At 41.6% G+C, this 56,683-nt stretch overlaps 1 protein-coding gene across 2 annotated transcripts; it reads left to right on the forward strand.

Annotated features, from left to right (window-relative positions):
* Positions 1–5,305: 5,305 nt before the first annotated feature.
* KMT5B (lysine methyltransferase 5B) lies at positions 5,306–51,107 on the forward strand. Of its 2 annotated transcripts, XM_050952841.1 has the most exons (9): positions 5,306–5,564; positions 7,186–7,333; positions 27,735–27,900; positions 29,819–29,928; positions 32,214–32,380; positions 33,030–33,049; positions 33,182–33,318; positions 36,166–36,362; positions 48,431–51,107. In XM_050952841.1, the coding sequence occupies exons 1-9, from the start codon at positions 5,405–5,407 to the stop codon at positions 49,903–49,905; spliced, it is 2,580 nt and encodes an 859-aa protein (XP_050808798.1). In that variant the 5' UTR covers positions 5,306–5,404; the 3' UTR covers positions 49,906–51,107. The 2 variants fall into 2 exon arrangements, with proteins under 2 accessions (XP_050808798.1, XP_050808799.1); XM_050952842.1 differs by lacking the exon at positions 36,166–36,362 and having other exon boundaries at positions 48,431–48,522.
* Positions 51,108–56,683: the final 5,576 nt, after the last annotated feature.

Below are 56,683 nucleotides of genomic sequence, written 5' to 3' on the forward strand. Positions count from 1 at the left end.
GCGCTTAATTGCATTTTACTTTTTGGCTACAGAGACCATCTTTACCTTAAAATTTAGCAAGTTAGCCTTGCTTTTTTGTTTTTTGTTTTTGTTTTTTTCCCTCTCTCCCCCCCCCCCGATCTCTATCCTGTCCCCCCTTCCTCTTCTTTCTTGTCTTATCCAAACAGTTTTTGTCTTGTAGTATTCTCCTCCTCCATCCTTCCCCCACTTTGCCCCAAAAATTTGTACCTGTGCTGAATTTACAAATAGTGCTGCTTCAGTGGCATCTGCAGAACCAGAGTTAAACTGACTCAAGCCTAGTTTCCTCCTTCATGTAGTGTTTGTTTTCTGGCTGAAATGTAACTGATGTGTTTCTTTCACATGTCACAGTTGACAGAAACACTCACCCGTTACTTGGACAGAAGCAATTAATATGGTTATGGTAGAACTCATCCGCTGCAATAAAAAGTTCCTTTCCAACAGACTTCAATTGCCAGTACTTCATTTTATTGTAGCTTGGCAAAATTGAGTCTGAATGTAAAAATATGGTGGGCTGAATTCATGCCTACATATTTGTTACCTCTTCACAGCAGAGAGTTGCTAAAACGGATTTAATTGAAATACATATAATCTACCTCCATAGCTGCAGTGGCTTAACCAAAACTTCCTGCTGCAGAGCTTTTCTGAGGAAAATTCCAAACCATTTTTTTTGTCATATGCTTTTCATTGCATTCTGAACACACCTCTACCTCGCTATAACGCGACCCGATATAACATGGGTTCGCATATAGCACGGTAGCAGCAGGGCTGCAGCGGCGCTTTAAAGGGTCCAGCTGCTGCTGGGAGCCCCAGGCCCTTTAAATCACCACTGGAGCCCTGCCGCCCCTACCCTGATATAACGAGGTTTCAGCTATAACGCAGCAGGGATTTTTGGTTCCCCACGACCGCGTTATAGTGGGGTAGAGTTGTACTTTCACTTTGTTTTATGATATGACAATTATCAGAAAAGTTTCTTGAACCTCTAGATCTTTGGATTAGTGTTCTAGTAGGTTTTGGAGCTTGTAGTTTTGTTAAATCTTCTGTCCATACTTGTCATGTTTTTCCTTTACCTTTCGTTTGAATAATTATTTGCAGTCTTTTGAGGTACTTCTATCCGTCTGTATGACAAACATTTACTTTATTATATGTCACTGAGCACTTTGGAGGCATATGATACCTAATAGAATTATTTTTAACTGATGAAAACATACACTGAACAATGTGGCATACTTTCCCCAAATGTTGAGAATTTGTATGTAGTAATAATAATAATTAATAATATTGTAATTGTAATAATGTATTGCACTCAGATTTTTCTAAAATATCTCATTAGGTCACTAAAAATCTTGCAATCTAATCTGCTAGGATAAAACACTTTTCAACTGGTAATACTGTAAATTGAGTGACAAACTCATTGTGTACAGTACATTTACACTATGAAAAGGACCCTGCCTTTTCAATTTAAATCTGACTCCTACAATACCTAAATGCAGTTTTCAGATTGTTTAGGACTAGATCACTCTCTCTACATATCATGTGATCACACGGATCAAGTTACAGTGGTATACAGAAGCAGTAATGGCTTGCTGATATGATAAATTGTGCAAAAGGCTGCAAACAAAAAGTGAGGTTTGCTGGTCATTTACATACTGTAGATTTTCTGCTCTAATTGTGACACTATCTACTGTCCTATTGAGCTAGACATAGTTTTTTACTTGGACCAGTAGGTGTAGAGAGAGCCTCAGGCCATTAGGTTTTAAACTCTGAATTTTAAATTAACAGACATAACTTCTGCTTTTGATATCTCCCCCCCCACCCCCGGTCCATTTATATTGTTGTCAATTGTCTCTGCTGTTTATGTTCCTTATTAGTTCTTTCTGTTTTAATTGCTCTTTGTAGAGTAATGTCAAGTTGTGCTTTACAGTTCAAAACAAGTTAGTGTTCTTTCACATAGAAATACAGTTGTCTATCAGGAGGTATACCAGAAAATAATCTGCTTACTTTATTTCATATGTATCCATCAGTTCTGACAGCTAAGGAATATTCTACTTAGAAACTAGGCACACTGAGAACTTTTAAGTGGACCTTTAGAACTCATAAATTCTGTCTCCTCTGCTTCCAGAAGCTGTAGTTAACTGTGCTGCAATATTATTCCCTCAGATATTAGTGCTTGTAATGGAATATTTCCCTATCGGGGATCAACGTGTTTTCTTTTTTATTTACTACTTCAGGACCATTGTTTGAAAACATTTACTAGTCTTTCATGTGGGTGGCAAACTGAGATATTTGACTGTAAAAGCACATCATTCTCATTACTGTCTTTGCCATTTTCCACTCAAATTTCAGCACTTGAGTATCCGAGATCTCATGAACGGATGAAGGTAGAAGTGACTGCTTTATACCATGTAAAAATTGGGATTCTCATCTTTTGGGTATTATCAGTCATTGACTTCTAGGACTAATGATGTAAAGAATATCTATTACCAAAATCGTATGATGATGGTACAAAATATTTTTGCTTGTCCTTATGATTTGAATTACAGCTGTCTGCTCTCTTAATATACCTGATTTTCTTTTGTTACCAGTTGAGGTAACAAAAATGAGGGCAGGGTCAAAATTCAAAATGATCTGAACAAATTGGAGAAATGGTCTGAGGTAAACAGGATGAAGTTCAATAAAGATTAAATGCAAAGTGCTCCACTTAGGAAGGAACAATCAGTTTCACTCACACAAAATGGGAAGAGACTGTCTAGGAAGGAGTATGGCAGAAAGAGATCTAGGGGTCATAGTGGACCACAAGCTTAATATGAGTCAACAGTGTGATACTGTTGCAAAAAAAGCAAACGTGATTCTGGGATGCATTAACAGGTGTGTTGTAAACAAGATACGAGAAGTCATTCTTCCGCTTTACTCTGCGCTGGTTAGGCCTCAGCTGGAGTATTGTGTCCAGTTCTGGGCACCGCATTTCAAGAAAGATGTGGAGAAATTGGAGAGGGTCCAGAGAAGAGCAACAAGAATGATTAAAGGTCTTGAGAACATGACCTATGAAGGAAGGCTGAAGGAATTGGGTTTGTTTAGTTTGGAAAAGAGAAGACTGAGAGGGGACATGATAGCAGTTTTCAGGTATCTAAAAGGATGTCATCAGGAGAAGGGAGAAAACTTGTTCACCTTAGCCTCCAATGATAGAACAAGAAGCAATGGGCTTAAACTGCAGCAAGGGAGATTTAGGATGGACATTAGGAAAAAGTTCCTAACTGTCAGGGTAGTAAAACACTGGAATACATTGCCTAGGGAAGTTGTGGAATCTCCATCTCCTGGAGATATTTAAGAGTAGGTTAGATAAATGTCTTTTAGGGATGGTCTAGACAGTATTTGGTTCTGCCATGAGGGCAGGGTACTGGACTCGATGACCTCTCGAGGTCCCTTCCAGTCCTTGAGTCTATGAGGGATGAATATAGCAAATCCCAGATTTTGGTCTAACATAACTTTTAATCCCTACATGGTCATTCAAAATTCCATTTATCCAGATGTTTCAGAGACAGTTAATTTTTTAATGGGGATTTCCTGAACTTACCCTTCAGCAATGGCTCTTATTCCACAGGGCTGGGCCCCCCTCCCTGTTCCAGGTGTCACAAGCTGCCCCATGTAGTCACAGCGCCACACAGGTTTGGCACATCTGCCCCTATGGAGATGGTGAGGAAGTGGGTCATATTTGATTGGCATTGTGACTCTGTGGGCCATCTTGCAACACCGGTCAAATTTGGCCCTCTGCACCTCCTGTGACCACGTGGACCAGCTTGCAATGCTTGAGTGGGTAAGGAGCTGCTGCTGTGGAGATCACAGACTTCATTCAAATTCACGATTACAGTAAACACTGTGATCCCCGTGTCAATATTGTAGCTTAAGGCCACGTCTACACTAGAGACCTTACAGTGGCATAGCTGTGTCGATGCAGCTGCGTCATTGTAAAATCTCCCATGTGGCTGCACTATGCTGACGGGAGAGAGCTCTTCTGTCAACATAATTAAACCAGCCCCAATGAGCCGAGTGGTAGATGTCAGTGGGAGAATATCTCCCGCTGGCATCGCTTTGTTGGCACCAGCACTTCTGTCAGTGTAACTTATGTCGCTTAAGAGGGCGTTTTTTTTTTTTCACATCCTTGGGCGACATAGATAATACCAACAAAACTGCTAATATAGACATAGCCTAAGTTATGGCTGTGTGAAAGACTTGTCCAAACAAGAGAAACCATCTAAAACCTGGATCTTTTAAGTGCCTTCTAAATATGCTCTAGTGCTTACAGTTGAATATGGGGTAGACAGCAGCAGTGCATCACCAGAGTTCATCACAGGCTGGGCTACAGCTTCCTTTGAGGAGGGCATGATTGTCAGACATTTTACCCCTGGAGCTACCTCTGGCCTATTGTATGTACCGTTTTTATAAGTGGTCGAGCTGTGTGTGTTTGAAAACATGATTTAAAATGAAACTTTGAACCATTGTTTCCATCAGAAATGTCAAACACTTATTGGGTAGCATTTCCCCAGTGTTTTCTGATATGGAGGTGTCAAGTTTGCTTACTCTGTTTCAGAGCCTCCACTGCTGTGGATCAAGTGGCTGTTGCAAATGATCAAAAATAAATAAGAGTGTCTGTGATGGCTCCTGCCAGGGCTCCTAATTTGAATCATATTAAATCTGTTTTGTTTCTTTCTCTACCCTGAGTGCTGCTAGAAAGTTATAAACCCTGTGAGCATAATGCCAGTTGACATGATAATCACCATCATCTATGCAGGTTAAGTTTATAACTTTTAAGACTAATCTTTTAAAAAAAAAATGTAGGACTCATAGTATTTACAAGCTCCATAGACCAACTCAGACTGTAAACTCTTTTGGAATGAGGAACTTTTTTGGATTACTTACGTCTATACAGCACTTCGCATGCTTATGGTACCATATGGTAATATAGAAGTAATAATGCCTTTCAGCATTAATCAGCACAGTTGCTGAGACTCTCTTGTCTCTTCAAAGACATGGTGCTTTGACATGCATAACTTCCAGTTCTGAATCCTGATCAGTGAAAGTTTTGTATCAAAGTATAATTCCTTTAAATATTTCAAACTAGCAAGTACTCAGTTGGTTTCTTGATTATTTTTTAAAGCCTATGGTTCTTGTAATTTGTTATAGTTGTACAGTAATTCTTACCATTCCTGAGCACCTCTGAGATTTTGTCTTAAAACTGTGCTTTGAAAAAGGCTTCTCATTTAATGTTAATCTTTTTGTATATTATGGTGTTTTTGTTTCCACTAGGATTGAAACTGAAATTATTGACCCACTTCTCCAAGCCTTTTGAAAAGTGACTAAATGCAACTGGGTCAGGCTGCCTGTGGGAATGAAGTGGTTGGGAGAATCCAAGAACATGGTGGTAAATGGCAGGAAAAATGGAGGCAAGTTGTCTAATGAACATCAGCAGAATGAGTCCAAGTTGCAGAACGCTGGAAAGGAGGATCCAAAGACTAGCAAAAATGGAGTTGAGAGAAGATCAAGCAGATGTATGTACATGTTTGTGGGGTTGGATTGTGATGTGAATCATAGCAGAATCTTGCTTACTGATTTGTTAGTTTTTTAATTGCTTATTCTGAAATCTTGAGATACATGGTTAGTTCACTGGGAAGGCTGTTGTCCCCACATACAGTTAGCAGTAGAATATTTTTATTATACTTGTAATTCTGTCATGAGTATTTCAGAAATAAGTATTAAGTCCCATTGAAAAGTTAAATGCAAATGATTTAACTTTGATTTATTTTGAATTCAGTGGAAAAAAATTGCATACAACAAACATCCTTAATATGTGATGGCTAAGAACTAACATGGTTGCAGAGTGGACTTCAGACATATTCTGAAATAATAATTTGTCCACAAATCTTGTGGAACCAGTTGTGAAAGTTATATAAGTGTACATGCTTGTATAGGTAAACCCCAATTTTATTAGTCACACCTACGTCAGTAATCCATTCTAAAACTGAGGTTTCTTAAAAACAAATTTAAATTTTTATTATGGATTTCAAGTAGAGGACCAGATACAATTTTCAGGTAACACTGGTATTTGGAGTTTGGAAAATCAGGCTTTACTTTTATATTGATAATTTGAAATCTCTGAGGCAAATGTTGCTGAATTTTGTACTGGTAATGATTTTACGAGCACATATATCCATGGGTTAAGGTACCCTTACAGTATTTTAAAAATTAAATTACACCATCCATTGTGTGTAGCACTAGTAACGAACAATAGGTAGGGAAAACAATCTCCCCTCTGTGTCCTCACTTTCCCCCTGCCTGATGACTTATCACCCTCCTAATTTATCCTCTTCAGATGGGCCTTTTGCATGTCTGCAATGTTAACAGATTTGGTTTACTTCATTCTGGCTGAAATGGTACAAGTTCCAAGTTCAAGGAGAACATCCTACCAGCAATCCCCTTTCTTGCGGATCTGAGAGTACTGTTGCAATAACCTTAAGTTCAGATGTAACACTATAAAAAGCATGCTTCCAAACTTAGCCCCAGCTTCATTTGCTGAATGATTTTGAGAGAGTTTTGTGAAGCACACTGCAACAATCTAATCTCTAGGCAAGGAAGGTATGTGAGACTGTTTGCAAGGTCTGCATCTGAAAGAAATGTCAGTTTCCTGGGCATATTTAAATAATAGGAGATCACCTAAACCAAATTCTAGGTCAGCCCAGGATTAGAGAAAGCTGCCATTTCATCTGGTCTTTCGTCCTGTCCAGAAAGATAGCATCCTAATTGTTTCATGGCCCCTTGCCACAGAGACCAAAGGAGATCAAATAAAACGAAAGAGTGAGAACCTACATCATGAACTCACAGGTCAGAGATGATACTCATGGACCTCACTTCTTCCCCTCTCCCATTATACTTCCAATCAACAAAACAGGCTGCTGGAATCCCTGGTGATAGCAGAGTGGTCTCTCTTAAATGGACTTACTTTAGCTGGTGTACCAGCTGATTGAGGGCATCCAAGCCAGGCCTGCACTAGTGCAGTGCCTCGCACTTCTTGTTGCTGCTGGTATCCTTGGTGGCGGTGCCCTTTTAGAGAGGATACTGTAAGACTGAATAGTTTTCTATTTAAGTAACCCTGTTGTTTTTTGCTTTTCGCAGGTAGTGGTGCTTCAGGATTTGAGGGCCAAAGTCGTTATGTGCCTTCCTCTGGAATGTCTGCCAAGGAGCTATGTGAAAATGATGACCTAGCAACTAGTTTGGTTCTTGATCCCTATTTAGGTTTTCAGACACACAAAATGAATACTAGGTAACTTTGTTTGTCTTTATTTACTTAGCAGAGAAATAATCAAGGGTAAATGAGGAATTTCTTGCATATCTGTAGAAATTTACTAAATGGTAGTATCTGTTTTTATATTCCTGTTCTGTTGGGTAACTTCAGCCTTCAGAGTGGTGCTGCTCTGGTAAATGGCACTCAGAGCATGGTAGCAACATGTAGCTGCACCACTGTAGTTGGTATTTCCATTAAACCCGTTGTCAAGTTCCATTATTGAGCAGGAACTTAGTAGAAAGTTTCTTAATCTAGGTAACGGTTACATTAATCAGTTCAGAAGGGGTTATATTATTAGCCTTTTGAAATGATGTTTGGTGGTAAAAGTAAAATTTTTGTTACTTCAGATGCTGGGCTTCCTTCAGTCTCTGATGTATTAAAAGGCCTAGTGTGACCATTTAAATGTTGTTGGCATTGAGGCCAATAATCGCAAACAAGTGCATGCAAAATCCCCCTAGAGTGATGCAATTCAGATTGTCTATATGCATGCCTATATACATGTGCACACTTGGGACTTTGCACCCAAGTCAGGCGTATACATTTGTACTTAGACACACATCTTCTTGAAAACTTGAACCTAAAATTGGTGTGGATCAGTGTCTGGTTTTTGAGTGTTTATTCCTATTTTTCAGAAATTCCACAGATTATACACAGTCTGTAACATCCTGTTAAATTGTTGTCCGTGTATGGACTTTTATTGCAGTAGTTTTAATTCTGTATGCTTACCAAAAATACATATAATCATTGGAGGAACTCTCTCTTATTTTGTGTTAGGCATTGTATAAACACAATGGGGCCTTGATCTCAGTTAGAACTTTATTACAAATAGAAATTAATCAGATAATTCAAACTTGGATAAAGTTTTGTTTTGATTTATTGAAGATCCAGAATATTTGACCATTATGTTAGAATAATTTTTTATCTAAGCGCGACTATTTATATACAATCACATTACTAGATCATTGCTGTATTTTACTACGTCGAATGTGTTTTGGATGTAGAAAAACAGGTTGACCAATATGAATGCTTAATTAATCCATGTTGTCATGCAATAAAAATTAATGCACTACTAGTAAGGCCTTACACATTAGCGTTATATTGGTGCAGTGGTGTGTTAACAAATGCTTGAAATCTGCAGACCCATTCTAAAAAGCTGCATTTTCAGAACTCAGCATCCATCCTTCTGCCATTTAAGGAATGCTTTCATTCTTCAGGTGTATTTCAGGGTATTGGTTAGAATGGCATCTTGAGTCCACAATAAAACTGCCTATTTAGGTAAGTATTCTTAAGGTCCTTGTTACTGCAGTATTGAGCATCTGCTGTAGTTGCCCCAACTGGTTACAGATGCAACTGCAGTTAAAAACGCCCTCATTTTATTGCATAGGAAGTCAGATGAAGGAGATAGGTGTATACATGATTCTGTAGCTTCCTGTCAAAGCAATGATCGTGCAGAGAAATTATTTCTCCTTTCTTTATTTTATGATTGACATGCCAACTTCATAAATGTGTAATGTTTTCTGGTTATAAGATTACAACGAGCAAACTACATTTCTTCAGTTTTTTGTTTGTTTTAAGATGTTACTGATTTCAAACAAATGGCTGTGAAACAAAGACTATCACCATGTAGTTCTTCCTTTCTCAGGCCTGTAAAACAGTGTTACAGGCAGTGTGCAATTAGACTTCAAGGGTAATAGTTATTAAATTTGAAGCAGTGTGAGAAACATTTTGGTGATGCATAAAGCTTCCGTCAGAAACACATTTTCCCAGTTCTGTTGAGAAAGTGTCTTATTGCAATGAATTAAAATAAAGGCATCAGCATAGTTCTTATTTAGCTTCTCTTGGTCACATCTGGTTATTGTCATGGCCAGACAGCTTGGATTTTGTTGCTTTTATCTAGTAAAGTGTTTTTCTTGTTTTGCATGGTAAAAAACTTCAGATGCAGAATGACTAGATAATTGTTCAGAGAATAAGAAACACTAGTACCAGGACATGCCATGATAGTAGAAATTAAATTAGTTTCACAACTCTTAATTCTGGAACATCTTCAACTTCAGTGTTAAGAGGTCTTGCAAACATTACACCATGTATATTAAAGTGTGTCTAAAGCAAAACATCCAGTCATGGTAGAAAATGCACTTTTTTTCCTTTAGGCAAGTTGAGAGGAGGCTGCTATGCAAATAGTTATGTCACAAATATTCTACAGTAATCTTGAAGAGGTTTTGTATCTGTTGATTTGCGTATGGTTACAAGGTTTGTATTTATGTAAACAGTACAGCACAAGGCTAATCGAAGATCAACTTTCCCTTACATCTCTGGAAACCAAGATCCTATTTTCTGCTGCAACTGGATAAATATACAAATATCTTGTGTTATATATAAATTTTCTCTGTGGGTCTGATTTAGCAATTAAAGATTCTTTAAGGATTTGTTATTTGCCCAGAAATCATTGGGCGGGCAAGACATCTTTAAAAGTCTTAGTAAAACATTTAAATTAAATTTTCCCTTTCCTCTTTTTGCCTTCCCCCAGCCCCTGTTGACTGAGCTACTGCTCTCAAATAGAAAATAAGTGTGGTGAATTGTGTATTATATGTTGCTGGTGATTTTATTATTTTCTCTAAAACATTAGTGAAAGAATATGAAGTCTGAAATAATATGCCTGGATTTAGTTAGAAACTTTAATCACATTAATGCAGTATTCTCATGACCATGCCTCCTCAGAGCCCCACATATGCCATGTGAATCACCAAATCCTTTTGAGCAGTAGTTGGTTGATGTTTTGAAGAGGAAATATTATAAGATAAAAGGGTGCTCTGATAAGCATCCAGACAGACTCCTAGAATTTGGAGAAGTCACCTATATTGGGATCACAAGAAGAATAGAAGCAGGTGGACTGGTCATCTATGGCAAGATGGATCCATCTGACTAAAGCACCAGAAGTCAGTGCCCTTTGAATACTCCAATAGATGAGATATTGGAGACTCAAATTATCATAGTACCAAGCTCCTACTACTTCACCTTCAGGGTCTATCAGAATGGTTCAGGTGAGATTTTCTCTGTACGTCAGCATTTCCCAGAGCTTTACAAATAGGACCTTGATGCTATGAATGCCATGTTTGTGGAGCAAGCTGGTGTCACTTTCAAATCCATTTAATCACAGTTCTTACTGAATCTAATTTTGGTGATTTGAACTTCTTGAAACCAAGAAAAACAGGTTTTTTTCACTTCAGCGCTATGTAAAAAGGAGCCTAGTTTTCTGTACTGGAGCATCTGTGGAGCATTAAATGTCATCTTAGGCAGCTTCAGAGTTTAAATCTTACGTAGGCTTTTCTCCATATGGTTATTGTGCATCTTAGGGCTTTTAGGCCTTTGATCCTCTGCCTCCTGAGTTAGTGATTTCTCCAGGGAGTGATGATGAAACAGGTCATTTTCTTTGTAGAAGGCAGTCTTCTCTGGATTCCCTGACCTTAGCCCTCACAATTAGTAGTTCTGCTTGATGATGTCAAACGCTTCTAAGGGTACGTCCAGACTACCTGCCAGATCGGCAGGTAGCGATCGATTTATCGGGGATCAATATATCACGTCTAGATGAGACACGATATATCGATCCCCGAACGCTCTCCCGTCAACTCCGGAACTCCACCAGAGTGAGCGGCGGTAGCGGAGTAGACAGGGGAGCCGCGACTGTTGATCCCACGCTGTGAGGGTGGGAGATAAGTTGAAATTAAGATACGTCGACTTCAGCTACGGTATTCCTGTAGCTGATGTTGCGTATCCACACACACGCGTGCATACACACGACCAGGCCTAAAAGAGAAACTGGGAGGCCAGTTCTGAGAAGTTTACCGTCTACCACATCCTCTGACGAGGCTCTTACCCACTTCCTCCTTTCTTCTGAAGGGCCTGGTGTTACAGAGGACTTGATGAACTGATAGCTCTGGAGATCCATTTAGTGACTTTGTCCAGAAATAACACATTATTTTAACATCTTGAATCTCCAAAGGAAAGTAGTTTTGTCTATCAGTTAAAGTCTGCTGGAACTGGCTGAAGAGGTCTGCAACCAGTCTGTCTTGGCTGCCTTGGTTTCTAGGAAATCATGTGCTTTGGACCAAGAACTACAGAGGAATTTGAGCTACTCTCAATATTCTTCCACATGCTCACTTGTAGTTTTGGCTGCAAATGATAAATCAGAAGCTGGGAAAATGGCATCTACCCCGGGAAACAAAACATCCAGAAGTTAGGTATGCCTAATAGGTTATTTCTCTGCAGTCCTGATGCTCAAGGCCTCTCGCTGCCAGGCTGTCATGCCCCCATGTAAGTCTTCATTATAGTTTAAGATGGCCTTTTAGGCCGAATTTATTCTAATGGACCAAAAAAGTTCCTCAACGTCTTTGAGGACCAATAAGTCTATGTAGGCATTTGCTGAGGGTCCCTTTTGACATGTCCAGTGAAGCTGTTTGGTTTTGACCATGCCAGTCTGTCTTGCGGGAGATCTCTTTGGCTCTGGAATTTTGAACTTTTGGCACAGGCCGAAGGCAAAATAATGAATTCACTCTTCTAAGGGACCGACGACGCCTTAAAGAAACTGAAGACCACCAGACCCACAGCCAGGTTTTCTAAATTTGGATCACTTGGCTCCTAAAAGGTGTCTTCTGGTTCCAAATGTTGCAGTTTTGAGAGTACTCTTCTGGAGCTGCCTGGCACAGGGCCCAGACAGTCTTGGAAGGCTTTCCATCCCCATTGGAGGAGGAAAGGCTTCTTCCTCTACTGCTGTGGCAGTATGTAATGCATCTAGACTGTATCTGAGGATGCGACTCACAACCAGTTGTAAGACTTAGATTTTTCATCCTTTCCCCTCTTTTACTCTTGTGTGGTAACTGTCCTCTTTTTTTGGGAGGGGGAGGGAGAGGGAGCAAGCCATTTCTTCAGACTGAATCTTACACACAGTCAAACAGGGATGCACCTTTAGTTTGAAATCATGCCAAAACCCAAGCTCTTTTTAGGCATCCTTCTCACACACTGCTGGAAAAAGTAGTGTTGACTTTCGGTTGAAAATGGGAACTCTGTAGATGTGGTGCCAAAACCTTTCTCCTGATATTTTTCACTTTCCAAAAGACTCAGTAGCCTGCAGCCTATTCTGGCCACTTGCAGATTGAATAATACCTAAGGAAATCCAGATTCCACATGGTTTTGTTAGGGAGCATAATTCCTATCCTCAACTCTCAGGACTAGTTTAGGGCCCTTGGCTTTCAAGATTCTTGTTTCCCTGTCTCAATAAGGTAGACATAAGTACTACTTTAGGTTCATGGCAGGCAGCAAGCACTACTAGTATAAGATGTTGAGCTTTGGGCTGGCAGCAGCTCCTTGTGTATTCACCAAGTGCTTGGTGGTGGTGTAGCTGATCTGCTTTGTTGAGACCTGCAGATGTATTTATAGCTTATCTGGCTCATAGGACCTCAGTTGTACAGCAGGGTAGCTCCTAACATGGGGCAAGTAGGGGGCTTGCTTTCTCTCTCTGTCTGAAAGTAAGTAAATTTTTGGTCTCAATTTAGGCTCTGAGCTTTGTAGGGGATACAGTAGATTCTGCAAGGGCTCTAGCTTGCTTATCTCAGAATATCAGAGATCTGATCCAGGCAGTAGACCCAGCTAAATCCGGCCCAGAACAGTCAATGGGATTTTTATTTGCAAATGTTCAGCCTGATGGTCACCTACATGTCGTCACTTCTTTTGTGTTGCTGCAGATGTGATCCTTGCAAGGGTGATGGAATCTGTACAGAACAAGTGTTCTCAGCTTGACATGCTGATATCCTCCTCTCTCAGCAGACTCTTGATGCAGCACAGTGCTAGAGAGTGTCTTGAAGGGGGTGCCCTTCTGTTGAGATTAACTGTAGCCTTTAATCTGAGCTGTACTCTTCTGCACTAGAAAGGGTAGTGCTGTGTCACCTCTGAGTCAGGAGGCAATCAGTCTGTGAGAGTGATGCATCTGAAACAAAGGGGGGCACTCTGCTCTGCATCTGGCTGGCACAAACAATACCTCACTTGACAATCTGAGTTGGCATCCTACAGATCTGCATAAGAGATCACTCAGATTCTGAGTTGATCATCTGATAGTTGCCAAGTGGTCATCCAGATACGGATGCCTTGTTATATGCCAAGACAAGTGTCTGAAATGCTACTTGAGATCACAATGCATATCAGATGTTCTGCCTTTTGTAGTAAGAAAGAAGTCTTCTTTACTCCTTCTTGGTTTTTTTTTTTTTCCTTTTCCCCCAAAATACTGAGGAAGGTTCAACAGGATCATTGATCTCAGGCATGTCAGGTTTAGTTCCTAGAGTTGCTGTCCAGAAGTCATCTAGTCACTTCTCCAGAGTGAAGATTTTTTTTGTCCCAGCTGAATGGTAGAGTAGCTCACCCAGACCTCAAGTGATTTCACTTGGCAATATTGCTGATGGGTTTCTAGGTCAAGATGTCTTCTGCTTGATTGAGAAATCCAAGATTGCCATACTGGAGTCCAAATAGCCATATGGTAGGAAGTGTTATGCTGCCAGTTGAGCCAGTTTAAGAGGTTTGTCTGGATCCAGTTGTATTGGGCTTTCTCTTTGCTGTAAAAGCCACCCTTAGCTATTTTTAGCTATGGCTAAGGTCTGCTTATGGTTCATGGTATTTTGTGAAACACTTTTTAAAGGGTCTTACAAACTAGTATTCTCCCATTGTGAAACCTAGCTGATGGGAGACTTGACTTTGGTGTTAGTTAAACCTGTAGAAGGGCCCATTCATCTGGATTCTTGCTCACTATACTGCCTCTCACTGAAGGTGTCCTTTCCAGTGGCCTCCTCCGTGGCCATGAGCATCATGAAGTTACAAGCCTTGGCAGTCAACCCACCTTCTACAGCATTCAGCAAAGACAAGGCAGTTTTGAAGTCTCATTCTGAATTTTCACATTAATGATATTAGACTGTCTTCTCAGTCTGTCAGTATTGCTGTCTCTTTCCCAAAGCTTCATAGTGTTCATGGGGAGGTGAGTCACATCCTGGATGGTGAGAGCGGTCATCTACTACTTAGGCGGAACTAACATATTTAGAAAGTGAAACCATTTTTCCCATTGGAGAAAAAGCTGGAGGTCAGGTTTTCTGAATGGATAAGACTGCATTTAATAATGTTATGAACTCGCTGATGCTCATTGCTTCTGAAGATCTCCTGGATTTAGGGGGCTAGGTAGCTGGCTTTCCAAATGGTATAGCTCCACAGTGAGCCCTTATTTGAAATCTTTAGGAGTGTTATGTGGACTTCACCTCACACCCACACATTCTCTCATCATTGCATAAAGAACACATTCTGATTTCTGCAGAGCAGTGCTTCAGTTGTTTAACTTTGCAGAGCACCTCAGCCCCCACCTCCTCAAGGAGCAAAGAATCCTGTGGCACCTTATAGACTAAGGCCTTGTCTACACTACAGAGTTGCAGCGCTGGTGAGGGGGTTACAGCGTTGCAACTTAGGATGTGTACACACTTGCACAGCACGGCCAGTGCTGCAACTCCCTGTTTGCAGCGCTGGCCGTACACCCGGTCGAGCCTTGGGTGTAGAGGATCCAGCGCTGGATCACCAGCGCTGGTCAGCAAGTGTAGACACTCACCAGCGTTTTTATTGACCTCCGTGGCATAAGCAGGTATCCCAGCATACCTTAGAAGCCTCTCTGGTAATCATGCAAACTCCACTGCCCTGGGCTCACCTGACCCCTCCTTTAAATGCCCCGGGAATTTTAAAAATCCCCTTCCTGTTTGCTCAGCCAGGTGTGGAGTGCAATTAATCAATCAATCACTCAGCGACCATGCCTCCACGCACCAAACGAGCCCCAGCATGGACCAATGCAGAGCTGCAGGACCTCATTAGTGTTTGGGGAGAGGAGGCTGTGCAAGCACAGCTGCGCTCCAGAAGGAGAAATTATGATACCTATGGGCAGATATCGCAGTCCTTGATGAGAAGGGGCCATGAACGGGACGCGTTGCAGTGCAGGGTCAAAATTAAAGAGCTGAGGAGTGCTTACTACAAAGTCTGTGAGGGAAATCGCCGCTCAGGAGCTGCCCCCACAACCTGCCGTTTTTACAAGGAGCTGGATGCCATACTTGGATGTGACCCCACTGCCAATCCTAGGAGCACGATGGAGAGTTCAGAGCAGGGAGAAGTGGGGGAGGTTGTAGAGGACGGCGACAGTGAGGCTACTGGCGTGGAGGGAGACACCCCGGAGTCCCAGTACACATGCAGCCAGGAGCTCTTCTCAAGCCAGGAGGAGGCTAGCCAGTCGCAGCAGCTGGAAGTTGATGTTGAGGAAGAAGCTGAGGATCGTGCTCGGGGTAAGTAGATTTTTATGTTTTGGGAGAGGAGGATTTTGGTTATGGCTGCCTGCATGCATGCCTAAACGTGGAATAGCCCATTGATTTGCTCTATCACGTCTCTGTAATTTGCCTCGGTAATCTCTTGAAATGTTGCTGCAAGAGCGTTTGCAATTTGCTTTCTCAAATTGATTGGGAGAGCCACTGTGGTCCCTGTCCCGGTCAGGCTAACTCGTCCAACCCACTGTGCAGCGAGGGGTGGGGGGACCATGGCTGCACACAGGCAAGCTGCATAGGGGCCAGGGCGGTATCCACATTCCTGTAGAAGACCCTCCCTCTCTTCCCAGGTAACACGCAGCAGTGATATGTCTGGCAGTAGGAAACCCTGTTGAGAGTTTAGGTATAATTGAGTGCCGGGCGCCAGGTTCGCGTTTCCCCAGCCCATGGCGCTCTGTTTTTAACCCCCCCCCCCCCCCCCCCCAGCACGTAGGCAGCCACGCAGTGCGCTCCTGTGTTCCCCACCCCCGTTCCAAGCAGGCATCCAGCACCACTGTGTGCCCCGGTGTTCCCCACCCCCCCTCCAAGCAGGCATCCAGCACCACGGTGTGCTCCGGTGTTCCCCACCCCCCCCTCCAAGCAGGCATCCAGCACCACGGTGTGCTCTGGTGTTCCCCACCCCCCCTCCAAGCAGGCATCCAGCACCGCGGTGTGCTCTGGTGTTCCCCACCCCCCCTCCAAGCAGGCATCCAGCACCGCGGTATGCTCCGGTGTTCCCCACCCCCCCCTCCAAGCAGGCATCCAGCACCGCAGTGTGCTCCTGTGTTCCCCATCCACCCTCCAAGCAGGCATGCAGCAACGCGTTGCTTCCCCCCTACCCCACCAGCAGGACGGCGTGAACGCGGACCAAAGAACACCCCTCCCCCCCCAAGCAGCTAGCTCACCACCTTCCTGTTCACTACTGTCCCCTCTTCAGGACACCAGCTACCTCCTGTACCCATTGCTGATAAACCCCAGTGACCCACTGGTCAATTTCCACTCCCAAGGGGAAATCGGGGCAAAACCACTCACCCCATTGCTCGCCATGACTTAGCTTGCCTGCCCTCTCTGTGTTATGTGAGGTATGTGAGAAGGATGCTACCAAAAGTCTAAAAAGTCCTTCAACGTGTGATAATAAACAATGTAGCCTCTGTGTATTACATGGTTCTATCTCTCTTTTTTTTCTAGTGACCTTGACTACTGCAGCCGGATCACCGGCCTCACGTAGATTGCAGAACTTGAGACGGAATCCTAGAAAATCAAAAGAGGAATTGATCAAATCTGTTATGAGCCACTACAACAGAGAAAGTAGGAAGACACAGGAATGGAGAGAGAAGACCTATGAATGGAGAAACAGTGTACATGAATGGAGAAAGAGTGTACATAAATGGAGGCAAACAGAAAGCAGGAGAAAGGAATTGTCTTCCAAAAAAACCACAGAGCAGATGATAAGCCTCCTGTCTCGCCAAACTGAATCTTTCGAGTCTATTGTAGCCATGCAGACAAATATGTACCGTGGTAACCCACAGCCCTCCCAAAGCCCTCTTCCTTGTTCCCCAGTATTTCCACAAAACAACTTTCTCCAGCAGCCAGTTCCTTATTATCCCCAGCTGCCCCCAACACCTGTAAGATCACCTACCAGCTCTGATAACTATAATTCTTACCCTGTTCACTCCACCCCCATTATTCTGTAGCATAGTAATCCTGAAGTGCAGCAGACATTGAATAGTGATCAAAATAGGACATATTCAAACCTGTGAATGTACAGTCCACCACCCCAACCCCTTGCCTGTTATGTATTGTATGTTGAATAAAGTTTTTTTTTCTATTTCACTACGTTATATTGTTGCTGGAAGTGGTAAATATTATACACCAAGGTAAAGCAAAGCACATCAAATGCATCAAACATTACTGTTGGCTCTCATCATCAAATTGCTCCCTTAAAGCATCCCTAATCCTTGAAGCCCTTTCCTGGGCCTCCCTATTAGCCCTGCTCTCTGGCTGAGCAAACTCATCCTCTAGGCGTCGAACCTCGGAGGTCCATTCCTCACTGAATCTTTCACCCTTCCCTTCACAAATATTATGGAGGGTACAGGACGCGGATATAACAGGGTGATGCTGCTTTCCACCAAATCTAGCTTCCCATAAAGACAGCGCCAGCGGCCTTTCAGACGGCCAAAAGCACACTCCACAGTCATTCTGCACCGGCTCAGCCTGTAGTTGAACCAGTCCTTGCTCCTGTCAAGCTTCCCTGTATATGGTTTCATGAGCCAGGGCATTAAGGGGTAAGCGGGGTCTCCAAGGATCACAGTGGGCATTTCGACGTCCCCTACTGTGATCTTGCTGTCTGGGAAAAAAGTCCCGGCCCTCAGCCTCCTGAACAAGGAACTGTTCCTACAGATGCGTGCATTGTGCACCTTTCCAGGCCATCTTGAGTAAATGTCAGTGAAACGCCCACGGTGATCCACAAGCGCTTGCAGAACCACGGAGAAATAACCCTTGCGATTAACGTACTCTGATGCCAGGTGCGGTGGTGACAGAATAGGAATATGCGTCCCATCTATTGCCCCTCCACAGTTAGGGAAACCCATTTCTGCAAAGCCATCCACAATGTCCTGCACGTTCCCAAGAGTCACGGTTCTTCTTAGCAGGGTGCGATTAATGGCTGTGCAAACTTGCATCAGCACCATTCCAACGGTAGACTTTCCCACTCCAAACTGGTTCGCCACCGATCTGAAGCAGTCTGGAGTTGCCAGCTTCCAGATTGCAATAGCCACCCGCTTCTCCACTGGCAGGGCAGCTCTCAATCTCGTGTCCCTGCGCCGCAGGGTAGAGGCGAGCTCAGCACACAGTGCCATGAAAGTGGCTTTTCTCATCCGAAAGTTCTGCAGCCACTGCTCGTCATCCCAGGATTGCAGGACGATTTGATCCCACCACTGAGTGCTGGTTTCCCGAGCCCAAACGTGCTGGTCCACGGAGCTGAGCACGTCTGTTACTGCCACAAGCAATTTACTGTCTTCACAGTGAGGCGATTCAATATCATCGTCTGACTCCTCACTGTCACTCTCACTGTCACTCTCACTTTGCAGCTGAAGGAATAGCTCCACTGCCAAGCGCGATGTGCTGGCAACATTCATCAATAAGGTCGTCAGCTGCTCAGGATCCATTTATAACAAAAATCGCAGAAAAAGCGCTGTAGAATCACAATGCCGCCAAACTGCTCGGAATGTGTAGCAAAGCACCACGGGGCGTTGGAACAGGAAGCGGAAAGACACACACTTCCTTCCCCTTCCCACAAGCCACAGCGCCGAAATGGGACGAGGTGCTCTGTGGGATAGCTGCCCACAATGCACCACTCCCAACAGCGCTGCAAGTGCTGTAAATGTGGCCACACTGCAGCGCTGGCCCTATACAGCTGTACTAACACAGCTGTAACTACCAGCGCTGCAAAACTGTAAGTGTAGACATACCCTAACAGACGTTTTGGAGCATGAGCTTTCGTGGGTGAATACCCACTTCTTCAGATGCATGGGTATTCACCCACGAAAGCTCATGCTCCAAAATGTCTGTTAGTCTATAAGGTGCCACAGGATTCTTTGCTGCTTTTACAGATCCAGACTAACACGGCTACCCCTCTGATACTTGACACCTCCTCAGGGAATTCACTGCTTGTTAATGTTTCATACAGTAGAGTTCTATGGAGATAGCAGCATGGAGAAGCAAAGTGGATGGGCTACCAACAGTAAATCTTGTTCTATAAATTCATTGCCTCCACAGAGCCACACTGAATCTCCCCTATACTTCAAAGCCCAACTCTAAATAAGGCTTCTATAAGTAGAGGAATTCCAGGAACCATTAGAGGACTGGCATATTTAGACCCTTGGCTAGTGAATCCTAGAATGTGATGGAATTTGCGCACATGCTCAAACTGTGAAGTCTTGCTAAATATGATTCTATGGTCATGTAATTAAGCACGCAGTTCCTAAGTTGTGGCTCTGTGTCGGTAATGCATTGGAGAACGTGGATTTACAATTGGTAAGTAGCCCCTTTATAGAGCAATTTACTGTTTCATGTCAAAGTTTATCTGCATTCTTGAGACCCAGTTTCCTAGAAATATCTAGATACAGAAAGTTAACTTTGTTTCATTTTGAAAAACCACTGTGGTCTAAAATCTGTGCGTTGTCCAATTTTTTGATTCTTTGGTTTTATCTTGCTAACAATAAATTCCATTACTTTATTATTGGGGTTTTTTTTCTTCTGCAAGACAACATGGCTGTTTCGGATTTAATTAACTTGCTGTTGTCTAAGGTATCAGGTGCATTGGGTAACATGTTTCTCCAGAAGTCCTGTATAAGTGGTACATCGTAACATTCAGTTGATTTTCAGTGGAGGAATAGCAACTTCAAAAGAATCTCCACACAGTAGTTGGACTGGAGTGCTAACAGCAGAATAAAATGATAAACTGTATTTATGAAGTGGAGATGGAAGTTAAGAAGAAAAGCAAAATAACCTCTGAATATCTTAGTCAAAACAGAAAAACATTTACTTGCTGCCCTGATCAGTGAAATGATGTGGTTGAGGGTCTTTTTCTGCTTAAATTTTAGACACATTTAAAGATTGAACATATCAGTCTGAGTTTTAATTTTGCAGTAGGTTTCTTGAACTGAAACTGACTAAATTATTGGGGTGTTTCCCCCTTGTTATTCATTGAAGATACAGTTTTTATTTTGCCATGCAGGCTAAGAAGCTGGCTTTTCTTAATGACAGCATTGAAGATTAAGTGCAGAAATAGACTTGATTTAAAAAAAACTCAAAGTAGTACCACTAGCTTTTGTAAACTATGAAGTTTACAAATATTGTCTGTGTGAAGGCCATGCATTATGTTACTACTTTATTTCATATATATTTTAAAAGTAAATTAAAAAACATTTCGTCTTTGGAACTGAATTTTTGTATTCTTTGTGTGGCATTGTCTTCAGTGCTCCAGAGCCTTACACTGTTTGTCCTTACAGTCATGCTGTAGTGCTACTGGTATAATATAAGATTCTGTTTTCACGTCCCCAAAGCAAACTCTCTTCTGAATAAAGTGCCTGTCATTCAAGCAAAGACCTTTGGGATGCAATTTTTGGTAACCTCCAACATGTCTTTCTCTTCATTTTCCCTAGTCTGTTTTTTAAGAAGCAGCTGTAGCAATTTATAACTTCCTCATTCACCAGTGCAGCATGTCAGATATGTGCACTACATGGAGCACCATTCTGTATCTCTTGCAGGATCATTTTACCCTTTTTGTTCAAACTCGCTGCTCTCAGTGACTGAATTAATCAAGGTACTATACTCCTGAACTTACCAGAACCTCTCCTTTAACTTCCTTTATAGGCAAGTATCTCACTGACCCTTGGCTTTATACCTTGGACTTTCAAGATTCTTTAAGTAACCCTGAGGTAAGAGAAACTTCAGAGAGAGAGAGAGAGAGAGCTTTTTGGGTTCTCTGCAGCTGTTCTCTTGACAGCTTTGCTTAATAAGGCCTTCTCAGTTATAAGGGCCAAACTGGGACAAGACAGTCATCTAGCCAGATCTCATATGACAACAGCCTCAGCTATTATGGGATCTCATTGATGAGAAAAAACTACTTACTGTACAGTGTAATTTGAAATATTACTATTCTCCAGCTCATCAGACGAAGGAAAATGACTTTCTTTAAAGATGCTAGCAACGCAGAATTTTCATTCTTAGCTCTCTTGGCTCCAGCATGAGTCATGCAGGAATCTCCTTAGCTCATGAGATTTTTGGCCCTTTGAGGCAGTTGTAGATTGTCTCAAGGGGACTGTCTTAATCAGCAGGCTTCAACATCATGTGCCTCAGAGAACCCAGAACATTCTATTTTGTGTTTTTCCCCTGTCCCCCAACTAAAGCTGGCAAAGGAGCTTATTGCAGGAGCTGCCTTAAAGTTCTAACCACCACAGCTCTGCTTCGCCCTGCAGCCTCTATTTAGAAGCTGGGTATCTTTTTCTGTTTTCTAGCTTTGAGCTAGTCACTTACTTTTTGGATCAGTAAAGTTTTCTCCTTTAGCTCATGTTTTTATGTTCACTTAAGATTTTCTTTTTAGGTTCTTTTACATCACCAGGTTCCAAAAGTACCTACACAGTTGGTCTGAACATTCTTGGACCACAGGCTTTTACAGAACGTGTTTAGAAATTCCATCGTGTTGGCACCATTGAAGTCAGTGCTGCATGCCATAAAGTGCTATTGTAGCCATGTTGGTTTTTTCCCTCTGGAGTGGTGTTAACAGGTCACTTCACCTTGAATATATGTTAACTCTGCTAAACAATCTGTTTCACCTTCTGTTTAGCTGTGATGCTTTGAGTATATTTCCCAGACCTGAAGAAGAGCTCTGTGTAAGCTCAAAAGCTTGCCTCTCTCACCTACAGAAGTTGGTCCAATAAAAGATATTCTCTCACCCAGTTTCTCTATAATATCATGGATTCATATTGCTGGAACCAAAATCCCTCAGTGTATTTGTGGGCATCATGGCTGTGCACTGTTTACTATCATCTGAGTCTTGTCACCATCCTGAGAAGAAGCCTCCTTGATTCTCCATGTGCTTCGGGAGTCCCTGGATACAGCTTTTGAACCAGCAAATCTTTTTTGGCGTTTACCCAAATGTACCCGTTCTGTGCATTATGGTTTTACAGGCTTGCAGCACCTCAAAAGCCCTACTTCCATTTTCAGATTTTGGAGACTGTCATGCTGTGCACATTTCTCTGATCTCTTTCCATGTTTCAAGATTTCTGTTTGTTTGCTTATGTGGTGGGTTTTTTGTTTTGTTTTTTTTTTTTTTTTGCTCTTATCCTTTTGAGAGGCTCTGAGTTTCAAGACCTTTGGATTCCCTAGTGCATCCCTATTTAATTGAAGAATGCTTTTTACAGACCTGCTACTAGGCCCTTGGAGAAATTTCCTTGGCAAATTAAAATCCCAGATTCTTTCTTCAGTAGAGCACTGTCTGTCTCTGCTGCTTATGATCAGATGCGGTATGGGCATTTCACTAAAGTATGAATACTTGTTAGCACCCTAGATGAGGCTCCTAGTTTGCCTGTGGAGTCAGGATGTCATGGGCAATTTCAGATCTGTGGGGACCTCTTGGACTATAAAACATACTTGTTCTCCCCTTTGTTCCCATGGTTCCTGGAAGCTTGAGGTTTTTGTTTAGCTTTTCTGCATCTGGATCCAATATTTGGTGTCTGTCTGTCTGTCTGTCTATCCTTGAGATCAGGTTAGAATAAGTTTTCTTGCTTTGTTTAGCAAGTGCCAGAGTTCTCTCTGTGCATTACCAAGATGGAGTCACTTATAAGACTCTCAACACATACAGTGCTGGTCTCACTGGGTGACAATGTAATATTCAAAATCCAAATCCATCTCAAGAGGAAACAGATGCATCAAAGCCAAATGATACGCACACTCACTGACAGTTAATTACATTCAAGATACAGTTTTAAGTATGTGTGATGTCCTCAAGCAGGTCTCCCTATTCCCAACATCTCAGAAGAGATTCAGCCATCTGTGGTGACTTTTTAATTGCACATAGACTCCTTTTTAAATAGCTTCACTTGTTGGAATATAATTTCCTATACTTATCTTAGTTTAATTTGGCAATGTATGTTTTTCAGCCTGTCATGAGACAACTATCTGATCTCGATGCTTCAAATTCAGCATTAAAAGGGTGCCTTTTATGTTTCAGACAGAACTGTTGAAGGCTTTTTTGATTAACTCTGTATTTGTGAGCCAAGGTGCTTTGTGTACAAGATCACTCTCCACATGGGAGTTACTTCAGCTCCTAGAGTTAGTATGCTTCGTACACTAGGGACTGACTCATCTTCTAGCAGATTTTACATAAAGGGTGCTGCTATGGACTCATACAACATTTCCTAGCCCGGATAAGTTGTTTTGTTTTTTGTGAGACTTCCCATGTCGGGTATGTTTGTTTTGTGTAACTTTTCCCCAACACCTGCATGTCCATCCCAGAAAAGTGGCCCTTCTTCAAGCCCTTAACTTAAGACTCTCTGGAGGGTTCTTGGAACAGATGAAAAGCCTTGGAAATGCAATCAGTTTTCTAGTTTTTACCTCTTATTTCCTTTGTAATGCTGTTGTTAGAGCAACATGTTAAAAGACTGATTGCCTGGGAAGCTGTCTTGTGTCTTGAAGACAGTATTTCAGTTGATTTCAGTCCTAAACAGAACACTTCCCATTGCCTACTATAGGAAGATTTTCAGTCATGGGCATAGGATCAAGTGGTTCCTTTACCTATATCCATATATTTTCAAGTATTTTTGATCGGATTTGATCTTGAGGATGGAGCTACAACTTCAGTCTGTTTTTTGTAGTATGAAGAGCCCAACTCTTTGCTTATAAGGCTTGCCTTTTTTTTAATATGTCCTCAATTACAGCAAATCAGACTTCATTGTGGCTTTTTTATAGTCACATTCTCACTTACTTATTGGATTTTTCCTTGTTTGCTTTGCCTATTACAGTATTTAATTATTTCATGAGTATTGGGACTTCCCTCAAACTATTTATTCCCCAAAAGTGAAAATCTTACATTGATAGTGTCTTCAGAGAAGGGAGAATTATGCTGCTTCTCTAAAGATATTATGTAGGCTTCTCACTCACCTAGCCACCCGCTTCCCCTCTGAATTTGAGTTTTTAAATATTGAAAGGATGTCTTGTGCATTTGCCCTATGGGCACTCTTTCCTCTGTTTCCTATCTGGTTGACTTCTGTGGTGGTATTTGATATATATTTATTTTTTAAAAAGTATATGAGTAAATTAATTGTTTTGCCTTTATCAGTCTGGAGTTTAGGGGATTACTTGCTTCCTTCTCTTAAAAGGAACTGGCTCGAATGTTCTGGAGCCTTCAGGGCATCGAAGAATAATTAGTAAGGCAGTGTCCTTGAACTGGTCTAAGTGCTTCAGAGGACCAAAAATCTTAGAACTGGGGAATTTTCCCTCATAACTCATGCTAGAGACCCAAGATTGAGACTCCTGCATGATGATATCTTCATAGAAACAGAATTTTAAGGTAATTACTCATGATTTTCTCTTCTGTCTGTAGTCCTCAATTCTACAGATGCCTCTTGTGAGGGGAACTATGTTTTTGGCTTAAATAACCATAAAAGTGCTGAAGCCATTTAGTCAGCTCACCAATAAAAGTTGAGGACTAACTGACAGGGAAAACCAGAGAAGATACTGCCATATCCATTGCAACTAAAGGTTTATGCAAACTGTTGGTGTACAGTGTTTTTCAGGTAATGTGGTTGCTAGGTGTGCTTCACAGTTTTGGCCAAGTAATCATAGCTCACTGCTTACTGAGGAAATTGATCAGACAATGGAAAGATGAAGCAGAAAACAAGCAAGAAGTCCTACTCTAACATTAGAGGCTGTTTCAATTTAGGATCCTCCATTTGGAATGATTTGATGCTTATATCTGAGAAGGCTCAGTTAAGTACGGTTATTAAATCCAGGTATAGTCCCTTTTTTTGCATCTTGGGAATACTGGAAGGAATTATCCTTTTAACATCTTCTGTGTGAGATGTGTATTGAGGGAGAATTCTCTAGTGTACAAAATGAGCAAAAGCATGTCCTCAGTAATCTGATTACATTGTTCCTCCAAGTTGAGGTCTCTCTTCAGAGCTTGTTCAAGAGACAGCTCCCTCCCCCCACCCCCCCGTATGAGAGGTCCATTTCCAGATTTTTGGCACAATAAACCAAAAATGGAATAATTAGTTGTTTTGTTTTTTGTAGGAGAGTGTCTGTATTTACCTAAATCTTGCCACCTTATCAGACTTCATCCCAACCATTACAAAGCTAGTCTGTCTGATCTGTCTCCTCTTACAAAAGGTCACTTGCCAAGTTCTCTGCTCAGTGAGATTCCCTGGGGCTTTAGATCCTTTGGATGCTACAAAAAGATCAGTATGTTTCAAGAGAGCACAAAATGGAGATCCAGTGAAAAGCGCACTAGTATAAAAGAGCCACAAGGGTTTGGTTGTTTCCAGTGCCAATAGAAGTGCCATTACTAACATGAAGTCTTCCTCTTCTGCCTCCCACTTGTATCAAGGAAACAAGAATGATGGGTTGTTTTTTTTTCCGTGAGGCAGAAAGTGATTCAAGTTATCATTTGTTTGATTTTTATTTAACTTATTTCATTAATTGTATTGTAGAGCATAGCATATTCATGTCTTCTGTTCTGTGGCAAGTAACAAACGGGAAGTAAAGCATACTTGGAGAATACATGATTGGCAGGTTGTGTTCGTTTTTTTTTTTTACACAAATGAAGATGTGCAAGTAATTCAGTGACCCACCTCAAAGAATTAATGGGATGTAATGGTCTCACCTAGCCTTGTTGATATTTTAACCCAAATTAGCTCCAAGAGTTTTCTCAGACTATATTTTTTCTTGTTTTGACATGAAATACGCCATTTGAGTAGTAACTAAACCAAAAATAATTACAGTAGGTCCCCACTGAAGACTCAAACAACCATGAGCCTCAAATAAGATGTCTATGTCCTCTCGTTGGCCTATAGGAAAAGTCCTCTGCCCCAATGGGGTATGGTTCAGTCAACAATTGTTAATAGGTCACTTATGCAACAGAGATGTCTTATGTAAACAAATGGGTATTTAGAGGGAAAAACACCTGCAAAAGAACTTTTTTCTTTTGGCCTGTGTGGGAACAGTCCCCTAACATATACCAGGTACTCAAAAATTTGGGCTACATGGCATGTTGGTTGTCAGAAATCACTTACAGAGACTGCATGAACTTTGATGTTTTTTACTTGCTACTAAGGATAGCATTTGCGTTGCTTGGACATTTACAGTCCCAGCCTCCTGTAGCTAATACAGAGGGAAATGCCTTTTCTATCACCAGGAATTTCTTTGGTGTATGCCTTTCTCTTTCTTATAATCCTCAATATTTAGGGGGAAAGCTATCCTGGTTTCTTGTTTAACATTGGTTTTCAGATGCAGTGTTTTAGTGATTTTGGCTAATCAGTTTCCTTTATTCACTTTCTTTGGAAAGACTTTTTCTCTCAGGGTGGACACACCATAGCTTAGGACAAAGTAAAATCTTGAAAATCATTGGAGTGGGTTACTTTTTTAATAGGTATTATATATAGATATATATACACACTATGAGATTTATTCTTCATGTGGGTGCAAGTGTACTCTAAAGCTATAGAAATGTGGATTATTGCTCCCTTAAAAAAGGGATGGATAAAGGGCTGGATACCATTAGGTACAGAATTCACCACTTAGTAGCAAAGTAAGGTGTAAGGTTTATAGTGGGCTTTATAGACTCAATATACTACATATTTTCTTTAGGCAACAGTTAACACTAAGTTTGGGTTAAGGCAGTCTCCATCCTCAAACCAAGTATTGAAGTAATTGTGTTCTTCCATTTGTGCCTTTAGAATAACTGATTGTGTTTCTTGTGTTAACTTCAGTTAACATCCCATTACTCTTAGTGGTAGATGTGAAGATAGAGAAAGAGGATGAAATTATACAATAACAAACCAAAATCCTAGGTAGTTCTCATTATAATATTACGGGGGAAAGGATTATGGTGGTTGGTTGGTTTTGTTGGATTTTTTGCATTTATATTGTTTGGTAGCAAGGGAAGGGGATATGAAAGCATTAAAATCATATTTCCTGTTTGGTCATTGCCCCCTGAATGACAGATGATAACCTATCTTTTTTCGTTACAGGATCTAAATTTCCTCAGCCAGATCTGCTATATAGTTAAGAAACTATAATTTTCTCCAGATGAAACATTTGTTAATGTTTCCATTAAGCTGCTTCAGAGCTCTGGGAATGAGAGACCTAACCATGACTACATGATATGTAGCCCCCTTGATGCTAAGAGTTGAATAATCCTAGTGCAAAATTTCTTGTCAGCAATGGAATGAGATATGTGAAAGGATTAAATAAGGATGAATAACAGTTGGTTTAGAGTGGTTTTATTTTTATTTCAGGTTTCGACCTATAAAAGGAAGGCAGGAAGAGTTGAAAGAGGTGATTGAACGTTTTAAGAAAGATGAGCACTTAGAAAAAGCCTTCAAGTCCTTGACGTCAGGTGACTGGGCCCGGCACTATTTTCTTAACAAGAACAAAATGCAGGAAAGGTTGTTCAAGGAACATGTAGGTTTATTTATAATTGTTTTCAGAGTGCTAATATGTATTTCAATGCTTTCGCAGCCTTTTAAAGAGTATTTTGAATATTACGTAAGTGAAAGAACAGGAGAAGTAAAGAAAATAAAGCCAATGTGTAGCCTTACCTTTCTACCCATTTTCATCTTTAGATTTTAAAACCTAAACTTCAAATAAGTAAAAGTAAAATAAGATTATCTAATAAACTTTCCCAGAAATAAAAGTACACATGAATTTCCTTTTGCTGCCATCATGCATAGGCAGACATACCACTCTAGATGTCAAGCTTTTCCTGCTGTGTATGGTCTCCTTTTGTAATTGGTCTGTCAAATGCCATCATTTTGTTTTCTCCACCCATTCAAGTCAGACATTCCTGCTCCTAATGGAGGACAGTCAAGGGAGAGAAAATGCTTCCAATGTGGTTGTACATGACTCTTTTCATTGGCAAGTTCTAAGATTGCCCTTCTTACTTCATCGTGAATTGATAGGGGGTTCTTCTTGGTTTTAAAGGTCGTTTGTTTTTTTTCCCCCTGTTCTGAGACAGATTGTATTCACACAATCTTTGTTTGGCAGCCTCCTGCTTCAAGTGCTACTCAGACATATCAGCTTATATTCTTTCAGACTTCCCGTCCTGAATTTCCTCAAGCCTCTGCTAGTGAAGATCAATTTCCCAGCACTTCAGCTTAGTCGAGTGATAATGGAATAATACAACCCTTGTCCTGCCTTCCTTACAACCAGGTTGAGCGTAGCTGATCAGATTCCAAAGAAGCAAGAACAGTGCTTCCCTCTCCTCCCCTTGCTTAGGCAGTTAGAGAATCCGTGACTGGTCCTCACCCTGAAGAGGTATTTCAGGAAGTTAAAGCCCCCAGGTCTGATGGACAGAGGTCTTTTCATTCCTTTTCTGGAGGCCTGGAGTTCTATCCTAAAGTCCTTTAATTGGTTAGACAAGACCATTTTGGGAGTTCCTGGTGTTGCTCCCTTCCTCACATTCTCTGGAGGATTTCCACCTGTATCCTCTTGCAAACCAAATTGCAGACTACAGAGAGGTAGGGCAAACAGTCGAATATCTCTTTCTAGGAAAAAGAATCCACTGCTGCTTCTGGAGAAATCTCAGATTTTCCGGTTCTCATTGGGCACCTCATTGTGACAGATGTCAACCCACTGACTAAACTAGATGAGGCAGACTAAGGAACCCAAAGAGGAGAAAGCTCTGACCAAAGAGAGGGAAATATTTTTTTATTTAAAACCAAAAAGATGGAATTGTTTCCTGTCCTCAAAATCTGGCAAAAATAGTAAAGCATGGAAGGAGCCATATTACAAATTCTCCTTTCCCAGAGTGTCTGACAAACTATACAAGCTTCCTTTGGATAAAACTGACAAATAGAACATCTCCCATAGAATTGACCCAGCAATCAAAAGAAATCCAGTAGCTAGTCTTCTCATCCTCTTGTGGGTAGTATCTCTATCTGGTCTGATGACCAAAAAGCTGGACTCTACCTTAAAGAAACATTGAGGCTATTCTCAAAGGCTAAACATAGCTGTCTGTTTCCCCTTAAGAACTAAGGAGATTTGACTCCCATAAGAAGTTACTAATAAAAAATTGAACTTTATCCTTCCAATTTGTCTTTGTTGCAGCCTGAGGTACTCCTATATATTTAATTAAGACACTGTGTGGAGGGTATTTATGTGTATCTACAAATCTTTCAAACTCAGGTGGATTAAATAAATAAATAAACCTCTCTATGGTAATATGTGCAATTAAAATCTGTAATCCAGAATGTCGACAAACTAAAGGCAACAAATACTGTAAAGTGACATTTTTGACTCATAAGATACAGAAGTTTTCATTACTTTTTTTTGCATGCACTTAATACAGCAGTACTCTATCTTCCTTGTCATTCCCATTCAGGTATTTATTTATTTACGAATGTTTGCAACTGACAGCGGATTTGAGATATTGCCTTGCAATCGGTATTCTTCAGAGCAGAATGGAGCCAAAATTGTTGCAACAAAAGAGTGGTAAGCATTGTAACTATAAATTAAGTCATTGTTTATATCCATATTTTAAAAAAAAATAAATGTAAAACCTGTGTAAATGCAGTAAAAGAGTTGGAGTTTAAACTACAGCCAGTAAATGTGGAAATTCAGTTTTTCAGAGCTTGCAAGCTCTTTAAACCAATCACCACACAATAAATTAATTACACGTACTTGTCATGCGTGTAAACTTTGTAGATTTAATGTTTTGTGTTGTCATATGTTCTATACACAATTTTGGAATAATCCTACCCTGTCAAAATTAATTAATTAAAAAAAAATTAGTTCTCAGTGAGGAACATGCCCATGTCAAGATTCAGACATAGCCAGATTTGCTGTAGCTGTGTCCAAAAAAAAAAAAAAAAAAAAAAAAAGAGGTAACATTTTTTTACAATTGGAAACATGAGTCCCTCTCCTTTGAGGGATGCCTTCTGCATATTCCAGTTTGTTAAACAAGCATTTCTTATATATGCAGATTCTCGTTTTGGGAGATATTTTTGATTTTTTAGTTGAGTAGTCAGGTTTTTTGTTGTTTTGTTTTTTTTAATTAAAAGTTGTTTTAGCACCTCTGCCATTGCAGGTATTGTCCAGACCTGCAAAAGCAGGAGGACTACCTCAAACCTCTGTTATGGTGGGAGAAGCTCTTCGGATCCAACACTAGTACAGGGTATTCAGCACTGTCTACACTGAGTGGCTACTCAGATTCAGAGATCTTGTTTCCAGAGTGGCTCTGTGCCTGGCATAAGTGGATTTAAATTTCCCAGATTCATTTGGGTCAACAGAATCTGGTTGAAGAGCATCTGGAACTGTCCACTCCAAAGAACAGTTTGCTAGTAGAGACTCTGTGCCCAACAGTGGGGTATTAGAGTCCCTGATTTCTGTCTAGATTGGTAGAGTTCATTGCCATGGAATATGTCCAGTATGTCTACATTGAGAAGCCTCTAATAACTGAAGACTGGTTGGTAAAATGGCTGTATATCATGCATAAGGGTATCAGGATTTTATGTATCTACTGGTTTTATAGGTGAGTGCTAAATGACTCCATCTTCAAGGTCCTGGTCAACTGAGTCTTTTTCCAGTGCTCTAGCACTCGCAATTTCAAGGAGCATCTTGACTCTAAAGATCCTCTTACCATAAAGGGCAAAGGTAGCATCTGAATCCCTGTCTCACATGAGTTGGTGGAGAGCTTCTCTCTGAGTCCTGTTAAGCAGGCATGAGACTCCAGTTCACTATCCAGCAAGCTACATTCCCTCTCCAGAGAGAAAAGTGGAAGAATCAAGAGAGACAGAGTGCCAGTAAGGTTCCTCACTCCTGCTTAATATCTACGAAGTTGGAGAGAACAGGTCACCAACTTTCAGTCTATCTCCCATTAACTTTTCAGTGCGGAATAGGCACATAGGTGTAGATGAAGCCTTAGTATTGCTCTCCTCCATGCTGAGGCCTGTGTATGCTTCAGCATCAATCTTTTGCTGTTGCCTTCTCTAACATTGGGAAGAGTGCAGAAACAGTGCCAGTTGTGCTTATGTCAAAATCCATTGACCTGAGCAAGGATCCTTCCCCTGTAACTCTGCTCCAGGCTTTGGCCCCAGAACCTTTTCTACACTGATGCTGTCCCCACTTCTGTCACTTCCAGTTTTTTGTTTGTAAATCATAAGCGCATACAACATTTTATATGTCTAAAATGAATGTATAATATTTTATATCTACATAACTTACACATTTTGAGTGCCATTATTCAGCAAAGCAGTTACACTCAGCATTTGTTTTAAGCATCTGAGTAATCCATCCTTATTCAGTAAAGCTAAACACCTCCTTAAAAATGTTTAGGAATGTAACCTTTTAGATGTGAACAGAAATGCTTTTAAACTAAATACAGACAATAGTTTAAGATCCACATTTGCTGACAGATTGCGTGAATAAATTTTAAAATTACAAATATATTAAGATTTAATTTTTTTCTGATTTAACTGCTGGGACTTGAGTTCAAGTCTCAGATTTTCTTGTGTTAATTGACATTACTAATGTGTAAAGCAGTGTAAAGAATTAACTCTTGCAGGGGAGAGACAGATCCCTGAACTAAGATCTTCACAGAAAAAAAATTATTTTTAGTGTTTTTTCTGTTAGTTGTTTAAGATCTTAAACAGTTTAAAAAAACATTTTCTGTCTTTTTTTAAAACTATTTTTTTGGTGAAGAAAGATTTTGGAATGTGTTTGTTACTTGTTTTGTAATTGTTGGAACTTCTTCTTTTTTTAAATTTTTTAACACTTAGGAAACGAAATGACAAAATAGAATTACTGGTGGGTTGTATTGCTGAGCTATCAGAAATAGAAGAGAACATGCTACTCAGACATGGAGAGAATGACTTTAGTGTCATGTATTCCACACGGAAAAACTGTGCTCAGCTATGGCTTGGTCCTGCTGCGTTTATCAACCACGGTAAGCAACAAGGATAGAAAGTATAAAACGACAAAAGGTACTCCATTTAAATGTTCCTGTGTGTAAGCTATGCCATGCAGCCTCAAAGTGGAAATGCTGCTTGGATTAACTCTGAATTATGTATCTGAGAGACAATTAACATAATCTGAAAGCCTTTATTAGTTTAAGGCCTAAATCCTGGTCAGCTGCTGAGCTGTGCACTGGGAAATTAATTGGAAGCTGTGGGAAGGGCTCTTTCCTTCCCTACCCCCCACACCCCACCCCCAGCTTCTCCCAAGCATACGTACAGGGGAATGGCTCCTGAATCTGAATAACTGCAGATTTCAGCCCTCCCTAAATTCCTACTGCATGGCAGTGTTCAGAGAATCTCCTCAGAGTTGGGCACAGGCATGTAAGGGACGTGCATTTCCATGGGGATTTTTTTTCTTCTTCCTAATGTAAAGAGCTTAGAAACCAAACTGTATTAAAGCTGTTTAAGATGTCCACTTGTATATAAATCATTCTTGTTTAATAACATATCCTCAAGTATTTAGTCAACGTCTGCTAGAATGTCAAAGTCAGAACAAAACCTTACTTTAGATATCTATAACTATTCATGTTTCAGGTCTTATCAACAGTTAATTGACTTTATCTTTTGGACCTTTTTCAGATTGCAGACCTAACTGTAAGGTAAGCATGAAACAAAAAAACAAAAATAGCAAACCACCAAATCCTGCCGAAAGCATGCCTGTCAAGTATATGTATACTTGTTTTGTATTCAAACACCCAAATTAACTTTAATGGTTATCTGTTTTCTTTCAGTTTGTATCAACTGGTCGAGATACAGCATGTGTGAAAGCTCTAAGGGATATTGAACCTGGTGAAGAAATTTCTTGTTACTACGGGGATGGTTTTTTTGGAGAAAATAATGAATACTGCGAATGTTATACCTGTGAAAGGTATGTGCTGACAACGTAAACAGTAAGCTATTAGAAGGCATGTGGGCATATTAGATGCCCACATAACATTCATGTTGTGAAGCTGAAGGGCAAGTGCTATTCAAGAATTGTATAATCATGTATGTAGTATAATCGTGTTCTTAAAATGTTTGTTTTTAATTTCCAATTTTTATCACCCTATTTTCCAAAATTTCTTCATAGCTCAGTTCCTCCCACTCCACCCCACCCCTCCAAAAAAATAGAACAGTGCAGACTTTAGAAATTTATTAGATACTAAAATGTGCATGTGTTAGACAGAAAAACAGCATTAGCAACCTCCTAATTGTCCTCGTTTTCAGGGATATCACTGAAAATTGGGGACAACCCTGTAAGACAGTTTCATTCACTCAGTTTTTTGTTGCTCAAATGTCCTGCTTTTTGGTGAGAATGGTAGTACCTTTCTCAGTCTGTATAGTTGTTAGAACTTGTATATTTTAAACATGGACATCAGATTTGCTGCTACTGCTGTTTACACCAGTTCATTTCATAGTAACAGAGGCAAGTTGGCTTTATTTTTTTTTTAATCTAGACTGTCCCTGCTGAACTTCTTTTTGCGTCCATCTAGAGAATTTCAAGAGATCTCCCTTTTGTCTTCATTCTGTCTTCTATCCTAATGAAATTTCCATTTAAAAAAAATAAATAAATTCTGGACACAGGAGAGACCGCTCCAATACCATCCTGGGAACTTTAGATTTATTTATTTATTTATTGGGTGGGGGGCATAGATCTGTATTGCAGCTGGGGAGTTGAAAGTCAGTGGTGTGTAGGCATAACTGCACTAGCTGTACTCTAGGTCAGTAAAAATAGAAGTGAGGATGCCATAGCACAGGCTGCAGGAGCCCATCTGACACTCATCCCTCCTTCCTCACTCTCCCCCCTTCTCCACCCCCCTCTTTCACTTATGCAGCTGGTGATGATTCCATGCCTCTGCATTCTCTGTTTTTAGTGAGCTAGTTAGAGTACAGCAAGTGCAAGTGCATCTGCACAAGTTGACATTCAAACCGCGGCTGCCATGTAGACACATCTTTTAAGAGCCTTTTTGGATAAACTGTTGGAAAAACTGTATTGATCTTGTAAGCTCTACACGTTTTTGTGTGCATGTCTGTGTGTATATGTATACACGGACATACATGCACACTCCATGTGTACACAGGAGAATGCACACTCATATGGGTGTGCATGTGTCTATGTAAAAATTGTATATGTGAATGAGAAGTTCTCTTTGTTCCTTGATGTTTGTAACGATTTGAGGGGCTCCAAGGAATATTGGATACCTGCATTGTCTGAATCTTTCTCTTTACTATTATTATGCAATCTATTTTTGTTATAATCGTCTAGTCTTTTGGAAATGGTAAGTATCCAAGTTTAAATTATTAAATGTTTGGAAGGTATGGTGGAATTTAGTTTTCCTTTTCACCTTTTTGCTAAGAAACTATTGAATTGGTTTTAATATGTAAACCAAGATACTGAAATGTGCATATAAATTTAGATCTGGATTGTACCTAATTCTTATTCAGATGCACTCTGCCCTTGCTCTCCTGTTTTAGCTTGATATTGGCTGCTCAGGTTGCTGCTCTGATCATAGTGGCTTCTTCCTTTGTTTCCACATGTGAGCAGATGAGTGGAGAATGGAGAGAAGCGCTGCTCAAAATCCTTCATGCTGGCCAGAGTAGATAATCAGGGAAGTGGGGTCCGTAAGTGGCACTCTTTTTTATAAGTGCAGAGCAAAAGAAAAATTGGATCTTTCTCAGGCACAGTTCCATCCGGTGGCAGAGCAGCTGACCCTTCTTTCTGCGTGGAGCTCAAAAGCTCAGTCAGTCTCTCTGATTTGCAGAATTCAATAGGACTCTTATTATTCCCTATCAAAGTAGCACCAGTTAATTTAACTAAAAAGCATTGGGTTGGCCTAGTGTTTAGCACAACAATGTATGAGAGACCAAGGTTTTATTTTTCATCTCAGTTGTCTCTTGTACTCTGAATTATTATGATTTGTTTGATACAACTATTACACTGGATCCCCAAATGAGGTTGTCTTCTAACTCTGAAAAGCGACCTCTCTGATCACTTAAGGGTACAAAGGAAGTCTACCAGTTTTCTGCTGCATGGACAGTGATGGTGACATGAGACCTAAAGTAGGAAGCCTGAAGGCTCTGGTAAATCTTCATCCCCTTCCAGACTTCTTGGGGCAATCTCTCTCTGTTTGGCCAACAGTAAGGGTTTAATGATGAACAAATCAATTGAGTTTTTATCCATCTACAGGGAAGAAAGATACAAGTGTGAAAGGGACAATCATAATGACCAGAATACCATCGTTATCTACTTAGTAACTGTTCCTGATATCACGTTGAAAATAACAAATGCCACAATTGGCACTGACTTTTTTCAAAAGTCAGATGTGAGGGGAAAATGTTAATTCTCATTGAAATTTTCATAACAGAATTAATAGCAAATACTGTTTGAACATTTATACTTAATTATTTTATACAAGTTGGATTATGCAAATAGTATTGAAACAGATTTTAAGAGATAATTACTCCCTTTAAAAAAGGAAAAGGTAATTGCAAAAGACAAGTATCTATTCTCTCAGTAATTAGATGCCAGTTTCTTTTCACCTCTAATTGGAAGTGAAATATGCATACAAATTCTTTACAATATCAATAGCAGAATGGCCCACAAAATACCAAAAAACTGGAAACAGTTGCATCAACTTACCTGCTCTAAATATACCTGGGATTCAAATGTTGTATGCCATCAAACAGAGCCTTACTACTATATCGAGTTGTTAATATGTATTATTCTCTTTTATAGACGTGGAACTGGTGCTTTTAAATCAAGAGTGGGACTTCCAGCACCTACTCCTGTGATCAATAGCAAATATGGACTGAGAGAAACAGATAAACGTTTAAACAGGCTTAAAAAGTTGGGTGACAGCAGCAAAAACTCAGACAGCCAGTCTGTCAGCTCTAACACTGATGCAGATACCACTCAGGAAAAAGCTAATGCAAGTAAGCAAAGGGAAAACTTTTTTATAAAAGGCGTTGTTTTCATAATATTAGAAAATTCTCACTTCAGTGAAATTCCAATCTTACATTGATGAGACGGCATAACATCTAAGCTTTTCATTATATAATATATATATAAATTATATTATATATAATTCATTATATATAAACTAAAGATTAAGAAATAAAGATTGTATTTGTACCCAGAATTTTCGATACATCTCCTGTTTCAAAGCATACCACAGTACAAAATGTCTCAGTATCCCTGTATGTATTTACTCAGTTTCAAAATACCACATACACAGTAGAACATTTCAGGAAATATGAGTGATCGTGAGTAAGAGAAATTCAAGCGGGTAAAAAAAATCCACTTAGTAGTCTGGGAGCATATAATCGTAGGATTGGAAGGAACCTTGAGAGGTCTTCTAGTCTAGTCTCCTGCACTCAAGCTAGGATTTAGTATTCTTCTTCGAGTGCTTGCTGATATCGATTCCAGTTAGGTGTGCACATGCTACATGCACGATCGTCAGAAGATTTTTACCCTAGCAACATTCAATGGGTCGGCTGAGGCACCCCATGGAGTGGTGCCTTTACGGCGCCGTATATATACCCGAGCCAACCCAGCGCCCCCTCAGTTCCTTCTTACCGCCCATGACAGTCATTGGAACTGTGGAGCCTGGCTTAGCTGATCTCCACTCCCCTAGCTTCTAGTTCATTTATAGTTGTAAATGGTTTTTAAAGAGTAGTTGTTACTAGTTGTAGTTAATAGTTGTTGTTACTGTAAATAGTAATTGGGGGTAAGAGGCTTCTCCCTTTCCCTCCCGGTACCTGCGCTCATGCCTCGGTCTCCAGGTTTCAAACCATGCTCCCTGTCTTTAGCCGATGCCTACAGGAGACCCCCACTGCTCCTGTTTGAAGTGGTTGGGGGAATCCCATCAATCAGATAAGTGCTGCATTTGTAAGGCATTCGAGCTTCCAACTAAAAAGGAGCAGGACTTTCGCTTGAAGCAGCTCCTTATGGAAGCGGCACTTAGCCCGATGTCCTTGGCTCTGCGTTGATACTCAGAGCTGACCCCATTGGTCCAAAGCACACCTACAGCACTGGAAGCAACAGCTTCACGTCCCGGCACCAGCAAAGACTCCCGACGCCAGACATCTCTGGCACTTCTACTAGCACAGCACTGCTCACCGTCTCTGGGACCCAAGAAGCAGCACAAACAGCCTGCTGCTCCTTTACAGTTATCAGCACCGCCTGTGTCACCCTTGGAGTCGCGTCCCGTGGTGGACCGCCCCACAAAGGGTCCAGCTCTGGCACCATTGATTCCAGCGCCACAAGCACCATCGAATCCAGTGCATGTAAGCTCCCCGGTGTGTATCGCGGTTGAGCTCGGCCTGCCTTCCACCACGGAGACTTTCTCCACGGCATGCGACCTGACGGCGCTCACCGAGCCGAGACTGTCGCAACCTTCGGTACTGCCGGTACGGGCTGTTCCCTCAAAAGGAAGCCCTCCATGATGCACCCTCCATCACAGGGTGAGACAGGATGGCACCGATTCCAGTCCCAGTCCTCGTCATGGTCCTGATCCAGACGCTGGTTCTCGTCCACGGCACCGCTAGCGGTCTCCGCACAGATCCCCATCTCGGCGCCAGTCGCACTCGCGGTGCCGCTCCGCCTCACGAAGATCTTCTTCCTGGTATGGTTGGTACCGGTCCAGCTCCTGGCGCTGATCTACTTGGAATCGGTCGTGGCACCGTTCCACCCATAGATCATCGTCGAGATCCAGATCTGCCTCCCGGCACCAGTATGATCGCCGGTCCCAATCCAAGTCACAGTACCGCTTGAGACCACAGCATCGATCTCCATCTCTGCAGCACGGTGCAGTAACGCAAGACAGAGTGACCCAGTATACGCAATCGGCTCCACCTTGGCCGTCCCGTCCCAACTCGAGGTCATCCCAGGCAGAAAGTGGCTACCATATCCAGGACCAAGATGTGGACAGTGCTAGCCAATGGCACAGTGAGGGGCAGGATCCTCGTCAGACTCTGCAATGGTCCTTTTGGACCCCTTGGGCATACCATCAGGCCCAAGGTGTCCCCTTGGGGGCTTCTTGCTCTGCCTACTCAGAACCCCGGGTACCGGAGGCCACTGTGAGTCACCCTCCCCCGTGGGGTTCGGAGGCGACGGCCCTGTCCTCGTTTCAGGTCCATGCCCCTTGCATGGTGGACCTAGGGCAGCTGGACCCTCCCCAGCAAAACTTGCCCCAGGACCCGTTAGTCCCTGGAGTATTCTCCTTGTCTTTGCCCGATGAGTCAGTGGCGGGTACTCCTCCTCTGGCCCCCCACCTATAGACCTCCATGCACACCAAGAGTTGCTTCACAGGGTGGCACAAAACATGAGCCTCCACATGGAGGAGGTAATGGAGGTCGAGAATCCGGTAATGGACATTCTATCTGCTGATACGCCGACACGTGTAGCCTTACCGTTATTCAGACCATCCAGGCTAATGCCAGTACGATCTGGCAATCTCCGGCCTCTATTCCTCCCACTGCCACTGGAGAAGAAGTACTTGGTCCCCTCCAAAGACTGCGAATACTTGTATATTCACCCCCAACCGTGCTCCCTTGTTGTACAGTCCATTAATGAAAGGGAAAGACACAGCCAACAACCTTCGCTGCTAAATCCAAGGATGCTAGAGGCCTGGATTTATTTGGGTGCAAGATTTATTCTACTGGCAGCTTACAACTCAGAGTGGCTAACCAGCAGGCCCTCTTGAATCGAATTATAATACCTGGAATTCGATGGGAAAGTTCAAGGAGCTTATTCCTCAGGAGTCCAGGGAGGACTTCGGGGCCCTACTAGAGGAGGGCAAGAAAGTAGCCAGGACATCTTTGCAGGCCTCAATAGATGCGGCAGACTCGACGGCTAGGACTCTAGCCTCGGGCAGAGCTGTGCACTGCATCTCGTGGCTGTCGGTTTCTGGTCTCCCACTGAAACTCCAGCAGACTATTCAGGACCTGCCCTTTGATGGCCGTCGTCTGTTTTCGGACAAGACTGACTCCAGACTCCAGTGTCTGAAGGATAACCAGGCCATCATACGTTCATTGGGCATGCATATCCCAGTGACGCAACGTAGGCCCTTCCAACCCCACACAGCGCATCTATCCTAATCCCCGGCTAAGACAGGACTTCTCTAGAAGACACGGCCGGGGTAGTAGGAAGAGACAGTCTGCTCCTCAGACAGGCCAGAACCAGGGACCCCTAAACCTTTGGCGGGGTCCAAACAAAACTTTTGAAAGTGTGCCTGAGGGTGGAGCACCAGGATCCTTCCCCACCTTTCACCAACCGCCTCTGTTTCCTCCCTGCATGGTCCCGCATAACATCAGACCGCTGGGTCCTACGTATGGTGGGAAGTGGATACTGCCTTCAGTTTGTTTTGTTCGCTCCCCCCCCCAAATCCCTCTTCAGGGACCCCTCTCACGAGCAACTTCTCCTACAGGAGGTGCAAACGCTCCTAGCTATCGGAGCTATAGAGGAGGTTCCAAGGAAACTGAGAGGCGGGGGGTTAACTCTCATTATTTCCTAATCACCAAGGCAAAGAGGGAGGGTGCAGCCTATCCTGGACCTGTGTGGACTCAGCAAGTTAATGGTAAGGTTGAAGTTCCGCATGATTTCCCTGGGGACCGTTATTCCTTCCCTGGATCCTGGTACGCCACCCTCGACATGAAGGACTCATACTTCCACAGAGTGATTTACCCGCTGCACAGGGATTTCCTTTGCTTTGTTGTCAGCCACCAGCACTTCCAATTTACCGTCCTTCCCTTCAGCCTGTCCACGGCACCAAGGGTCTTTACAAAGTGTATGGCCGTCGTGGCTGCCTCACTCCGTCGACATCGGATCCGAGTGTTTCCGTACCTCGACAACTGGCTCATTCGGGGTCGCTCCAGGAACCAAATGCAATCTGATGTGCAGTTCACCATGAGCTTGTTCAGACAGCTGGGCCTACTGTTCAGTGTCAAAGTCCACTTTGGAGTCGACCCAAAGAATAGACTTCATTGGAGCAGTCCTAGATTTGAGACTCGCCTGTGCATGCGTACTGCACACCCGCTTTCTGGCCATGGCAACCATTATCCATGGCCTCCAAAGCTTCCTGACCTTGATGGCATGGACATTCCTTGGTCTCCTGGGACACATGGTATCTTGTACCTTCATGACCAGACACACCAGATTGCGCCTCTGTCCTCTTCAGGCCTGGCTCTCAACCATGTAACGCCCAGGTCGGGGCAATATGGACACAGTGGTCATGGTACCGATGGCAGTCTTAATCTCCCTGGTCTGGTGGCTGAACCCCAATTTGGTATGTGAAGGGGTGCCATTACATGCCCCGCAGCCCTCCCTGGTCCTAACCATGGACTTATCATCTTTGGGTTGGGGCGCTCACCTCGCGGATCTTCGCACACAGGGCCTTTGGTTCACACAAGAGAGATCCCTGCACATCAACATTCGGGAACTGAGAGCAGTATGCCTGATGTGTCAGGTGTTCCGCAAGCACCTTCAGGGCTGTTGTGTTGCAGTTTTCAGACAACACAACGGCCATGTTTTATATCGACAAACAAGGGGGACGCGATCGTCCCCACTCTGTCAGGAAGCCATTCACATGTGGGAATTCTGCATAGCCAACTTGATTGACCTGGTGGCGTCGTTTCTCCCAGGAGTCAAAAACACCTTGGTACATTGTCTCAGCAGATCCTTTCTGGCTCACGAGTGGTCGATTTTTGCCTGGACATTATCCATTCTGTTTTCCAGAAGTGGGGGTTTCCCCAGATAGACCTTTTCACCTCTTGTGAGAATCGGAAGTGCCAAGTGTTCTGCTCTCTCCAAGGGACTCCCCGGGTTTCTCTATTGGATGCCTTCCTGATACTGTGGAAAGATGACCTGTACTATGCCTTTCCTCCATTCCCATTAGTCCACAAGGTCCTTCTCAAGTTGTGCAGAAACAGGGCCTGCTTAATCTTGATCGCCCTGGTGTGGCCCAGGCAGCATTGGTATACCACTCTCCTTGATCTGTCGGTGACCACTCCAATTCAATTTCCGTTGTTGTCGGACCTGATCATTCAGGAACATGGCTGACTGTCATCCGGACCTGCAATCCCTCCACCTCACATAATGGATGCTGCATGGCTAACTCAATCTGAGCTACGTTGCTCCCGCTTGGTGCAGCAGGTACTTTTGGGTAGCAGAAAGCCCTCTGCTGGGTCCACGTATTTGGCCAAGTGGAAGCGTTTTTCCTGCTGGTGTGCTCTGAGCAATACTGCCCCTCTAGAGGCACCAGTATCTACCATCTTAGACTATATCTTGTCCTTGAAACAGCAGAGCCTAGCAGTTTTGTCCATCAGAGTACACCTAGCAGCGATTTTGGCCTTCCACCTGGGTGAAAACAGGCGCTCAGTCTTCTCCAATCCCATGGTCAGCAGGTTCCTCAAGGGATTGTAATGTCTGTTCCTGCAAATTCGGCATCCGACCCCTACGTGGGACCTCAGCCTGACCCTATCCAAACTCATGGATGTCCCGTTCGAGCCGACGGCCACTTGCTCATTCCTATACCTTTCCTTGAAAACTGTTTCCTCTTTGCTATCACCTCGGCTAGATGTGTGTCTGAGCTTAGAGCCCTTACGTTGGACTCATCGTATAGTGTTTCATAAGGACAAGGTACAGCTGCGACCACACCCTGTCTTCCTTCCTAAGGTGGTGTCTGCCTTCCATGTCAACCAAGACATCTTCCTCTCGGTCTTCTATCCAAAGCTGCATGCTTCTCGACGAGAATAGCTGCATTCCCTAGGCAAGGGCCCTGCGAACGTCTTTTACATTGAACAAACTAAACCTTTTAGGAGGACGACCCAGCTGTTCATAGCTGTGGCAGACCGGATGAAGGGCCGCCCGGTCTCCATCCGGCGCATCTCGTCCTGGATCACATCTTGCATCCGTACGTGCTATGACTTGGATGGCGTGCCAACTACACACCCTACAGCCCACTCCACTTGGGCTCAAGTTTCGTCCTCCGCCTTCCTGGCTTATTTAACCATACAGGAGATATATGTAGGGCAGCAACCTGGTCATTGGTGCATACTTTCGCTTCCCATTACACAACTGTCAAGGGGTGACTCAGCATTTGGCTTAGCGGTTCTCCACTCTGCGACATCTCGCTTTGACCCCACTGCCTAGGTAAGGCTTGGGAGCACTCCAAGAAGAAAAGATGGTCACTCACCTTTGTAACTGTCATTCTTCGAGATGTGTTGCTCATCTCCATTCCAAACCTGCCCTCCTTCTCCTCCGTCAGAGTAGCCATCAAGAATGAACTGAGGGGGAGCTGGGTTGGCTGGGGTATGTATCCGGTGCCGTAAAGGTGCCACTCCAGGGAGCGCCTCAGCCGACCCCTTGAGTGTTGCTAGGGTAAAAATCTTCCAACAAGTGTGCATGCGACGCATGCACACCTAACTGGAATGGATATGAGCAACACATCTCGAAGAATGATAGTTACTCACCTTTGTAACTGTTTTTTATCTAAGCATAATGTAGTAAAATCTGATTAGTTGGGCAAGTTAGTGATAGAATGGTAAGGGGGGATATCATTTGATTCATAAAAATCTACAGAATCATAATTTCAGTGGTGTCACTCTCTGCAGCAAGGCGGTGGAGACTTGTTCTGCATCCATCCCAACCCCGGCTCCCAGGTTCTTCAGTTAGTGAACATTTTGATACTTTAACATAGGGATGCATTGATCTGTGACAATCCTAGGGAAGCTAGCCTTGACATGTTGAACTGAAAACATTTATTCATCAAAAGCATCATCAGTGTCATCTCTATCTAGGGCACCACTGTTGGACAAGTCATACTGATCCTCATCCACGCTGTGCTTGCACACTTCCATACAAGGCAGGTTGCTAGCCAAACATTTGCAGAGTGATGAGCATCTAGTCTTTGCACACAAGCATTTGATTAGCTGAATGACTGATTTGGGAGCATTTCAGTGCATCCTTCAACTCATCCATGCCCGACAGAGTTGGGCAGTTTTGGATAAGCTTGATCATCCCAGAGCCATTCCATTGTTTGATGATTTGCCTTCCTGTTAGCAGGTATAAATGCACCCCATGTCAGTGGCAATTTTTCTCCATTTGTCTGCTTTTTGGAAAACATCCACCAACGTGGCTCTGCAAGTGTTGTAATGTTGGTCTTCAAGTGGTAAACTCGGCATATGAACACCTGCAGTGCATTTATGACCTCATCTGTGACTGTCTCAGTCATTTGGAGTTCTTTCAGAGCGAGGAGAGAGTATTTGAAGGATTTTGAAGTATCTGAATCAAATACCTTCCCAGTAGTATCACATCCTTAACGGGTGTGGAAACCTGGCAGTACAGTGGCTTTTAATGGGCTGAGTGATAGAAACGCATCTCTAAGGGGCATACAGTGATTCTGTTTCCAAACAGCAGGCACAGAAACAGAATCTTACAGAATCCTGCAGAAGTCTTGGGTACTGTGTCTCAGAGAGCATTAGAACATCTATCTTGTGCCAGAATCTGAAGTTTAGTAGTATCTCTCTGTGGCATTGATGACATGCAAGATAATTTTAGTGTCAGCCTCCTCATGGGAACTACAGAGAAACTCCACTGAACAGTGTAAGGAAGCAGCTTCATTACGCTATGTGACAAAGAAATTGTTTGAGTAATTCTTTGCATTCTGCAGTATTTTTTTCTGCAAGGTATGTAGTTGGCCCCATCCTTTGTGTGAATATGGACTTCTTCATTGTGACATTGGAGATGTTCATAGAGGCAGTGATTTTGTATTGGATAGGTGCAATATCATGGAGTTTCTTTTTTGTGGTAATATTTTTAAATTATTCCTCTACATATCTGTCAGACATGAGGTGGATTTTGTCATAGGTCCAGTCTTTTCTCTGGCCTCATAATGGAAGTGTTCAGCCAAATCTTGGCAGGTATTAATTGTTTCTGTTTGTCAAGAGTTTGTACCTCAACCATTCCCTCTGATTGCTACACTGAAAGGCCTCTGCTCTCATAAGGTACTGGTCATGTCAGTAGGTGATTACTTAGGAAGACCATGTGCATTAGTTTGCTTTTCACCTGGCACACGTGTGGTGTTCCATCACATTTGCATATCCGTTGTAGTACACTGGAGAACTTGTACTTTCCCAGAGTCTCACATAGATCAGCATCATGCAGAGATCTCATCACCGAACACTGCTTTCATCTTGATATTAATGAGCTCCAGTTCATATGTGAATGGGTTGCCAATGTGAGTAAGCTGTTCTGTAGCTTTAAAATTGCCCTTTCTTGGCATTTAACAGCACCTAATGAGTCTAGATGTTGCTTGGTCACTTCTGGGGAAGTCATCCCAGACATGCTTAATGTTTTGTTAGAAATTCGATAGCATTCTGGTGTTGTCGGGGAAAAACTGGGAAAGAGCACTTGGATGCTGTGTTATGCCCACCAACTCCCCAGTTACTTTAATTGCTCTGTTTTTGTGTTCTGTGCACTTTGTTCAGACAAAGCTCTAGAAGGGAACTGGTGACCTTTTATCACTCAGTTTCCTTTTTGAAATTTATCCCATATGTTAGAGTCAGACTTTTTTAAACTTCTTCTTTCAGCGAGGTACCAGGCAATCATTGCAGAATAGCTGGATAAATCTAAAGCAAAGAAGTATTTCATGAAGTCTTCCAGTGCTGCTAGGTGCAAATTCCAATTAGCAGTCCTGACAAATCAAATAAAGAGCAGCAAAGACTCAACCATCTTCATGTATCGCCACACCAACCTGAAACTTGGCTTTGTCACCTATTCAGCTGATCAAATTGTTTGATCTGTGATATTGCAGCTCTTCATCCCACACAATAGGTCGTTGAGAGCAGAATTTATGCTGGGTGTTTGGAACTGGTCTTGCAAATCCTGTACCCTTTGGGAATCAACTTCAAACCCATTAGTATGCTTTTCAAAGAAGACATCTAAGTATCATTTTTGAAGGACGATAAGTGTTTGGGTCTATTCATCTATAGCGTGTTGCTGCTTTTTCCCTGCAAGATTTTGGTTCATAGTGCTGTCATTATACAAAATCACCCAGCTCATAGGAATACCAGTGCAATCAGCAAAGGAACCAATTGCACGTATCACTGTGAAGATCGTGTGTATTTTGTCAGGACATAGAATCCACTGCCCACAGAGATCATCATGGGACATTATTAGCTGTTGAACAGGACTGTAAAGGCCCATGTCTAGTGTCACAACACATTTTGATTCAGTTCCTTGGATGTATATTTTATGGCTGTCAAATGATTTTAAAAAAATCACAAGACTTTAAAAAAAATCACAGTTGCCGTTTTAATTGTACCATTAAACAAAATATAATAGCAATTTAAATTTATTATAAATATTTTTTCTACATTTCCAAATATATTGAATTCAGTTACAACACAGAATACAAATGTACAGTGCTTTCTTGGTGTAGCACTTAATGTGATTATCCAGTGTAATTTGCATGGTCTCTCTTGGGTCAGTGAACCTACTTTACTTTCCATGCAATGCTCTTGCTATGAGTAACTGCTTCATAGTTTCTCATGCTAAAACTGAAACTTTTCTCACTAGATGCCTTTGGGCATCTGGCTTACTACAGAACCAACAGGTGTACTTCTCGAAACACATGTATAAAGACCCAGTATAAGGCGAGTCTTGCCCACAGCTGGCACTTGTTCAGGCATTTTCAACTTTTTTCTGGTGCTCGATGTACTTCCTCTCCAGCCTTGCCAAATTCAGTTTATGAATGCACTTCTTATTGCATGTAAGGTGCCATCGAGCATTGTGTTTAACCAGGTCTTCCAGGTAGTATTCTCCAAAAGTTCAGCTGCCAGTCAGTATTCTTTGTCTTGCCACTGATACCTAAAAATGATCTAATGTGTGTTACGTAATTATGTGCATACTGTTTGCAGATGAATTCCAGTAATTTCTGGCTCATTGTCTTTTGGCATAAAGTACAGAGCTGATAATCAGTACCTCTGAACCCGCTTTTTTTTTTTTTTTTTTTTTTTTTTCCTGATGATGGCAAATCAACTTGAAGCACACTTTCCATTTATCAGAATCTGTAACATTAACAAAATTAGTCTGGTATCCTGTTCTGAGCATTAACTGATAACACATTACAGTCAGTCAGAGGCCACAATTTAACTTTGTGAGTGCTGCATGTTTGACATGCCTGTATTAATGTACATTCTTTTTAAAACAGGAGTACTTGTGCACCTTAGACTAACAAATTTATTTGAGCATAATTTTTTGTGGGCTACAGCCCACTTCATCAGATGCATAGAATGGAACATATAGTAAGAAGATAGATATAGAACATGAAAAGGTGGAAGTTGCCGTACCAACTCTAAGAGGCTAATTAATTAAGGTGAGCTATTATCAGCAGTATGGCAACTTCCACCTTTTCATGGTGTGTGTGTGTGTGTGTGTGTGTGTGTGTGTATATATCTTCTTACTATAAGTTCCATTCTATGCAACCGATGAAGTGGGCTGTAGCCCATGAAAGCTTATGCTCAAATAAATTCGTTAGTCTCTAAGGTGCCACAAGTACTCCTGTTCTTTTTGCAGATTCAGACTAACACAGCTGCTACTCTGAAACCTCTAATTTTTTTTAAGTTATTTTTGAACATTTCCTCTTATATACTGCTACATAATTGTTCTAGATTTGTTACGTTTGGTACCGTTGTGCTCACGGGAGAAAGTACTTTCAAATGACATCCAACTCAATCCATTTTTGACACCATTGTATTATCAAAATTTCCACCAACTGAAGGATATAGAGTTGGGAGCAGGGGAACAGTGAATACCTCCAGCAATGCTGAAGAGGGTGATGCCATTGAAATTCATGAATCTGTAGATTTTCATTAATCAAATTTAATCTTCCTTACCTTTCTATCACTAACTTTCCCACAGAATTACACATTCACAGACTGTAATGTAGGAAAAATGGTGTTCAAATTAATAGATAACTTGAGTCTACATTATGTAGACAAATGGTTATTTTTCTTTAGAGACAGTTTCTCATCTCTCAAGAAACCATTAATCCTATTCTAGAATTTGACAATAATATACCTTGTTGCCGTCATTAAAGTGACTGGTCAATTCAGTTTTTAGTCTGAAGTAAATGCAGACAGCTGATATTCTAAAAAGAAATTCAGAAGGATTTTTGTTCAATGAAGTACTAGAAAGAGCCTCTTCTTGTAACAGTAAGCAGTCATATCTACCTTTATTTTCTAAAAGTGAGACATAAATTGATAAATAGTTTGACTTGACTAGCAAACAGACATCAAATTGCTTAAAACATTTAGGTTCCATCTTGCTCCCACTTGCTGCTGGGATGTCATAGCAGCACTGTTCCTGTTAACTTCCTTAAATGGCTCCCTGTTATGAAAATCAAAGTACAAAGAAAAGGCAGGAAATGTACTGAGTCCAAAAAACTGTGGTGTCCGCCGTCATAGAGTATGTGTAAATACAGTGCTTTAGAAATGTTGTCGTTAGGCAGACTGATCCCTTCACGCTCACCCAAGTATAGGATGCAGACAGTGTGGCACCTGAGAAGGAGATGAGAGCCAAAACGATTGAAAGAAAAGGTGGTCATTTGCGCTCCCTCGCAAAAGGGTGGGACAAGACAAAGAGCTTTGATCCTCTTCTGTATTTGGAGAATGTAGAGCAAAACTTGACAATGACATGCAAAGATTTTCTATAAAGCCATCAAGAAACTCAATACAAATAATCTCTTTAGGTGTAGGGTCACCAGAATTTGGAATTTAGATGTATTTTGGTAACTGTAAGGCAGTACCTTGGGGTCTGCATCACTTCTCTTCTGCTTGAAAACTATATAATGCTACATTAACTTAAATCTGATTTTTGTAAATTTATATTAATATTAAGTGTTCTTAATTCTTAAGTAAAAAGTTAAACAATATTTGCAAAAGGCCAGATAATTAACTTGTCTTTAAAAAATAATTGTTAACTCTTTATTTTTATTTTGCAGCTAACAGAAAATCTTCAATTGGTATAAAAAAGAACAGCAAGAGTAGAGCATTAACAAGACAGTCTATATCAAGAATTCCAGCTTCATCAAATTCTACCTCATCTAAACTAACTCATATAAATAATTCCAGGGTACCAAAGAGACTGAAAAAGCCTGCAAAGCCTTTACTTTCAAAGATAAAGTTGAGAAATCAGTGCAAAAGGCTAGAGCAAAAGAATGCCTCTAGAAAGCTTGAAATGGGAAACTTAGTTCTCAAAGAGCCTAAAGTAGTTCTGTATAAAAATTTACCTATTAAAAAGGATAAAGAAATAGAGGGACCAGCTAAAGTTGCAGTCTCTAGTGGATGCTTAACAAGACATGCAGCAAGAGAATATAAACTGAATTCTGTGAAAGGTGCTCATGAGCATGGTGAAATATCACCCTGCACATACATAACCAGGAGGTCAATGAGAACAAGGATGAATTTGAAGGAGACCTCTGACTTAAAGCTTGAACCAAATATTTTGGATACCTATAGAAACAACTTGACAGGAACTCGATCTGATATCTTACAACAGCAGTCTCATGTGATGCATGAAAATGAACTGATTCATGGAACATCACATAAAGGGGAGGTTAGATACCAGAAGAATGATATGGGTATGTCCAGAAAGAAATCACGACAAGGAAAACTTGTGAAATCATCTGCAAATAGAGAAGAAGCTGATCTTACACATGATCCACCTGGCAAAGATGAAGTACCAAATTTGATTAGTTCTCATTTGGAACATGGAGAAAGGAGTAATGTAGTGGATACAGCCCTTGGATATAAGGATGGTATTCCTGTGTCTGGTGGCTGCTCCATTGTTACATCTGGCAATTTCAAAGCAAAAGACAGCTTTAGAACTGCTAAAAGTAAAAAGAAAAGACGAATCACAAGGTATGATGCGCAATTAATCCTTGAAAATAGTTCTGGGATTCCCAAACTGACCCTGCGTAGGCGTCATGATAGCAGCAGCAAGGCAAATGACCAAGAAAATGATGGAATAAACTCTTCAAAAATAAGCATCAAATTAAGCAAAGACCATGAAAAAGATAATAACTTGTATGTAGCAAAGCTAAATAATGGATTTAACTCAGGATCAGGCAACAGTTCAACAAAATTAAAGATACAACTAAAACGAGAGGAAGAAAACAGAGGAACATACTCTGAGGACCTTCATGAAAATGGCATGTGTTGTAGTGATACGCTCTCTCTCTTGGAGTCAAGAATGGAAGTGGATGATTACAGTCAGTACGAGGAGGAAACTGCAGATGAATCTTCATCAGAAGAAGAGGAGGAGGAGGAGGAGGAGGACTATGATGATGATTTTGAAGATGATTTTATTCCTCTTCCTCCAGCTAAGCGATTAAGGCTTATAGTTGGCAAGGATTCAATAGACATTGATATTTCTTCTAGAAGAAGAGAAGATCAGTCTTTGAGGCTCAATGCATAAGCTTATAGGTCTTAAACTGACCAGGATGTCCATTTTTAAACAAAACAAAAAAAAAATTCCATTCAATTATTCCTCAACTGAAGAACTTTCTGAAAATTTTAGTAACAGCACTTCTTTATTGTTTATTCACTTATCAACATAATATTGTAGAAAGTGTACAGCATACTGACTCTTCTTAAGTCTGATTTGTGCAGATTTTTATTGTACCTTTTAATAGCCTCCTTATGTGCAATTCTGAGTTAGAATAAGAGGTAATGCTCTGTTGTAAAATAAAGGCTCAAGCAAAATTATAAAATTACATCAAAACTTTCCATGCAGGACAATGAGAACACAATAATGTGGCTACACAATTATTTTTAACCTATAAGGGCATTAGTTTGCTCTTACAATATCTGACTAAACAATAATTTAAAAAAATCATAGTAGCAGCATATTAAAGTTTTCTAGTATATGTTAATATCACCAGCAATGATCTACGGCTTTTCAATTTATTTGCTAGATGTTTTTCCCCCTTGAAGTTTGTCAGTTTTAACACTGTATGCTGTCCCAGACGTACTGTTTGTGGCCTTTGTTATAGTAGCAAACCGTTGGTTGGAAGTCAAATTGATTTCTTTAAAAAAAGAAAAAAAAATAAAAAGTTGTTGAGAGTTTGCTGACTTTTTAGTACATTATATGTACAAGGGTAGCAGTATGCAGAATAAAAGTTTGGATATGGTGTATTTATTGCTTGTTATGTAAATTAAACACCTTGTATTTAACACTTTTCAATACTTTTAGATAAAAATTGTTCTTTGCAAGAATAATTGGTGCTTATTTTTTCAAGAATTTGCTGTGAAACAATGTGACTACAACAGGCAACATTTATCCAGTGAACTGCAGCTATCCTAAATTGGTTCTTCATAATTTTCTGTTGCACTTGTAAAATGCTGCAAGGAATTTAAAGAAATCTATTCACTTTAACTTATGATAGTTTTATGAAATTAAAAAACCTAAGTCACAGCTTTTGTTCTGTGGTAACCTATACAAATGTTTGTCTTTTTGAAATCCAGTGTAAAGGACTGAAGAACTATGTATATGTTGTAAATACTTGTGTGTTGTGAGAAATTTTGTCATAAGAAATTGAGATAACTTACCAGAAGGGTTTTTAAGTTTAGAATTACATTCATGCCAATAAAATAGGAAATTATAAACCTAGTTTTAAACTGCATCAGTGGGAATTTTTTTGCTTTTATTTAGTTTATATTTTAGGATTTCAGTCTGGATATAACAGTAAAACAAAAAAAATCAGTGAAGAGTTTCAGGGTTTTTGTTTTTTATATGAGGCCATTAGGAAGAGGAACAGCCCTGGGAGAGGAAATGGAAATTATATATAAATTTTAACAGATGAACTATTTATTTTTAGCACATAGATCTTTTAAAATGTCTTCATTTTGAGTTAAGTGTCAGATTTTTTGTATGCTCTGTGTCATTCAAGTTGTTTTACTAAACAGTGGATGAAGATTCTGACAAATGTGCTTTGTTAGGATGCTTTGGTTTCTAGCGATCTGGGAAAATGAGAATAGATTATAAGTACATGTTTAGCGGATCAACTTATATGTAACCAACATATTGAAGATATGTGGAATATTCCCGTTAAACACACATTCTAGTATCTGCATAGAAAAGCCAGCTGGAGTCACAAGGTGGCTGCAGATCATAATTTTAGGGGCATTAGCAGAGGTGGGTGGGTAAGTTTGCACAGTAGATCATTCTGTGGCTGGTTTTAGATAGCTTCCAGTCTTCAGGAAAACAAAATCTTTTCAAATTAACTCTTCAAAATAGTTTGGAGTCAAAATTTATTTTTAGTAGATTGCAAATGAAAATCAGCTGCTTCTTTCATTTCCCATCTTCTGTTCTCAAAGGAGAGTTAGACATTGGCACAGATTAATATTTAGCCCTTCATGACTATTTGCTGCATGCTCTCTCCTCCTTGCCAAGTTTTAGAATTTAAACTCTCCAGGAGATAAATGATCCGGCAGCGTGTTAAGTGGAACAGATAATAGAATCACAGAAGTTGGATATGCCTTATGCAATGCCCAGTCTCCAGTAGCTAAGACATTGGATTCCTAGTTTCTGAGACTGCATAGTAAACTTTATGGTAAGTACTGTACTGACTAATGCAGGAGTCGGCAACCTATGGCACGCATGCCAAACACAGCACGCAAGCCAATTTTGAGTGGCACACTGTCGCAGTTCCAGCCCCATTCAGCCCCTCCCCCCCTCGCACACCACTCTCCCCTGCGGGGGCAGGAGGCAGAAGCTTGATCCTGTGGCAGCCAAGCTTCCCCCCTTCCCCACTTCTTCCCCCAGCGTGGTGCTTTCCTGCCCCTCCCCCTCTCCTTCCCTGTGCCAATCAGCTGATGGCCCTAGCAAGGGGGAAGGGGAAGAGCGGCAGCGTGCACGAGCTCCATAGAGGAGGCACAGAGAGGTAGGGATGGGGCCTTGGGAAAGGGGGTGTAACAGGGCATATCCCTTCCTGCCATGAGCCGCTCATGGCAGGAGGCTGGGAGCACCCCTACAAGCCAAGCACTCCAGCCCTCTGCCCTGAATCCCCCGACACACACTCAGCTTTCTGTCCTGCACCCCCAGCCCTCTGCCCTGACCCCTGAACTCCACCACACACCCAGCCTTCTGCCCTGACCCCTGACCCCCCCCCCACTCTCGGGTCCCGGCCGCAGGCCCCGCTCAGCCCACCGCCGGCCTAGGTGAACAGAACCCCAGGCTGGCAGCGAGCTGACCAGACTGGAGGCGTAAAATCAGCATTTTAATTTAATTTTAAATTAAGCTTCTTAAACATTTTGAAAACCTTGTTTACATACAACAATAGTTTAGTTATATAATATAGACTTCTAGAAAGAGACCTTCTAAATATGTTTAAAATGTATTACCAGCACGCGAAACTTTAAATTAGAGTGAATAAATGAAGACTCGGCACACCACTTCTGAAAGGTTGCCGACCCCGAACTAATGGGTCAGCTACAATGAACTATTTTACATTAAAATTTTAACGTTGTATGAGAATAAGATTATTGTAAGATTATTGTAGAAATGGGATTACTAAGGATTTGTCTACACTAACGTTTTTTACTGGCAAAAGTTTTTTGTTGGCATACAGCTACCAATATGGCTACTTTGGCACAGTTTGTTGACACTTGGCTGCCTTTGCTGGGCATTGTGTCCTCATATAGTGTCAGGTTATATAGGCAAAAGACATGCAGCACTGGGGATAGTCTTCCCAGTGTCCCCTGCACTGCTATCCAGCACATTACCTTATGGAAAAGTGTGGAAGGGTATTGTGGGACATCAGCACTCTTCTCAGGAATTGTGGAGTTTGGGATAAAATTTCCATAGTGCTTTCTGTCTCATGCTATGGTCCATCCCATAATTTACTTTTTTTTATGCTGGTTTTCAATATCTCTGCCAATTCACCATCAGAAACATGGATGTTCTGTTGCCTGTTTTAGAGGCAGGGTAATTGATTGATTGTTTCCTTTTTATGGAACCATAGCAATGCCACAGCAGCCAACCATCCATTAGGGAAACTGAATAATGAGTATGTAGACATAACGAATGAATGACAGTGTAGATGACAGATGGAAATCACTGGAAGCTTTCAAACAAATATTGTTGGCTGACGGGCAGTCAGTTTGGTTTGGGAAAAAACTATATTTAGGTGACTGTCATCCAGGTTTGCCAGGCATTCATCATGTCCTGCTGCACAGGATTGTGACTCTGCCAATGTGAAGGAAATAGATGGATTCAATTAAATTGATGATCCTTCCCCTCCCCACCTTGTCTCCATACATGTAAAGAGAAAAGGGATATTTCCCATAGTTACACAAGCATTGGTGGATCACCTTGGATGTCTTTCTGACATTAACATTGGATGGTCAGGAAAGGTGCATGATGCTCACATCTTTAGGAATGCAGACTTTTGGAAAAGCTGCAATCAGGGACACATTTCCCAGACCAGAATATTCAGTTTGGTAGGGTAGTGATTATCAGAGACACAGCCTACCCTTCTGTGGCTCATCAGGAACCTGGATGCAACAATGAAAGATTTAACTATCTCCTGAGAAGGTTCAGGATGACCATGGAGTATGCCAGTGGCGTACCAAAGGGCTGATGGATACCAATCTCGGCAACCCTAATATTCTTACTGTTGTTGCTGCATCTGCGAGACCAGAAGGGAAATCCCTCCAGTAGGGTGGAGGTGGACAGGCTGTTTGCTGGTTTCATGCAGCATGACACAAAGCCAGTTACTGGAACCCACCAAGGTGCTGTACAGTTGGGGAAAGTCTAAAGAGCACATTTTGAGAATTTGCTATAGCCTAGTGGTTCCCAAACTGGTTCGTGAACCCCTGGGGGATTGTGAATGTTACACGGGGTTCTTGGGGGAAAAAATGTCCTAATGGTAAACAGAGCTGTCCCTAGGAACTCTGGGGCAGCCTGGGGCCAGGAGCCTGGAGCTCCTGGACTTCCAAGAGCTAAGCAGATCAAAGCAATCATATCTATCACACTGAGGAGATTTAAACTTCAAGATTCCTTATAAGAAATGGAAAGGGAGGTGGATATTTTTTGCTGTTTTTAAAATTAAATAGGCAGCTTGTATTGTTTTTAAAATTATTATGAAGAACAAGTTTAAGCTTTGTTGCACGTGCTTTGTTTGCCTGGACTGCTCGAGACCTGAATACTTGTGTAGGAGGAACTCGATGAGTTTGCATCTTAAATACCTTCCTGCTGTTTCACATGTGATACACCTTGATGAAACATAGGAGCCTTGTCTTGTAACAAGCTTATTCAAAGTGATACAAGCTACGAAAGTGAGATCTTGGAAGAGTGTTGCAGTTTTCGTAATCTAATAAAAATACTGTAACGATAAATAATGATTAATAAATAGTGTGTAATAAGCATGTCATAAAACACATTTTATATTTCCAAGGTCACTGCTTTTATAATTTATACTCAGTTAAATGAGAAAATCCCTGGAAATATTCATTTTTAGGAGGGGGTTTGCAAGACTTGACATTTTAGTGAAAGGAGTTCACAGGTTGTTAAAGTTTGGGAACCACTGCTCTAGCCAGACAGTTATTTTATTGCACGTACAGTAGTTAGCTGGTTTATGAATTGTTCATGGATGAAGGGGGGCTACATCTCTATATTGTAAGACAAAATCATGGTTTTCACAAAATTGAACTTTATACAATAATAACTGCTCAGTAACAACTACTGACCTCTGGGCTGCATCACAGGTCAGTGTAGGTGTATTCAGAACAGTTCTCCTTATTGTCCACTGGGGTATAGTGGACAGAATGCTGCTGCTGAGAATGCTGATGTCCTAAAGAAGCTGATGGGGATGGTGAATGGCCCTACACCCTGAAAAAAGGAATTGTCCATGCGGTGAAGTGGCTGCTGGGATTTAGTCCTCCTGATGTTCTGCTCCATAATGTTTTGGAGCATCTTTGTTGTGGGAGGAGGTGTGTGTGGTCTTGGTATACCTCTTGGTCCTTTTGTTTCCTCCAGCGTATGGTCCCTCCATTCCCAGGTGTCTCAGACTCCGGAATTGGAAGTCTTGAGCAGTTCTGCAAACATCTTCTGTTGTCCACCTTTTTCTTCCTTACTATGATGAGTCTTGCAGGTGTATAAGGGATGGTGCTCACAGATACCCCAGCTGAAGTCACTGATATATAATGATAAACTCATAAACATTGTTAGATTTAAGGGATTAGCAGATATCAAAGATAAATAATACAACTGTAAATGTTTGCCCTTTATAGATTCCCCATAAAAAAATATGGACAGACAATTGCTATCACTTCAACCCATGGGAAGTATATGGGAGCCCTTCTCAAACCCTCTATGATAGTTTTGGAAACCTGGCTAACACTAGGGATTGTGTAGTAGACTGCTAAATTTATTATAGGCAGTGATGAATCTTGGCAGATAAATTGCTCATGAAGGCACTGAAGGCTTAGAGAAGGCAGCTGTTAAAAGGGCTCATTTGTTGCCTAGGGTCATATGCTGTCAGCCACTTCAAAGCAGTGCTCCCCCCAAAGCTCTTTGCAGAGTGGAATGGGAAGGTGTCCTGACATGGAGAGAGAAACAAGGCTGATCTGCTTAGAGTTATCCAGGCAAAGATCAAACACTACTTGCTTGAAGAGTGCAGAGAAATTATCCCAGAAAGCTATTCAGGCCAAGATAAACTAGCCCCTCCATAAGCAGTGGAAGGATGTGATTGCCAGATAGTGTCATGACCCTATCCAGGCCAAGCTCCCACTTAGCTAACTGCATAGTTTCTCTCTCCTGAATCTAACTGCAGCATGCAAGTAATGTGTTTTGGACTTGAAAACCAAAGTACTGTGTGTGTGGCTCAAAAACCTGCAGCCAACATATTTGCAATGCATTTTCTACAAAATTATGTAGTCTGAATGCCCAGTCACAGGTTTGCTTGCATGTACTCTTCTATTTTCAATGTCATTTTGTTAGGGAGACAGCGCCCACCTGCTATGTACTTTGAATGCTCGGGTATTGGTTTGAGAGACAAGGTGGGTGAGGTAATATTTTTGGACTAACTTCTGTTGGTAGGAGAAACAAGCTTTTAAGCTACACAGAGCTCTACTCAGTACCTTTCCCAGACTTGAAGAGCTCTGTGTAGCTCAAAAGCTTGTTTCTCCTACCAACAGAAGTTAGTCCAAAAATATTACCTCACCCACCTTGTCTCTCTAATATCCTGGGATCG

This window comes from Gopherus flavomarginatus, chromosome 5, assembly GCF_025201925.1.
Source record: "Gopherus flavomarginatus isolate rGopFla2 chromosome 5, rGopFla2.mat.asm, whole genome shotgun sequence".
Lineage (NCBI taxonomy): Eukaryota > Metazoa > Chordata > Testudines > Testudinidae > Gopherus > Gopherus flavomarginatus.

What these genes read in the sequence shown, in the direction of transcription:
- KMT5B (XM_050952841.1), top strand. Translation starts at nt 5,405, where the DNA reads ATGAAGTGGTTGGGAGAATCCAAGAACATGGTGGTAAATGGCAGGAAA. An exon ending in TGAGAGAAGATCAAGCAGAT is followed by an intron (nt 5,565 to 7,185) that starts GTATGTACATGT and finishes TGCTTTTCGCAG; the next exon opens with GTAGTGGTGCTTCAGGATTT. An exon ending in ATTGCAGACCTAACTGTAAG is followed by an intron (nt 33,050 to 33,181) that starts GTAAGCATGAAA and finishes GTTTTCTTTCAG; the next exon opens with TTTGTATCAACTGGTCGAGA.